The sequence below is a fragment of the Arachis ipaensis genome, chromosome B1 (assembly GCF_059453495.1).
Source record: "Arachis ipaensis isolate K30076 ecotype BB chromosome B1, ASM5945349v1, whole genome shotgun sequence".
NCBI classification, from domain to species: domain Eukaryota; kingdom Viridiplantae; phylum Streptophyta; class Magnoliopsida; order Fabales; family Fabaceae; genus Arachis; species Arachis ipaensis.
In genome coordinates, this window is record NC_142436.1 from 146,324,721 (window position 1) to 146,396,809 (window position 72,089).

The 72,089-nt window shown below is 33.8% G+C and overlaps 5 protein-coding genes and 1 pseudogene across 5 annotated transcripts; 3 read left to right on the forward strand and 3 right to left on the reverse strand.

Annotated features, from left to right (window-relative positions):
- The first annotated feature begins 1,930 nt into the window (after positions 1–1,930).
- Positions 1,931–2,311, forward strand: LOC148578780 (uncharacterized; annotated as a pseudogene).
- A 474-nt stretch (positions 2,312–2,785) lies between these two features.
- On the reverse strand, positions 2,786–3,448 carry LOC148578781 (uncharacterized). Its single transcript, XM_088503197.1, has one exon. It carries the CDS (start codon positions 3,446–3,448, stop codon positions 2,786–2,788), a length of 663 nt encoding a protein of 220 aa, XP_088359323.1.
- A 30-nt stretch (positions 3,449–3,478) lies between these two features.
- Positions 3,479–5,397, reverse strand: LOC107614800 (uncharacterized). The gene is made up of 2 exons (XM_016316935.1): positions 3,954–5,397; positions 3,479–3,900 (listed from the first exon to the last, which is right to left on the reverse strand). The coding sequence occupies exons 1-2, from the start codon at positions 5,395–5,397 to the stop codon at positions 3,479–3,481; spliced, it is 1,866 nt and encodes a 621-aa protein (XP_016172421.1).
- Positions 5,398–13,928: 8,531 nt separating this feature from the next.
- MCM2 (minichromosome maintenance (MCM2/3/5) family protein) lies at positions 13,929–19,238 on the reverse strand. Its single transcript, XM_016342778.3, has 17 exons — positions 18,931–19,238; positions 18,650–18,828; positions 18,082–18,254; positions 17,798–17,987; positions 17,467–17,686; positions 17,171–17,378; positions 16,763–16,897; positions 16,484–16,675; positions 16,226–16,398; positions 15,949–16,137; positions 15,718–15,834; positions 15,422–15,506; positions 15,184–15,333; positions 14,964–15,089; positions 14,689–14,871; positions 14,417–14,578; positions 13,929–14,333 (listed from the first exon to the last, which is right to left on the reverse strand). Exons 1-17 carry the CDS (start codon positions 19,140–19,142, stop codon positions 14,217–14,219), a joined length of 2,811 nt encoding a protein of 936 aa, XP_016198264.1. The 5' UTR covers positions 19,143–19,238; the 3' UTR covers positions 13,929–14,216.
- Positions 19,239–35,754: 16,516 nt separating this feature from the next.
- Positions 35,755–36,877, forward strand: LOC107639307 (basic helix-loop-helix (bHLH) DNA-binding superfamily protein). Its single transcript, XM_016342785.3, has one exon. It carries the CDS (start codon positions 35,966–35,968, stop codon positions 36,599–36,601), a length of 636 nt encoding a protein of 211 aa, XP_016198271.1. The 5' UTR covers positions 35,755–35,965; the 3' UTR covers positions 36,602–36,877.
- An 8,670-nt stretch (positions 36,878–45,547) lies between these two features.
- On the forward strand, positions 45,548–46,676 carry LOC148578782 (uncharacterized). Its single transcript, XM_088503198.1, has 3 exons — positions 45,548–45,647; positions 45,727–46,124; positions 46,209–46,676. The coding sequence occupies exons 1-3, from the start codon at positions 45,548–45,550 to the stop codon at positions 46,674–46,676; spliced, it is 966 nt and encodes a 321-aa protein (XP_088359324.1).
- The last annotated feature ends 25,413 nt before the right edge of the window (positions 46,677–72,089 follow it).

Consider the following 72,089-nt stretch of genomic DNA (forward strand, 5'->3'; position numbering starts at 1 on the left):
AGCAATGAGGGTATCTAATAATTTTTTTAAATTATGTTTGATGTTATTAGTATTAGTCGTATGTTGAGGATTTTCTTACCCACATTTTGCAGCCTACTAGGGTTATTAGCGGTGTAAGAAGACAACTGAATATGCCTTTACACGACCGGATTATACCATATCTGCAGACCGCTGGGTTGTATCACCTCGCTAGGCTGAATAGTCAGTGGTTCTGGGTTGATGAGCCTCTAATTAGCGTATTCGTTGAGAGGTGGCGTCCTGAAATGCACACCTTTCACATGCCGTTTGGGGAGTGCACCATCACTTTGCAAGAAGTGGCATATCAGCTGGGTTTGCCCATAAATGGGGAGGCCGTTAGTGGTGCCTGACTGACTTTGAGAATCTGATGGAGAAGGGAAGACCAGTATGGGTGTGGTTTCGGGAGTTGTTTGGGGAGTTACCGCCGTATAATAAAGTCAAGCAGATGACGATGTGCTACACATGGTTCCATGAGAGGTTCCGGGTTCTCCCAGCAGACACGAGTGAAGAGATGGTGCGTATATACGCGCGTGCTTATACTCTGATGTTATTGTTATCTCAGCTGTTTGCGGACAAGAACGCAAACCGGGTTCACCTTCGCTGGTTGCCTTATTTGGCATCGCTGGACGATTTGGGTAGATATACCTGGGGCTCGGTTGCACTAGCCTGGTTGTATAGATGTCTTTGTCGTGGGACAAACAGAAACGTGGTTAGCTTGGCCGGGCCACTACAGCTTCTACAGTCTTGGATTTTCTGGAGGTTTCCCAGTTTGAGACCTAGTGGTTTTGATGTGTTTGGGTTTTCGCTTGCATCTAGGTACGGTTTATTATGTTCGGTCCATAACTTGTTCAATTTCATGTGTTCTTGTTTGTTATGAAATGCTTTCAATGAAAATTGTAGGTGGGCTACATATCTACTGAGAAACGATGTAGTGGATCAAAAAGTCGTGTCTGCACGCCTTTCTTTGGATAGATTACGTGTCCACGATGTGAGTCGTTTAGTTATTGCTCTTACAAATACTGGTTCATGTTTAATGTTATGGTCTTACCTAACTATAACTTATTCGATCCAGTTTGTGTGGGAGCCTTATTCTTCTCCCGAGGTTGCTGCTGTTGTTCATCCGGAGATACTAGCTGACGAGTACCGTAGGCTATGGACGGCGATCACTAGCCTGATATATTTTGCTGCGATTGAGTGGCATCAGGTGGATAGGGTGGTACCGCAGTTTGGCGGTGTTCAGCATCTCCCTCAGTTTGCTCTGAACATAGATTGGCTCCATGCGAATGATGGAAGGGGTGGAGACCGATGGTTCCCTAGATATTATCAGGAGTGGCATCAGCATTGGGAGAACCGGGTTGATTCAGTCATACCGGTCGCTTGAGTAGTTGACCCCGGTCCATCAGCTGAGTACTTGGACTGGTAGTGCCGTGTGGCCCACAGATTCCTATCCCCAGACTTTGCATTTCATGATCCGAGGCCGATTGTTTTGACCGAGGAGGCTCGTCACAGAGGGTCGTCGCAGGCACCTCCCAGGGTGCAGGTTCACGACAGACCGAATAACACGCGAGTGGATCGGCGTCGGCATATAGGCACACGTACCACCGATCGAGAGTGGCGATGGCTCGACGACCGTTTGGATGAGGACCTAGGTGCTGCTGATGATTGAGGTGTTGTAGATTATCGTGTTCCTCGACGTAGAGCCAGACGACAGCGTGGGCGGGATGGTCGTGGTCGGGCTTGGGGTACAGGACCATCCGGTGCGGATAACGGTGCTCAACACGCTGTTGGTGAGGATGTTGGGGAATTGGACACAGGGATGGATCTGCCCACCTACGATGTAGGGGGTAGCTCTCAGGTGTTCGGGAGTGTCAAGCAATAGGTATTCGCTGACTTTACTACCGCGGCCGTCGGCATGGACATCGATGATCCTGTTAATCAGTCAGAGTTCTTTAGGGATATAGCAGACATGCTGAAGGACGATGATGCGACTCATTATAGGCCACAGATGCCTGAGGATCATTCCTAGTTTGCCGAGTACCAGCCACCTTGTCATGATGTTCAGCATCAGTTACCGGTTGACCTCAATGAGCCTCCAGCTTCTCCATCTGACCCGTGGTTCGCCTTAGGAGGGACCCCAGCATCAGCATTCAATGCCGTTCCGCCACATACATCCACACCAGAGGCGTATCAGCGACCAAGGAGGGTGAGGCATCCTCTTTTGTGTGGCACCAGAGGTCACATGCTTGGTCAGCTCGACGATGATGACAGTGACACCATCAAGGATTTTGATTAGTTATGTGATCTTTTTACATATGGTGGAAACTATGTTTGATTATGTTCGTAGCATAATTTTTATGGTTTCATGTTTCAGACAGCGGTTGTATGTTATTTGATATGTATGTGATAATTATATAGGTATGTGATAATTATATATGTTTTAGGATCTACGGCTACGAACTAGATTGTCAGAACTGTTACGCGCATTCATATGCATACCAAAGTGTTTCAATTAAGCATCTAAAATAATAGGAGATAAATCGATGAACTTAATAAACAAAACAAATTCACGACATTAGCTGACTCAAACAACCTTACATTACTCAAATAAAGACTTGCTAATACAACTTAGACAACAACGACACCATCAACGTCATAACAACAAGACCTAACATTACTCAAGTTAAGCGATCTTAGAACAACTTAGACAACAACAACAAGACCATAAAGGTCATAACATCTAACCATCCCCTGCAGCAGTATGTCTTCGCTAGTCACAGTTCCTGCGCGTATGACCAGGCTGACGGCAGAGCCCACAGCACTTCGGGTGGTTCTCAACAGACTGATCCATGCTCCCGTGGATCTTGGTTGCCTTTGGACGTCCTTCCCTGGCACGCCTCATGTTAGGATCAAGAATGACTGTCGGTCCAGCATATGGGAGCCATAGGCCTTCTGGGATAAGCGGAACAAAACCTAGCTTGTACACGTTAAACACTTCAGTCATGCGATACACCTCGTGAACATATGACGCCCAATTCAGGCGCGAGTGGGTGCAACATGCAATGGCGTGACAACATGGATAATGAAGCACCTGAAAGTGGCCACAATCGCATGTGTGATCCTTAAGGGAAACTCGATAGCTACCTAACGAGAAGTTCCCGGTCGGTGTGGTCTCAGCCACTGTGTACTCCGATTGGTGCCTGTCATATAATGTGACAGTGAAGCACCTGGAGTTTCTTATGTTCCGCTCAATAGCCTTCACCAACGCCTGAAAAAATTCATACCAAGATCCCAGTTGTGCCTGCACCGTCTGTCCACGGACCACGAATAGCTCCGCAAGCCTCCCATACGTGGACTTAACCAACGAGGTGACCGGGAGGTTGCGAGTTCCCTTTAACACGGAATTCACACATTCACTAATGTTGGTTGTCATATGCCCAAACCGTCTACCGCTATCCTCATGTTAGGTCCACTTGTCATACTCCATACGATTCGCCCAGTCACACATGGCCGGGTTCTTAGTCCGCATGATGTCAAACCAGTAATAAAACTCTGCTTCAATTTTTTCATAAGCAGCATTCACCAGCATCCTCCTTGCATCTTTACCTTTGAAGCTAAGGCTGAAATTTGCAGCCACATGATGAATACAGTACGCTCGAAAAGCACGTGGAGGCAGCCAACCATTTTCGGGGGCCTCAAGTGCAGCCTTGATGCCATTATGCCTATTAGAGATAACAAGGATACCCTTTTGCGGCGTCACATGCGATCGTAGGTTGGACAAGAAGAAGGACCATGACTCCACATTGTCTCCCTCCACAACCATGACTCCGCATTTTCTCCCTCCACAAGGGCGAAGGCTATCGGGAGGATGTTCGAGTTCCCATCCTGCGCTATCGCCAACAGTAATATGCCTCCATACTTGCCATACAAGTGGGTACCGTCAATACTCACGAGGGGCTTGCAATGCTGGAAGGCCTCGATGCAGGGTGGAAATGTCCAGAAAAGACGATGAAAGTACACCGTTGACTCATCGACCTGATCCCCAAGTCGAACAGGAGACATTTTCAACACAGTGACTGTCCCGGCCATGGTCGACTGTACCCCTAGCATCCAATGTGGCAACTCGGCATACGACTCTTTCCAGTCTCCATATATTTGTACTACTGCCTTCTGTTTTGCCATCCAAACCTTCCTGTAACTAGGCCTGAACCCGTAATCGGCTTCTGTTGCTTGTTGCAAGACCTTGATCGTAACCGCAGCATCCGCCCTAACCAACAGAAAAATCCTCGCACAGATAACGTGGTAATCAAGCTGACGGTGATCACTGGAAATAGAGGTGGCCAAGCAAGTGTGCGGACCGTTGTACCTCCTAACCTCCCAAGTGCCCTTTCGTGCACGAAGCGATATGCGAATCAACCAAGTATAACCCTTGCCGAACTCCTTGCATCTTCCATGATACTTCAGATGATCCGATTCCACGACTCTGTACTCAATACCTCGATAGATGCTATAGTCCTTCACACTCAGAACAGCCTCATCTTTATTCTGGAATGATTGTCCAATCTGAAATTCTGTAGAAGAACCGCCAATTGTAGCACCTTCGTCCGCCTGTTGACCCAGAGCCTCCAAGTTTAGAGTGGAGAAGTGTGGAGGGTACTGCTGTGTGCCAGAACTTGAAGGCCCGTGCTGTGCATGTAGATTGGCACCTGTGTCATCATCACTGTCCCTAATGATATCTACAGGCTCCCCTTCAGAGTCATCGTCCCGCATTGCATTCTCTACTCTATCAGGTTCCCCGAAGGCTTGAACATCATGTATCATGCCACCACCGGTATTCACCTCAAATGCCTGCTGCCAGACCCCAGGATTCTCCAACGGTACAGAACCCACTGCCTCGGTTTGATCTAAATCTGCCGTGAAGGAAGGGGATGCGACCTGCGGAACAGATGGTCCTGCCATAGGCATCAAACTGGACGCACCGCCTGCGGCAGTCGAGCTATGAACTGGAGCTGATGCCCCAGAACTCTCGACACCAACCTCCAACTTCGCATACAACTCGTGTATTCTGACCTCCGGAAAACTCCTAACACAATGAAACAGAACCCGAATATCTTCATCATCCGCTAGCACAAATGTATCATACTTAACACCGGTCGAGACAACTGAGATGGGAATCTTGTAGAATAGCTTCTTCACCCACTTGCTACCACAGACCCCAAGCTTCTGCAAGATGCTGTTCTTTACATCTGACAAAGTGCTGGATGAACTGATGAATACACTCAATGGTTCTCTGTCAGTGAACTTCACACCATATTTTTTGCTTCTTTTAATTTTTTCAGAGCAATGCACTAAAACAAGAAAGCTCTCTTCCTCACTTGCCATTGTGTGACAATGATCTCTTCAGCAACTTCAAGCTCGCTCATATATATATACAAAACCTACTCTTCAAAATCGTGGCAGCCTACAAGGGTTTATGAGTTTAATAAACCCTTCATAAACCGTGGCTGCCTAGAGGGGTTTTTGCTCATATTATTTCGTTCATAAACCGTGGTTAGCTACCATGGTTTACCCTCAAACCTTCTTCTACGTAAACCGTTGCAGGCTGGCACGGTTTACATGTAATTTCAAAACCGTGGTTAGCTCCCACGGATTACATAATAATAAAATTGCACATGCACGTAAGCAATTTTCAATTGTTGGAATCACGTAAAGGTTTCTCTCATTTATTTTATTTCAGTACATTGCCCAAGATAATATATCTAAAATTAAAAGATAATTATCTAAAGAACAAAATATAATATCCGGTTTTATTCTCATTTAATTCCAAATCAAAAGTAATAATGACTTATTCAATGTAGCATTTAAAACAATAAATGAGATCACCATTATATAAGTCATTTAATTTGAAATAGCATAATTTGTGATTACAATTAATATATGTATTGCCTACAAACAAATTAGGAAATTAAAATAATTTCATAACAACTAAAAAATAGAAAAAAATATTTTTTTTAATAAAAACAAATTTTTTTCCTATCAACTTAATATCACCCAATAAATACTTAAAACGTTATCTGATAAGGTTAGAAATTTTTTAAAAAAAAGTTGTTAAAAATATATCAAATTTTAAGTTTTTAATGTATTTATTAAATAATAGATTTAAAATCTTTTATTAATAATAAACTTATCATATGACTTTAAGAGCATGTTAACTCATTTTTTATAATAACTTTTAATTAAAAAGAAGAAGAATCCCACTCTTTTATCAATACATATAGTTCTTCATTTCTTTTCGTAAACAAGTTTTAAATATAGTAACAAAATGGTAGAATAGTTTGTTTTTTATACCTAATCCATTTATCCATCCAATAGGGTTTCCTAATAAATCATTATCCGCCCTAAAGATTTTTCTTTCAGCTGCTAACCAAAAAGAATTCTTCATTTATATCTCTATCTATTATATATATATTATTAAAATTAAATTTCTTCAATTAATAAAATTATTGATAAGACATATTTTAAAAATAATTTTTAATTTATTTTATCTGATTTATTTAAATATATTAATTAATTAATTAATTAATTAATTCATTTAATTAAAATAAATATTAAATTATTTAATATTTTATTTGACCATATTAACATAATTAATTAATTACGTTAATTATTTTATTTGTCTAAAATAAATGAATTGATCTTTTTTTAATTTGCATTAATTTTTTATATTTTTATATTAATAATTTTTTAAAATATTATAATTAATCATTTACTTAATTTAGTTGAAATAAATATTAAATTCTTTAATATTTTATTTGAACACATTAACTATAACTAATTAATTATATTAATTATTTAATTTGACTAAAATAAATAATTACATAATTATTTTAGCATAAATAGTTACCCATCGAATAATAAAAACAGTTAAACTTTGAATTTAACCATTATTTTATAAAATTTTATAGTAACGATTACATTATGTGTTTTCGTTTAAAAAAATAAGAAATACTTCATATATTTTATATATCATCCTGTGCAATAAATATAATATTGATGTTATGGGAGTTGAATATACAACTTTAAATTAAAATAAGTTATTTAAAATTAAACCATTAAACTATACACAAGTGCAACGATCATATATAATATTGATGATTCATTATAAAAAAAAAAAAACACAAGTTGATAAAATTAGAAATTATTTTAATTGCAGATATATTTTGATATATAATGTCCTATGATATCTAAGCTAAAAATTAAACTTTTATTCTATTTGGAGAATGCGCAACTCACAGTTTATGTTGCAAATAATCTTCTTATATACATAATTATTATATTATTAAAAAAGGTAAATATTACAAGTTTATTTTTTTAAGCTAAATAACAATTAAATGATCACATCTTCGTACTTTAAATTTGGATAACCATACCATCATGTATGTTAAACTTTACAAGGTAAAATACTGCAAGTTTATTAAAGCCTTTTCCTACAATTTGAGTAACTGTACCATCATGCATGCTGAATTTTGGAAGATTATTAAGGGTCTTTAAATAGTAGTTATTAATGATTTTTAAAATAGAAAAAACTACCAAAAGTATCTATAAATTTTACGAACGTTAACAAAAGTACCCATAAACTAAGAAAATTAACGCTGTATCCATAAAAGATGGGTTTCGTATGACAAAAGTATCTAAATCCTAATTTTTTATTAATTTTTTAATAAAATTCTTAAACTACCCCACCCTAACCCCATTCTACCGTCACTCCTTCTCTTCTCTTCTTCCTCTCTCCTCATTTATCCCTCAAAAACCTTCACAGAGTCATAGAAACTCTCCTCATTTACCGTCACTCCTTCTCTTCTCTTCTTCCTCTCTCTTCATTTATCCCTCAAAAACCTTCACAGAGTCATAGAAACTCTCCTCATTTACCGCCAATTTCTTCTCCTCTCACTGCTTCTCCCTCTCACTATTAAGGTGACTACAACACCTTCATCGCACACCTGTAACCCAACCTGAGGAGAATGCTGCCGTGACGTGCCTGTTGCAGCAGAGGAGAACGTCGTCGTGGAGTGTCTGACCCAGCTGAGGAGAACACCGTCGTCGCACACCTGAGAAGAGAGAGGGGTCGTGGTACTCTTGCCTGCAGAAAGCGAGTTCGATAAAGAGAAATCAGAGAACAAAGGGAGGCGGCACTGTGGATGGAGGTTTTGCCATTGACGATGTTACAGTCAGCTGGCGAAGAAAAATGTATTTCTTTTTTTTTAAAACATTTTTATTTTATTTTTCTTCTTTTCAGAAATTGATTTAGTTACTACTAAAATGATACTGTTCTATTTTTTTTAAATCTGCTTCTATTTTTTATGAAGGCTGAGATTGATTTACAGAAGATCCAGTTGATGGCTACTTCTACTTTTGATTTTTGCTGAAATAAATTTCAAATTTGATGAATGGATTTGTTAATTTTTTATGGTTGATGGCTTTTTCTATTTCTAGTTTTGCTAAAGTGAATTGAAATTGGATGAATGGATTTGAAAATTTTTGTGTTTTGAGTATTTTTTGGTGTTTGATTAATTTGGTTTGGGTATGGATTATAAACTTATGAGTGAATCGGTTGAGGTCCGATCCTCTACCACCACCACCACCACTATTATTGATTTCGGTCTGATTTGTTGTAGGAATAGTTTTGGACTCCATGGCAAGAGTTGGTGCAAATTGAATTATGAAAGGTTGAAAAAGTGAGTTGAGGTTGAGTGTAGGGTAGTTTAGAAATTTTATTAAAAAATTAACAAAAAATTAAGATTTGGATACTTTTGTCATACTGAACTCATCTTTCATGGGTACATCGTTAATTTCCTTAGTTTACGGGTACTTTTGTCAGCGTTCGTAAACTTCATGGGTACTTTTGATAGTTTTTCCTTTAAAATATTATTGTGAAGTTTGATTCTTTAATAGTTTTTCAGGTTATTAAAATAGGATATCCAAACTCTCACTTTTGGAGGCAGTTTGTACAAGATATACTGATCCTAAACAGATGTATACAGAATATTGATTAAAATCACATATTAAGAGAGGTTAATACAGTTGCAAATATAATGACTAAAAAGAAACATGATCTCTCCATCGGTCTTCACATTTTTGATGCAGCTATACTTGATGTTATTTCAACTTTAGCTTTTGATATGTTTGATTTTTTTAAGTTTAGAGACTTGTAATTTTTGCTTGCTATTTTTGGGGTTCCTGACCCCGCCACTCCATAAGAAATTTTTTTTTATTTATGTTGTTTTTAATCAAGTTTGTTTGGAGAAAAGAAAATATATATTTTTCAATTAAAAGGTTGATCCATGTGCTTGTAAGAAATGGTGTTCGCATTGTGGTTTTGATCAAATTTAAAGAAAAAATCAATCCAATTCAAAGGATGTAATTTGTTGCCGTTTGGATTAGATCCGTTTGATTTTACTTTATACAATCCAAATTATTGTGAATTTGGATTTATTTGGTTTATTCAATTTTAAAAAAATTAACATTTTATTATTAAAAAATAAAAGTAGCTTTATATTGGTAAAACAAAAAATAAATAAATCTAATTTTATATTTAGAAAAAATTTATTAAATAATAATAATAATAATAATAATAATAATAATAATATTATTATTATTATTATTATTATTGAATCCCGCTAGGGAACCAATGGAGTATTTGTACAATGTGTACAATAGACTATTTATTTGGCCTAATATGAGTTAAAAATGAACATATAGGATAAAATGAGCAATGCTAGGGGACCAGCAACTTTTGTGATTGGTAGCCATCAAATAGCCATCAATAATGATTTAATGGTGTGAGATTGGTGTGCGATTTCATCTAATGACTCACCTTTCTCTGCTGGTTATATGCTGGCCAAAATTCAATAAAATTGCTAGACTTTTTCGGATAGAATACTATTAATCTCTCAAACACAATATACTCGTACTATTCAGAATAACCATCCGATTAACAGAGATAATAACATCTGATATCCTATTGAATCGAACATCTATATATCCTCATTGTATATATTGTATAGATACTCCATTGACTCCCTATACTTTCTCTTATTATTATTATTATTATTATTATTATTATTATTATTATTATTATTATTATTATATGTAACAAATAAACATATTAATATAAAATTTAAATTTAATAATAAAATAATAATATTAGATCATATTTTACGGGTTTGATCAATTTTGATTTTGGATTGGATAATATATTTGTTTAGATTGGTTTGAATTTAAATATTTTTTTTACTAAAGATAGGAGACTCGAACCCGCAACCTCTTAATTGAGTATAGAAAAATTATGCCATTTGAACTATTACTCATTGGCTTAAATTTAAATACCCTTATTTGTAAGTAATGATAAATTTATATTCAACTTTATTTTTATATATTTAGTGATTTAAATTTAAACTTTGAAGTCTTAACATGTACTTCACATTTAATTTATGTGATTTGTTGATAGTATAAAAAATATTCAAATAACTTTTAACTATAATAATTTAGTCCTATATATACATTACAAAACTTTATCAAAAAATATTTTATATACTATATAACTATCTCATAAATATATTAGACGTGAGATTTTAATTAATTTTTTTAAATGCTAAAAATTATTATTATCAGTGGCTTCTATTGAATACTCAAAAAAATATATAAATTTTCAAGATATAAGCATAACATAATGCTACTTATACGTATGCATACTTTACTCTTATATTGATACAAGAGAATATAAAATTTAGAATAAGTTATTTAAATAAAATGAATAAATTTTAAAATTATCCAATTATAACTTTTTCTAAAGTGTTACACGTTTAAATTTTGTTGTATATCTATGTAAACCGCTGCAGGACAAACGCGGGGACTAGCGGGATTTGGGTGGAGCTAATACTAATTTATAGAATACTAATAAAATAGAAATAGAACTGTCTTTTTTTTATATTCTCCCTGATTCTGTTGTTATTACATAATGTAGGTTTTTCCGGCGAGAGGTTAAAAGCGTCTTTTGACGGAACAGCGTTTTAGAGAAAGAAGCGATCACAATTTCTTGGCATTTTTTGTTTGGGTTTATCGTTATCAAAGTGTTTAGACAGAAATAGTTATAGAATTTAGCGGTTTCTAAAAAGAGTTATTTATGCATAAATCGCTTCGTCGCTGGAGGAAGCGATTTATGTTAATATGTTGCCTAAGATAATTAGCTGCACTCTGTAACAGATTATACACATGTTACTTAGGATAATACGGAGAAGATCATTAACAATTAGTACTAATTTATCGCCATGACAACGTTTTGTATTGTTTTGATTTTTTACTGTATCCTTCAGTCCAGTAGGCCAATGATTAATCTATCGTTAAATTGTGTATATATATTATTAATTTTTAACTCATTCAAATGCCCTAACTATTTCCCATGTCAACCTAACTATACTTTTTTACTGTCTATGATTCTAATATACTAAACAAAAAGATTAAATTAAATAAAAAAAGCTATTGAAAACAAAAATACTAAAAGTACTAGAGAGTACTGAAAATATTAAAAAAAAGAATATTAAATTTATTTTTAAAAAACTCAAAATACTCTCTAGTACTTTAAATTTTTTAAAATAAATTTTAATATTCTTTTTTAATATAAATTTTAATATTTTTTTAATATTTTTAGTACTCGCTAAATTTTAATATTTTTTAATATAAATTTTAATATTTTTTTTAATATTTTCAATACTCTTTAATATTTTCAGTATTTTTTAGTATTTTTTTAATAATTTTTTATTTAATTTAATGTTTTTGTTTAGTATATTAGAATGATAGATATTAAAAAATTATAGTTAGGCTGAAATGAAAGATAGTTAGAGCATTTAAATGAGTTAAAAATTAATAACATATCTACAAGGTGCAGTGAATTATTCTAGGCAACATATTAACATAAACCGCTGCCCACAGGATTTATGCATAAACAACTCCTTCAAAAACCACTAAATCATGTAGCGATTTCTGTTCAAACACTTGCTCCACCTAAACCGTGCTAGCCTCCGCATTTGCTGTTGATTTTGTAAACAGATACTCTTTGTAGCGGTTTACATACATGTATGAAAAAGTTCTAACGTGTAACACTTTAGAGAAAGTTATAATTGGACAATTTTAAAATTTATTCATTTTATTTAGGTAACTTGCCCTAAAATTTAATGATGTCATTAAAAAAGCAAACACATAAGTCTCAATATCATATGTCAAAAGGTTATTTGTCATTTGATTACCTTTCAATAATATCTCAAGACCAAAATATGTATAGAATGGTTATTGACTTGAACTCTCAATGATATTTTATATCAATGAAAAATAGTACTAAACATAAAGGAAAAACAAATTACTTCAACCACATTAAACTTTGTAACACGTCTAAAAAGAAAAAAACATATATTTGATAAAGTTATTATTGTATCGTGGAGAAGGAATTTTTGCTTTGTTTATGGTCATGTATTCGACCACAATATTTATTTAGAGCTTGATTTCGTTAAAATTCACTCAAATTGTAAAATGCACTAATTTTAATTTAAGTGACATTGTATCTTTACTTCTTTAAAATAGAAAAAAAAAGAATATACTTAAGGTTCAAAGTACTATCAAATATAATTGAAGATTTTATATTCAAAGATCTAATTCTATTGCCCTCAAGCAACATTGTTAGTAAAAATCAAACTCATAATTTGAAAGAAAAACTCCTTGATTAGTAGATATTGTTATAAAACACTTGATAAATGCTTAAGTGATATCTTAATCTTTGAGACAGCAAATATTTGTTTTTTTGGAAAAAAATAGTTGTATTGGACAAACAAATCAACTTAAATTCTTGAATAATCGAATATTTCTTCTTTTTCTATTGTAACAATTTTTTTTCTTGTAGAAAGTGCCTGTATTAATAATTGTTCTTTTAGGTATGAACAATTCAATATTTTAAACACATCTTTTCTATCATTCCACAACAGATAAAATAAGATATTTTACATTCATCTTATCTTTAATAGTTTTGGTAAGTATTTACATTAACAAAAGAGAAAGTTTCAGAGTCTAACACTTTTATTGAAATTTAGCCAGCACCTCATCTCACACCATTAAAAATATTGATGATGGTTAATTGATGGCTAAACTGCTGGGCGCTAACACTCCTCTTAACAAAAAATATGAAACCATTGTTAATTACAAATACAACTACTTTAATTTAAGAATAGATAAAATATGTTAGTAAATTTCAACAAATAATATTGTTGGTCATTTTACTTTGATTCTAACAATAAATGCAATATTAGAATATAAAAGTTTTTGATAGATTTTAACAAAAATAATTCTCAATAAATAATTATGATAATAAAGAAAGCAATTTAAGGACAAATTTAATCTCATTAAAATGTACTTTACTCAAATCGATTTTAACATAAAAATAAATAAATTTGCTAGTTTTACTCATGTACAACTACTAATATTATTTAAAAAAAATAAAATTCTAATATAAATATTTCAATTTAATCACAAACTATATATTACTATTAATAAATAATTGTTCATCTTCAAAGTTTATTTATTTTCAATATTAAAAATAATGTAAACTTTAAATTTAATTAATTTTATAAAATTTTTATAATAAAAAATTACTATAGATATTTTTATTAAAAAAAACATTTTATATATTTTAATCTCATCCCATACAAATTACGCATACATATACTAGTAATAATAAAAATTTAAGTAAAATAAATAGCCACTTGTCTTTTTTTTTTAGAAATTAAACACACAGTAATAACTTAATAGAGTACCCGAGAAGCCGCTAATTAACAATACAGAATCTAATATAAGCAGCTAAAATCACCCAATGAAATCAATCGCTTTACCGTGCGCGAATATATTCCCCACCGAGAATAGCATATGGTCCTATCTTAACTATGCTCTATAAAAGTGCCTTTTCTTAAGAGTGACAAATGAGGAATAATATTATCACAGGCATCAACAACTCAAAGGAACATTCAAATCTGAAACACATGAAGACTGAGTATCTTTTTATAGTTACAGACAGCTAGATGAAAAATGTACTGTCCCTACAGCTTGCTGCTACGATAATAAACTAGCAATGTTGGTGGTGAACTGGTGATGGATGCTTTTGTTCAATTAGCAAGGCGATGTCTGATTATTCCGCGCTCTTCATCCAATACAAAATTGGCCCTTGAAAAGTGACTACTGTTGAAGAATGGTTTAAGATCATATATTTCGTGCTCTTGAGCCTGCAATTTAAAAAGACAAAGTGATGAGTTAAATTCAGTGCTATCTCAGCTCAAAAACAAACACAAAGAACAAGCATAAATACCTTATTGTGGAGATCTTCCACTTTGACATCTATATGTTCAAGACCTGAAGTAGATCCAGCAACGATTTCTTCAAAACGCAAAGCATTCTTGACAAGCTCGCGGAGAAGGTAAAGCAGCAATTCATTGTAGTCCTTCTTGAAAGTCATATATTTTCTAAAGCTCTGCAACAGTAAACTCACTATTTAGATAATAGAAATATGTAACAATACAGCATGCTAGAAAGATACATTCATAGAGCACTCTGCAGCAGAGCCAAAATAATTTTCAATACCTTTTGAAGAGCTTTCTGCACTCCAAATTTCTGGGTTGAAATGAATGAATCAAGTAGGACTCGAATTGCCATGTCCACATCCTCTTGTGTGACATGGTGCCTGAGATGCATCCTCGCATGAGCTTCGGACATCCTTATCATTGACTCAATATGCCTTACAGCAATAGGGACCCCTTGACCATGCTATATATGATAATAACGATAGCATCTTAGTCAAGTCGCATAGACAATTAATCACGAACAGAAGTTTAGCAAGAGAAGAGACAAAGAGTTACCGAGGATTCTTTCCGCAGTTCGGCATAAACATGTGTCAACTTATCCAAATCAGCATCATGTAGTCTTGGAAATACATTTAATTTAGCATAAGTAATATACTTCTTTAGCAACTCTTGTGGAAGTATCTGCAAACAAAGTTCACTCAGAAACAGAATCCACAATATAAGTTTATCTAACAAAACAAAGTTGTTAGCAACAGCAGTCGGATTTGATTAAAACCTCAGGATCAACAGGCATGGCAGATGCATAATCATCTTGGGACTCAGTCACCGACTTTTCGTCTCTGTTACCACCCTTTGGTTGTGACCTAAAGTGACTGTCCACTACAAACTTTGCAAGCATTTCATCAGTGACCGGATCAACCACATCCTGCACAATCAAGAAGTCCCTTAGTACATACGAATATGGATAAATCAAGAATCTATTGAAGAAGCAATGCAATGAATTTAAACATTACCTTCACAACACAGAGGATGTCAAAACGGGAAATAATAGGGTCTGTCAATTCAACATTTTGAGAAAATGTTTTGGAGGAATCATATCTGTAAATCAAAGTTAAAGGTAACATCAATTAGAAGCTTGGAAAATGAGGGTAAAAATAATTAATACTAATAAGCGACCTAAGGTTGAACTTAAATACACAGACATTAGAGACCCTTCAGTATCAGTGTATCACACATTAGAACCTTATCTGAGACACTAATAAGCAGAGCAAGTTTACACTCAGATACAAGCAACCTCATATTTGCTTACCTTCCTCCAATAGGATTGGCAGCAGCAATGACAGAACAGCGTGCCTGAAGAGATGTAACAATTCCCGCTTTTGATATGCTTATACTCTGCTGCTCCATGGCTTCATGGATACTTACCCTGATGTGATAAAAAGAGAAAGTCATACATAACCAATAACTTCCTCCGCAGAGGATGGGGGATTAACAATCTGATATTGAGAAATTTCAGGCTAATCTAATTTCTGTTTATTACCTGTCTTGGTCATTCATCTTGTCAAACTCATCGATAAGGCAGATCCCTTTGTCAGCTAGGACAAGGGCTCCCCCTTCCAAGGTCCACTCCCTTGTGACAGGATCCTTGTGAACTGCTGCAGTGAGACCCACAGCAGACGCCCCCTTGCCAGTGGTGTATACAGCTCGTTGCCCAGTTTTCTCAACGTACCTTGCAGAAGAAATTTGAAATATAAACTAGTTAATTAATTGATCACCATTATGAAGTGAAAGTCTAAGACATGTTGACAAGTTCTTACTTGAGAAATTGTGACTTCGCTGTTCCTGGATCACCAAGAAGTAGAACATTAATATCTCCTCTCAGTCTGTGCTTTCCTTGAACATTTTTTTCTTGACCTCCAAACATAGCTAAAGCTATTGCAGTTTTGATGTCTTCATGACCATAGATTGATGGAGCAATAGACTTGATAATCTGAAATTTAATTCATAGCACATTAGAAACCAAATAACTAAATGATGAAGTAAAATATATCAAGCAATAATTCCATAGAACAAACCCTTTCTCCTATTCTTGGATCTTTGCTCAAATTCTCAATCTCTTCTTTGTCTTCCTGAGTAAGTTTGTAAGCAGAGAACAGATCGTGCTTCTTTGTGACATAATTTGCTTCGACAACAGTGGCAAACACAGGAAAACCATTCTTTGTGTTTAGCGACAAATCGAAGTTATTAGTATAGATACCTGTGACCTCCTGAAACGGCAGAATAATGTACAAGAAAATAAGGAATCATCCTACAAATCACAAACCAAATTAAGAAGTCCAAGCAGAGGACAATACAATCTCTTCCCCAGGACGGGCACAGTCAATCAGATCGTTCAATAGTATAACTTCCTTGTATCTTGGTAAACGACCTGCAGGAACAATTCCTGGGCTCTCTTGGAGAGTGAGCTTTTGAAAATTCCTGTAAATTGTCTGCATCAATCACAGAAGGAAAAGGGTTAATTTTCATTTGAGAGATTGTCAACTTATATTGTAACAGAAAATCCAAAATGTCAAATCATCTGTGAATAAAAAACAATAATACAACATTTCACTTGAACAAGCCTCATGCAAACATTTGGCCTAATCAAAGTAAACCAACAAGCAGCACATTGTGCATCCGTAATTGTAATTTAAATATCCTCACACTCAGCTTCTTTATCAAATAACAGAGGGCATAAAACAAAAGGATTTGTGGAACTGTACCTGCTCAATGTTGACAGTAAATGGCCCTTTTGATTGACACTCAGGACAGGATCCAACTCTCACCTCTGAGTAGGAATTCTGGAAAAAAGGTCCCAAAGTTGCCCCACATTTATTACAGTCATACTTCACCTGTTGCAACTGGGGAAAGACTCCTGAACGTCTAGTTACAACTCCCCCAATTCGAATCATTGTATTCAAGTGAATTTGTCTGTCAAAAGAACCAGCTTTTAGTTTATTATCTAATGAAAGCTAGGGGAGCAGTAGGATAAAGGAACGGGTTGGTTTGTTTCTGTTACCTTATATTCCGAATCTGGTCATAAACTGGTAAGTTTGTTATACGAACATAAATCTTTTGTTGTATATTTTTGTAATTTGGATGCAATTGAAAGACAACATTTTTAGCAACATCTTCCATTACTTCTAAGACAGACTGAGGTGCATCAGCCAGCCAAATGGCAATGTTGGGATGGACGTAGATAAATTGTTTGTAATCTATCTCCAAACTACACTTATTGGCTGCAATTAAAAGAGACGACAAAAAAGGGAGGAAAGAAATAAGCTGACGCAAAGAAGATATTGTCACTACCAGATGTACAAGATTTTAAGACTCAGTAGAAAATATATTACCTAACACCATCTCATTTATCAGCCGCACATATTCAAAGTCACCGTGTTCATTTTTAGGATTAACATACGTGAGCAAGAAATCCTTGAATTTTCTAGCTATGAAGCGGCGGACTTCATCTCTTGTAACCCATTCTCTAAGTGTTCCTTGAACACGGTACATCTCATAACCACCTTCCTCATCAAAGTCATCCTACATTTCATGTACCCATGTTAATTGTTAACATAAACTTAATAGCTTAGAGATTGTGGAAGCATTATAATAGAATAAATAAAGCATACAGTACATCATATTGATCATCCTCAGTTTGATCAGTCCTCGGAACATCATCTCTAGAGTGTCCTGGCTGTGACCTTCCAGGTGAACTATGCAACCCATCGAAATCATCATCGCTCAGATTAGGAGCCCTGGCATCAGCTCGAGCCCTTTTGGAGGGCCTGTAACTGTCATCATCAGTATCTGCAATAGAATATTCAAAGATAAATCACCATTGCCTTAACAAAAATAACAGAGAGCGAAAAAATAGCTCTACGTATACTGTAAAGTTGTGCAAGAGCACGTAGAAAATATGAAATTCTGCAGCACATATATTGGTCTTAAATCAATACTTCATGATGAATGACATTTAAAATTTGGCTGGGACAATCAAATCATTGCATCACCAGGAACAGGCTCAAGTCAACAAGTTATGTTCACGGATCTAAATCCAATGTAATGGACATATGTAACTAGTAATAGAACTTATTAATATCATAAAACAAAGGACCCTAAACATTAAAAGATGAAATGAGGCACGTGTTAACAAATTGGAATCTGAGGACAAAAAAATTAAGAGGAGAGAAAGTAAAGGTTACCTTGGTCATGGAGAAGCTGAGGGAACTTGCGATTGTTAAGGCGACCATCACGAGCATCTAGTTCCACCTCCGCAGCCCTTCGATCTTCCATTATCTGATCGAAATCCCTAACATCCTCCACTGAATCATCCAGCCCAGCCGATTCAAACTGATCATGGTCATCCAACCTCCGATAATCACTGTAAACAACAATACACAAATAAAAAACTTAGAAATGAAGAACAAAACGGTATTGGAGATTTTGAGGGGGGAAGAGAAGGAAGAGGAATATGAGGACTGACTCCATGTAGTTGTCGTTGTATAGATCCTCTCCATCTTCGTCCTCTTCCGGGTTTTCGTCTTCAGGCTCATCGTGAATGATGTCGGGATCGACGGAAGCCTCATCGTCTTCGGAAACATGGCTGGTGTGTGGAAGCTGGTCGGTGTTGAAACCGGCGGAGGGAGAGGTCGGTGATTCAGGTTCCGGCGTTGAAGCGGGATTCCCTGGATCCATGCTTATCTAATCACTCTTTCAAGTTTTAACAACTGAATCTGATTTTCTTTCTCTTGATCAATCTCTCCGGTGGTGAGTGGTTAGTCGTGAATGGTGGCTACTGAACTAGTCTAGGGTAAGATAAGAGGTATCAAACCGCTCCTCTTGGTGGGGTCCCTCCCTTTGGCGGGAAAACTTTGGCGCCAAATCTCGTGCCCGCTTCGTGGGCTGATTCAGATTGGACTCCATTAGGCCCAAACCTGCTACTACATAATCGCTTCCTTCTTGGGCCTCTGGCCCATTATTATTTGTTTAAAACTTGTTATCAACAATGAAATTAATCCCGCCTTGTGCAGCAACCCATTGGCCAGCGGCAAACCCTTAAATGGAGCTCAGTACCACGACGGATTAGTTCTTGACCTGCCGGGTTGGGGGATACCGTGGGAAACCAAAAAAAAAAAAAAAAAAAAACAATGAAATTAATCGTCCAAAAACTAAACAATGAAGTTATGACCAAAAAACAAATGAAATTATATAGGCCGATGGAGATTACGATTGAGTACTTATGATAACTTGGGCAGTGTTTGTTTCCAACTTTCCATGGACTAAAAGAGAGATTGAAATTCAGTATCCCGTCCAAAAAAAAATCATTATTGTATTTGGCAAATAGAAAGTGAAATTATCGAGATACAAAATTTATGAGAACTAAAACTTTAATGTTTTTTTTAATAACTAAAGATATTTTAAATTTAATAAATATTTTTATTTTATATTTATATTTATCTTGAATTAAATAAATATTAATTTAATTTTGTACGCTTTACATTAAATATAATACAGAGACTTAATTTAATTTTAATCATTCACTTTTAATTTCATTTTTTCTTTCAAACGCAACCTAGTAATTTTGACCCCAAAAAAACTTAGTATTTAAGAACCAAAAAAAAAAAAAAACTTAGTATTAAGTTAGTGTATTACACATAAATTTGATATTGGTGATAATAGCGTTCATAAATATTCAAAATGAAGCTCAAAATATATACTCTAAACATACTGGAACTCTTTAATATTTCTACAACTGATCATCCGAAATCGCCACTCATGTTATTGGATTTTGCCTTTTGATATGAGGACAAAATAAGTTAGAAGGAGGAGAGAGAACGCATAAGAAAAAGCTAATGAAAATAAAGAATATAATAATACATAAACTTGTATAAGAAGCTGAAACAAGATGGTTATTACGGTATAAGGGTCATTATTTGTGGCGTGGGTCATTAAGGTGAGAAGGGGGAGCAGGGCAATGAGCAAAAGATAAGTGTCATTCAAATACAGTTATACCTAATTCATAAATCATAATTGTGACTCTGTAATCCAATTAAATGGAGTTGTGTGATATAATTGTACTGTACAACTACATACTGTCATTGTTTTTCTCATCTTCTCTTTTTCATATATTTACAATTTTTCACTCAAAGCATAATTTGAGGTTAAAAAGCAAAGTTAAGCATCATGATGATGTAGCAATTCTCCATTCTCTTTGGCGCTCAGTGTCTTATTGTGTCTCAAACAAGGGTGGCAGAGTTGCTGGCAAGTCATAATGCCTAGTAGTAGTAGTATGGGGTTAAAAGTAAATGCCGAAAATGATCCAAGAGCATCATTATATATCATCAGGGATGACGATCTATAATAGTGATAATCAATTAATCATATGTGATTAAATCATAGAACATGCGTATGCCAACATCGAAAAGGGTCGAGTCATTGAGCACAGAAACATTTATTTATGTTATATATATCTCCATCCTGAGCTACTTCATCCAATGGAGTAGGGTCAGGACAATGGACCCCCGATTTTGAACTACCATTATGATAGCACGAACAACGAACGGGAGCTTAGTGGAAAGCATGCCCTCAATTAACAATAAGAATTAAGAATTATTATATAATACAAAACAAATTAAAGTAGGGGTAAACATCGTCTTCTTAGGTCTCATCCACTAATAATTTGATTTTTGTTTTCTTCTTTTTCTAGAAAAGCTACCAATCATGATTTTGACAAAAAGCTATTCAAACCATTATTCTAAAGTAGTAGATTTAAAAGAAAATTATGTCATAAATATGAAAATAATTGAAAATTAAGTTGATAAGATATCTATTGAAGGATTTGGGACCCATATGAAAAATGTGGAGCATGAGAGTCCACGGATATGTTATTCCATCACCACAAATTAATCGCATGTATTTCACAACAAAAATGAATCTTATTTATATATAATTAATTATAAATTTAAACAATGCTACATGTATAAGTATTTTAGCAACTAAATTCAATTAAGCTAGCATAAGTTCAGTTAAAAATTAACACATGCACACGTTTCTGTTAAAAATTTAAAATACACAAAAATTTATTGGTATGATATAAAAATTTCTGCAGTTAATAACAAAATTTTTGTACATTATCCATAAACTATTGATATAACATAAAAAATTTTACACATAGCATATAAACTTATTGATATAATATAAAATGTGTTTGCACAAAGTTCCGAAAATTTTGATAAATATTACTTTTATTATCGTTGTTTTGGGTTCTGTGTTCAATAATTTCACCGAACATATATAAGAGAAAAAGTGGGTGGATCAATATTCTATGCATACGATTTTTTAAAATTTTTGTGTTATACATAAATTTAAAAATTTATGTGTTTAATAAATTTGTTAAAAAAAATAGTAGGAGAAGAAAAATTAAAAAAAATAAAAATAAAAAAGAGTGCACATATATAAAAAATAATATACAAGAATTTAGTTTGACTTAATTAATACGACTATATATTATGTGTATATTAAAATTAGTCACAAAAATTAATTACCAATATAAAATATAAATTGAAATATAAATCTATATTGAAAATAAGTTAAATTATATACATATTTATATATAAATACATTTGTTTCTACACAGTAATCTGAGCCGAGGTATAACTCCTCCCGTTTATATGGAGTCTTTTGTCTTAAGAGCACAGACATCAAGCTATACTTCAGTTATAGGGACACCAAAGGAGATTGAAACCTGCAAAGAGACTCCAACGCTCAAGTAAGAAAAAATATAAGATGAGGTATATGTTATTAGAGTGAATAGCGTACAACGTAGTATTTCAGATGATTCTATTATAGTCGAGATTTTCTCTAACTAAAGATAAGTCACCTTGATTATTTCACTTGGATTCTAATTTATATGTATAATTAGGTCGAGTTATAGCTAACGGATCAAGAGGTAAATTTGGATTGAGCTATAGCTGATAGACTAATGGATAAATTTGGGTCGAGGTATAGGTTTTATTGGCCGAGTTATAGAAAATTAATTAAGACTTATTCTCTGAGTAATAGGTGACAGTTACCAAGTAATACGGAAATGAACCAGACTATAACGGCCAAATTTAAAGTATAACGATCGAGTTATGTGTTGGTAATTTGAGTTGTGAAAATTCTAACGTCTTAATTTGTAGCCGTCCATTAATAATGACTAAATTAATATTGATAGCTAATTTTAATAGCTGATTTTAATATATGAGTAATATTTTTTAATTAAAAATATATGCTTGTAAAAAAATTTCGGTGTCTACAACTGCGAAAGGGAACAAATATCCAAAAGCCAAATGAAAGAAAAAAACAAAAGAGGTGGCGGGGATAGGAAATTGGCAGAGAAACAATCCAAGAGAGCACATGCATCCCTCTTACTTTTATACTTGTTTAATTGTTAATGTTAGTATATCATCACACACATTCACACCTAATAATCATTGCACGGAATAATGAAAACAAATTAAATAATTTTGCGGGGTCTAGCTCATTCTTCAGTCAATTAGCAAAACCATGCTTCCACATCTAATCCAACCCAATCTTACTTAACAATAAATTAAACATCGAGACTCCAATATTTAGCAATTGCGCTATTGGGATTGTGTTGCTTTTGATTTGGGGTTGTTTCTTTGTGAAAGATATTTTTGAGGTATAGTTTATTCTGTTAGTACTTGAATTTGCTTTATTTGAAGGTGAGAGGAAGGAATATCGTTTTTCTTGTAGGAGAAAGCAGTATTAAATACCTGCAAAAAAATTTTAATACTCAAGTAAGTAAGAGTGTTAAGTAATTTAGAATAAGACTGAATGTATATTATATCTGTAACTAAATTGGTCACTCGTGTATATATAGAGATAGCTTTAAACGATTATGCGTATTATTGATGCTTGTTTTGTGTAACGACTCAATTTTCAATATGTCTAGATCATACTGGAAACTGAGCGCTACTAATTTGTCTTCCTAATTATTATCTATTATTTATCATATGAGCCTGATTCGTTGTTAAAAGCGTAGTTAATTGGCGAGGTATATTTTTTTTAAAACGTTTGGATTAATAGATAGAATCATTTATAATCAACTCACAACTGATAACAGATAAAACAGTTATAAGCAACCACACATAAATACATCACAAGTAGCTAGCAACACTTAGTGATCCAGCCTTTGTTAGAGTATAGACCTTTAGTTAGAACACCCCTAGATATAGCTAGATAATAACTATATACATATATATACATACAACATCCCAGGTCTTGACCTGTTCAAGAGGTCCCTAAGCTGGCACCTAAACTAGCCTAGACTCTATACTCACCTAGTCCCTCTAAACTACTAAAGCGGGGGAAAGTACGTTCTAGGTCTTCAAAACTTAAGTCAGGTGGAACGTCATCAAAAGGTAAAACAGCATCTGCTACTCCTTTGCACGATCAGACTTTTCCACAGGACGTCTCTCTGGTACCTCATGAAGTAGCCACACAACAGGAGTCTCGTACACAGGATTTAGGTTAAAGTTCACGTACAAACGGGGTGTAGACATCGGCTGGTCTCACAGTATATACATATAAACAGAGAACGATATTCACCCTAGACTCAGAAGACTATCTAGAGCAGAATCCTCTTTGCAGAACCATCATCAACGAACTACGGTAAGGTACTCTTACTTCCATCTGAAGGGGGAAGGGAGAGAGAAGGGGTAAGAACTGGGGAGTTCTTAGTAGGGTCGGGGTTATTAGTTACATTCATTTATTCGTTTTCGATTAGCAGATGGATAATAGAATACAGTAAAGTAGTAAACAGAAGTTAAAAATAGATAGAAAAACAAAGAACATAACATAAGCAGAAGAATACAAGAAGATAAAGCACAGACATAGCACTCGAGCAAACAAACATAAAGAAATAGATCGCACACAAGTAGGAATGCAACAGAGAATGATGCACAGACAAGAATGATGCATGTCTAGTCCTAATACAGGCCATGAGCTCATGTGTCGGTTAGCACCTGCATTCCCGACATTAGGGGTGTGCATGGGCCAGGTGAAACCGGGTTTGATGTGACCCAGACCCGGCCCGAAATATATACCGGGTCTATTTGTTAGACCCGAACCCGACCCTAGACCCGATGAAACCTATACACTTTCGGGCCACGATTATACCGGGTAAAAACCGGGTGAAAACCGGGCCGTTAACATTATATTACCTTGATACCTTCTTGTAAGTTAGCATGTAAAAATATCCAAATTTCCAAAACTCCAACCATTATTTGACATGATAAATTCACTTAGAAAAATATAATAAGAACTAACTCTTCTCTAAAATTAAAGTATAACCATAATCAATACTAATATTGCCTAATAACACCAAATATTTAAATCAATACAAATAGCACAAGATTATGCATTAGTCTAAAGTTTTATGCATTTTAAACATAAAATATTAACTTATAGTCTTATATATAATGACTAATAACACAAAATATTAAAGTTTACAATACTTAAATTTCACATAATAATAGCCATTATCCATCACTAATAACACAAAATATTAATTATGTATGATGACCGGGCCACCGGGCCGATTTCGGGTGACCCGAGCTATGGCCCAGACCCGACCCGAAATAATGACCGGGTCTACTTTTGAGACCCATACCCGGCCCTAGACCCGATGAAATCACATCAAATTAGCCCCTAAAGTGTTCGGGACCGGGCCGGGTCTTCGGGCCGGGCCATGCACACCCCTACCCGACATTTATCCGGTCACGAGTTCACGATTTCCCGGATACGATCTTCCGTTCAAATAAATGCGCATATAATTATTAGCAGCTCTATTGAGACAGCCTCTGCTTTCTACTCGCAGGAAATATACTCTTGGGAACGGAAAATTGCTGTAGGTATCCTAGTTTTCCTACAGAAGCTCTTGGGTTGCTTTAAGAAACAGATAATAAATATTATCTCTTGGGTTGCATTAAGCAACGAATAAGCAAACAATATCCCTTGGGTTGCATTAAGCAACAAATGTATATATAATATCTCTTGGGTTACCGCTAGCAACAAATAACTTTTCAATAAGCCTTCTGCTCTTAGTCTCTTTACCCTGCTCTGATTTCTCTGTTTAACATGTGTATTTAAAGCTTATGTAAATTTTGGTATGAACAGTTATCCTGTCCCAAGTATAGGTTCATTAAGTCTATACTAAAATAGTTTAACTTTTCATATAATACCTAACCCTAGTCGCAACTCAAGGACTAACTATGTTGCCCTAGTTTGTTCGATAGTCTCTGTCTGTTTTTCTGTCATTAAAACTTTACAGAGACTTTTTCTTCGATTTTTATCTTTTCTTCAACTTTTTATCTTTACCTCACTAATATGTTCTTACCACTCCCTAAGTGTTTTATGAAGGTAATTATGGGATTCTGCGCTTAAAGTTGTCTTTCTAAAACTTTTACAGAAAACTGCCTTTTCTGTATTATTTTATTATTTTTATTAAAATATTATTTTTAATTAAATATTATTATTTAATATTTTATTATTATTTATTATTTTATCATTAATTTTCGAAAATTAACGTACCTTTTACTTTTAACCTTTAAAATTCACTTTTTACCACCCGTAACTTTTAGTATTTCTACTTTTACCACCCTAACTTTCAGAAATTACCAAATAACCCCTTAAACACCAAAAATTTTACTTCCTTGCCCTTTTAAGGATCTAAAGCCTGTTCTTTATTATTCTTCATCACACTCAAAGTGTTCTTCATGTTCTTCATAAATTCTTCAGATTCTTTCTCTGTTTTTACCCGTTTTTCAGTCTTTCCAGCAACCGATTTTTACTATAATTCATAATAAATTAGCAGCCACTAAAACCCCATCTTTTCTACATGATTTCAACACAAATTGAGCCTCAATTTAAGCCTAGGGTTTCGTTTTTCCAGCTGCCCCAAGAACATGAACTTTAAAGCTTGAATTTCATCAAATTTTATCAAAATTTCACTAAATTTTCACCAAGAATCAATCATATATGCAACCAACTTTTAGCACAGCCAAATCATACAACATTCACACAACTCAAACACAAATAATCAAGATTAATTTCGTGACACCCTACCTTGATTTGCTGCTCCAAATCCGGTTACTCTTTGAAGTGTTCTTAAAGCACTTTTTTCCTCCTAAAACACATAAAGAACAACTTTAAAACTCTAAATCATCAACTAAACAAACTTCAGCAGCATCTTAGGAAGGTTATCCTCACCTTAAATGTGCAGGAAATCAAAGATCTTTAGCCCACAAGTCAAGCTAAGCAAGAGATCTAAGGAAGAACATCAAGAAAATACTTGTTTAAGCATGTTTCCTTGAAAACCGAATTGAAGAGGGAGGGAGACAGCCATCTCACCTTATTTCCAGCCTTGATAAGTCACATGGTTATGTAAAGGAAGAAGAGAGGATCATTTTGGTCGGATTGGAATTTTGATTTGAGTTTTAGTTCAGCAGAAATCAAGCTTTGAAGATTTGGAACTAAGAACTTTTCTCTCTTTTTCTCTCTTTCTATTTTCGGCCACAAAGTGAAAATGAGCCAGCCTTGGGGGTTTTGGGGGTTTAGGGTGAGTTGTGATTGGTTGGCTTGGAGGTGGATTAAAATAATATTAAAATATCTCAGGTGTATAACTACTAAAACTAGATGTATCGGAACACTCGTAAAAACATCTCTAAAAATTATTTTCTGAGCTACTAGCATAAATGACACTAGTAAAATATTTATTACGAGAATAGAACATGTATGATGAGGCCTTAGCATTGCTAAAGTCATCAGAGAGTGCTGGTGCTAAGCTGCACCAGTAAACCATAAATCCGGTTAAACCGATTTTCTGTTTTTAACTAAAACAGACCAGGTAACCTTATAATATCATTCAAGCATTTTTTAATACTAATATAATGATAATATTATACTATTATCTCTCTTCTCTCATAAATCGAGTCCGGTTTGTCAAACTGAGACTATTTACGAAAAACCGAATCAAAACTCCTAACTGATACGGTTCAAAAACTAGGTTCTTCGTGACCGCGTTATCGAGCTTGCCTCAGAAAAGGTTATAACTTAAAAATAACATAATGACAATGAGGATTGAGATACTTGATGATATATCAAAGGTTCTCCCCTTACTGATCCTCCGGAGAAATCCGTACTTTCAGAAAAGATCTCGCGTACTCGAAAACCGGGGTTGTTACATTTTGCAGAGTCTCTTGCTAATGCTCCGATATTTTATATTCTAACGGTTTGATTGGAGAAATTTTGGGGGGTTATCTCGTTTGACCAGTCATCAATTCCGAGCTTTGTTGGGTGAAGCCGGTTTTAGTGGTAACGGATCATAACCCCCAAGATTGACCTGTTTTGCGGGGTTCGGATGATGACAGGTCAAGCTTTATAGGTATGGCTTGGAATAGTTGAAGTTGGACATAAGCTCGACCTGTTTTTAAGGAATCGAGCTATAACAGGTTGTGCTTCAGAGGTATAGCTCGGAATCGAGAATAGTTAAAGCTCCAAGCTTGACCTGTTGTATTTTTGTGGTGATACGACGGGTTGAGCTTATGAGTTTTGTGGTGTTATAAATCGGAATGATAAATTTAGCTCGGAATAGTGACAGTAATCCTAGTTCGGAATAGTGATAATAATAGCAGTAGCCCCCAAGCAACTTGTTGTATGAAAAAATGATAGTCATGCTTGGAATTTGATGTAGGTAAATAGTAAAGTAAAAGAAATTTAAGAATGATTAGGAATAATGGTTAAATAAGGAGGATAAGCCCACAATTTCTGATGCATGGAGAATAAAATATTTCTTTGAAAAAGATATTTGGTATGCATCGGCTTCATTTGGACTTATTTCGACTTATAGATACGAATTTGTTTGGAGTTATTTATTCTACCATATAAGTGTCGGGTTGTTTGAATTGAATTAGACTTTATAGAAGAAAGTATGATTGTATTTGTTCCAATGAATAACTGTCGGATTGTTTGGATTTGGTTTTGTTGGAAACTGTTTGTGCTTTTGATGAACTGGTACTCATTTGCTTTATATATACGATGCTTTTGGTTAATAGAGGTAGCATGATTTGCATAATAATTGTTCTATATGCCAGTTGATGCTTTGGAATAGTTTGAAAAAAATTATTTTTGACTTATAAGGCGTAGAAATATTGATGAGAAAAAGAGGTAAATGTCAATAGGCTGAGTAATTATACAAGATAGGCTGAGTGATATGTGTTGCTCTTGAAATTATAAGATTGAATAGGTATGACTAGTAGTAATCAGTGAGAACTGTTGTTGATAGGTCAAATGGATATCGTTGGTTGTTGTTGAGTTGTTTGGAAAATTGGTGAACCGAAGTAATAGATCAGTTTGGAATTGGGCATAGCATATTTGGAGTTGTACCAACTTATATAGATCGGTTTGCTTGAAATTATTCTGACTCATAGGTGTTGGATTGTTTGAAATGAGTTCGACTTATAGATGTCGGTTTGTTTAATTGATAGATAGTTTGGTAGCTTGTGCGTTTGAAAACCGAAGTATAGCTCGGTTTTGATTAGTTGATTAAGTCGAGATATTTACGGGGTTCTTTTAGACTTCCAGGCTACCTGCGGATTCCAATATTACGTGGGTGGCGTTGGCCCCTAAGTTCACTGGTGCGAAGAAAATCAAAGACCTCAGACCTATCAGTATGGTTGGGTGTGTGTATAAGGTCATTTCAAAAGTGCTTGTTAGGAGGATGAGAGCAGTGATGCCTGGACTAGTAGGAGAGACTCAGAGTGCCTTTGTGCAGGGTAGGAAAATTCATGATGGGACTCTCATAGCATGTGAAACGGTACACTGGCTTAAAAGGAGAAAAAATGAGGCAGCCATAATCAAGTTAGACTTCCAAAAGGCATATGACAGAGTCAAATGGAGCTTTGTAGATCTTGTGCTGGAGAAGATGGGTTTTGGGCGCAGGTGGAGGGCTTGGGTGATGGAGTGTGTGACCACAGCTTCGATGTCGGTTTTGATTAATGGTTCGCCGTCTAAACCATTTAAAATGGAAAGGAGTTTGAGACAAGGTGAACCGCTTTCTCCTTTCTTGTTTGTGCTGGTTGTCAATGTACTGCATAGGATGATTGGTGAGGCGGTTAGGAACGGATGTATTTCTCTTTTGCTGGTTGGCCGAGACAGTGTGGAGCTTTCACACCTTCAGTTTGCTGATGATGCCATTCTGTTCTGCCCACCAGACGATGAGACGATGCATAATTACAAGCGGCTGCTGCGATGGTTTGAGTTGATGTCAGGGCTCAGTATCAACTTCGATAAGTCCAGCTTGATTCCAATCAACTGTGAAGAGCAGTGGGTGCACTGTATGTGTAGTTTGTGGGGCTGCAAGGAAGGTACACTCCCTGTGAAATACCTCGGAGTCCCCTTAGGAGCTAATCCGAGATTGGTTAAGACTTGGAAGCCAATAATTGATAAGGTGGAGGAGAAACTAAGCCTTTAAAAAGCTAAGGTGCTAAATAAAGCGGGTAAGCTGGTGCTTATAAAATCAGTCTTGAATAGCTTACCAGTGTATTATCTGAGCTTATACAAGATGCCAAAGGCAGTTGCTAAGAAGCTAATTTCCCTACAGAGAAGATTTCTGTGGAGTAGGGAGGATGGGAGGCAGGGAATGGCGTTGGTGAAATGGGAGTTGGTACAGGCCCCGAAGAAATATGGTGGGCTGGGAGTAGGGGATGCTATGATTCGGAACTCATCACTGTTGTTTAAGTGGTGGTGGCGTTTTGCTAAGGAAGAGTGCCCATTGTAGAAGAAGGTGATCTGCTCCTGTAATAACTTGAGGCCGAATGAGTTACTGTCTTCTCAAGTGCTGCCTACTAGAGGAGGCCCATGGAGGGATATATGCCATATAGAATTTTAGGGGCAACATCTGCGGGATAAGATGATCACAGGTCTGGCAATGGAGATTGGGGACGGCCGAAAGACCCGGTTTTTGGAGGATGTTTGGTTGCAGTGTGGTTCCTTGAAAGATCGATTCCCTAGGTTCTTCTCTGTTTCAAACCAATGTAGGGCGGTGATTGGGGAGTGTGGGTTTTGGGATGGGCTAGAGTGGGTTTGGAATTTTTAATGGAGGATGGAGCTCTTTCAATGGGAGTTAGACCTTCTGAGTCAGTTAAATGAGGCTTTGAGACCTGTGAGGCTAGCGAATAACAGGGAGGATAGAGTTGTGTGGAAATATGATAAACTTGGTATCTTTTCGACTAACTCTTTTGTGCAGGTGCTACAAGAAGGAATGCTATCGGAGGAGGTAACCAGCTACAGCTTCACAAAGACCATATGGAAAGGTTTGGTTCCACCAAGGGTTGAGCTGTTTGCTTGGTTCGTCCTGGTAGGCAGGGTGAACACCAAAGAACGGCTAAGTCGGATCGGGATTATTAGCCAAGATGATAAGAGCTGTGTTTTATGTAATAAGGATGTTGAGCAGGTCCATCACTTATTTCTTGGCTGTGATTTTGCTTGGCAGGTGTGGAGTGTATGGTTATCTATGGCTAGCCAGCTATGGGCTGTCCCGAGGTTAATGAAGAACCATTTCCTGAGTTGGACAGATGAGCCACGAAGGAAAGAGGATCGAAAGCAGCGGTTAAGGTATTTCTGTGCGATCATTTGGCATATTTGGATGGAGCGAAATATGAGGATATTTCAGAATCAAAAGAAAGGCGTAGAAGATATCATTACATTGACCATCCTTAGATGCAATGAGTGGGGAGGTATGCATCCCTAGGGTTGTTGATGGCTATGCCGGAGATGACGTGGGGATGTTGTTCCTCTGTTCAAGGAGTTTGTGGGAGTTGCCTGTCTTTTTGTTTGTTTGATACTGTTTGCTCCACTTTAATGTGTTGAGCTATTTTACTTTTAAAAAAAAGTATCTTCAAACAATAGAGGAGTAAAAATCGTGATTTGCTTGAAAACCAAATTATAATTCAGTAAGGTGAGCTGAATTTGAATAATGAATTTGGGTATTCTTTTAGATAAGTTTGAGCAGTTGACTCATTGTCAATTGATTTGTAATTTGCTTTTGAAATTTGACCATCCGAATTGTAAGTTTGTTTTGGTATGAAAAGAATTGGTGATATATAACTTGGTAACGTGCTTTATGGGGAGTATATCTTGGTCGAAGATTTGTATATGATTCTGAAGATTCGTGGCAGAGTGGTTTATGTTTATCGTGTATGAGATGACTTATAGATCAATTAGGAATGATGAAAATAATAAGAAAAATTGAAAGTAAAAAAGTAAAGATATCATTAATGAAAAAATAACACATCACCATACGTCTTTGTATATTGATTTTGGTGTCGAGTGGTCATTGAAAAGTGCAAATTGTTCGAGTTATAATATAATCCGCATGGCGGTACTATTGCTAATATTGATAATATTGATAATCAACAATGAAATACAGATTGATAATATTGATAATATGCAACTAAATATAACGTAAAATGGTTAAAGTACATAGGTTAGTGTATATTTTATAATAGGCCATGTCGTATTGAAGATTAAAATAAAAGAATATATAAGCAGCTATTCGCCTCTCAATTGTCATTCAATTTTCAATTTAATTTTTGGACTTTTTTTTATTGTATTGTAAATTTATGTTTTGAATTCATCGGTAAAAACTATAACTGAATCCCGTTAGATAACGTTAGTAGAGCATTTGGCAGAATTTATTTCATCTATTGACAGCTTTGGAGTCAACTTTAATTTTGTCTTTTTATATTAATCTCAAAGATATCATGATATGGTAATATATAAGATAAATGTGACAATGCAAACACATTTTTTATTGGCTAAAGCCAAAGAAATAAATAATTGAAATTAACGAAGGAACAACACAAATGGGACCGTATGAGTATTGAGCAATCAAAATGCTATTAAAAAATAGAATAGTACTTACTAGTTATTAGCAATAGAAATTTGCGATAGATAAAAAGAATTGAGAATAAATATATCTCATTGTGTCAATAAAAATAAGTAATTTCACATTTATGCTACTTTATTGAAAACTAATTAAAAATTGCTATAAGAAGAAAAAGAACCATTAGTATAAGAATAAATATTGTGAATAGAGTAAAGGCTATAAAGCAATGTGGAATAAAAAATAAGACAGAACTTGTATTCACAAATAATATATAAATTCCAAATGAGTTTGAAAGATTCACTATTACTAAAGGAGTGGAAATGATGATAAGTCTTTTTGAACTAACATCTTGAAAGTACGAAATTATTCATGTTCAAATTGTTTAGATCATATGGAATTTTATTCTTGATCAAAGATAATGAAACTAATTTTGCTATTTGGTCAAATAGTTATATAATCTTACGAGGCCAACATTTCTGATGTAAATATGAAAATCGAAAATGGATAGTATGTAATTAAAACAGCATACCGCTAGATAATATTATCGGAAAAATTGAAATTTATAGTGCGTTGCAAGATTTTGCTCTTTCGCCATTAATTACATCCTGCAAAAGAAGGTAAAAATCAGACAGAAAAGATGGTAGGCTTAGATATACGACTCCACGGTGGGCGTCAAAAGATATCTTCGAGGTATAGCTTGTTCTGCTAGTGCTTGAACTTGCTTTCCTTGGGAGTAAGAGGAAGGAACATCGTTCTTCTTGTAGGAGAAGGCGGCATTGGACACCTACAAAGGGACTCCAACGCTCAAGTAAGTAAGAGTGTTAAGTAATTCAGAGTAAGACTGAATGTATATCATACTTGTAACTAAGTTGGTCACTCGTATATATAGGGATAGCTTTAGGCGGTTATACGTATTATTGATGCTTGTTTTGCGGAGTCTCTTGCTAATGCTCTGATATTTTATATTCTAACGATTTGATTGGAGAGATTTTGGAGGGTTATCTCGTTTGACCAGTCATAAATTCTGAATTTTGTTGGGTGAAGCCGATTTTAGTGGTAATGGATTAGAGGTAAAACTAGATGAAAACCAGGTGATATGGTACAAAAAAATTTGGGATAGGATAAACTGGTATCTAATCATTTTTATGTCAGATAATAAAATTATTTATTAAATTAATCTCTTATCTTAAATATTTTAAATTTTTTAAAATGTCATAAATTAATCTTTCATTTTAGATATTAAATTGTCTGAAATTTTTAAAAAATAGATTAGTTTATCTTTTTATTTAATTAGATACTATTACTAAGTTGCTAATATTTTAAATATTAAGTAATATATATCAAAGTTAAATTGAAACTTTTAGAGAATAAATATTTTTTTGGTTTTTTATAGTATTTTTTAGTCTGATAGATAAAAAAATAATTTGTAAATTTGAGCTCTATTTAAGAGTCTATTGCTGACTAATAAATTACTGTATGTATAAGGCGAAATTCGAACTTCCAATATTTATTTAAATAGATTAATAAACTAATTATTAGACCAACTCCAGTTAAATTTTAGAGAAAAAATATTGGATATGAGAGAGTGAAGCTTAGAAAACAAATTAAACATGTTATAAATATAATTGTATATATAATAATAAAATAATAATATTATAGCACATTGTGCGGTTTGGATTGGATTGGATCGGTTATGAAAAGTAGATCCGAAATCCGATCCAGTCTAACGGTTTGCAAAAAATAGAATCCAATCAAATCCAAATTAGTGCGATTTTAATTGATTTTCGATTTAAATTGAATTGAATGAGCGATTTAATTTGGATCGGTTTGGATTTGAACATCTCTAGATGTGATTTTGAGGATAGGCTTGTTTCCATTATTGCTATTTGCTACATGCTCTATATCCAAACAGCTAGAGCTCTAGAGCTTATGTCCAGTAAAAATGTGTAAATAAATAAATATATAAGTAAAAAAAAAAAAAAAAAAGAAACCTATGTATGTCGTTCCGTACTTTTATAATTCCTTAGCTGTAAAAGTAAAGAATAATATGGGAGGGGTTAAACGATGTCAGCACTGCAACTAACTGCCCATATTTTCTTTTTCTTTTTTTTTTTAAGCGTCTAAGACGATCATTTTCATATTTTCATTTTTCTCTTTTCTTTTACGACACAAAATTTTAATCTTTAGTGTATAATGGTAAAAGGTTGTTTGTGAATTGGGAGATACTATATACATACCTCTTAGATTCGGATCTACGTTTCAAGATTTTTGCCTTTTCCAGGCGTAAAATAAATAGATTAAAATACAACATCCGTTTCACTTGAAAATCTTAATTTTTCAAAATTCCATAAATATGCTTTTTACATTTCTTAATAAAAAAATGAGAATGGGGTCTAAAGTCTAAACCCAAAAGAAAAAAAACTACAAAATGTCACCCACGGGCTAGTACTAATTGCTATGCCAAGCATGCCTTTAATTTCTTTTCAACTTACCATCTATAGAAATAGAAAAAGTCTAAAAAACTAACTAGAACGTGGCCAACTTAAAACTAACTAGTTAAAAAATAATTTTATTTTTAATTTTAAAATTCAAAAAATTAAGATAGTATGGATTAATTTTTTTTGTAATAGACCTATTTTTCAATTAGTTTGCTCCAAATTTATTATATCATAGTTAGTTTTCTAACAGGATCATTCTAAATATATTAAAAATATTATGCACACACAAAAAATCAATCACCATAAAATTATGTATAAATATATATAATAACTCATTTTTAACATGTATTTTATATTTTAATATATATTTTATAATGTAATTAATTTAATAATTGATTTTTTTATGTGTACGGTTGAAAAAATATATTAGCAATATAGTTTAATTTGCTGAAGGTTGATTCACTTATTAACACAGACGGTGAAAAGACAGCAAAAGCTTCCACTGCATATGATTCCTAAAACATTTTTTGACCTTGCTGAAAAAAGTGAAAATAAATAAGTTGAAGGAAATGAGGTGGGAAAACACATAAAAGTGTGGTAATAAACATAACAAAAAGTAAAGTAATGTGAAAAGATAAAAACATTACCTGTATGAGATAAGCAGCATTGAAAGTCTTTTTTGGGTTGCATGCACATGGGAAGATAAACTGCAGTGAACACAAGATTGCAAGTTAAATGAATTTTGGTGGGTGAAAAAGCATAGCTTTACAGGCTGGCTGGGCTTACATGCCATCCCGACAAGAGCCGGAAATACTTGAAGCAGGACCAGAAGAGGGCCTCATCAAAGGCCCAACAAACCCGTTGAGTAAGTATTATACCCACTATAAAAGGCTTCACATCCTTTCTCTCACTTGAATCTTCAATCTTACCTTAACCTCACCCACCCACCCACCCACCCGGCCCCTCACCTGCCATATACAAATCCCTTTCTCACTCCCTTCAATCAGATAACATAACACCATTGAAGAATATAATTAATTAGCCATAATCAACTAACCCTCTCTTCCTTTTAGAATCTGCAATTCTTGGAATCCTATCTTGTACGTCTGAATCTAAATCAGATAATAAAAATGGCCTCAACATCGGTGGTGTCAAACCCAGCACCAACAAGCACGGACCGGTCACGTGACTCAAAGAGGAAGAAGAAGAAGAAACTGCAGAAAGAATATCTTCAGAGTCACTTCAAATGGAAATCGCAAGCTCAGCAACAAATTTATTCCTCCAAGCTCCACCAGGCCTTAGCGAGAGTCAACCTCGCCTCCACCTCCGTCCCCCGCCGCGGAAAGGCCGTCCGAGAAGCCGCGGACAGAGTCCTCGCCGCCACAGCTAAAGGCAAAACACGGTGGAGCCGCGCCATACTCGCCAACCGCAGGCTCAAGCTCAAGTTCTCCAAACAGCACAAGAGACAGAGAGTGGCGCAGCCTGCGCTCACCCGATCCAAGAAGCCACGTGTCAGCGTTTTACGCCTCAAAGGGAAGAAGAACTTACCGGCTGTGCAGAGGAAACTCAGGTTCTTGGCGCGACTCGTTCCCGGTTGCCGGAAAGAACCTGTGCCGGTCATTCTCGAAGAGGCCATCGATTACATACCGGCGCTTGAGATGCAAGTCAGAGCCATGGCTGCTCTTCTCAACCTTCTCTCCGGCTCCGGCGCCGCCGCCTCAGACTCCTCTTCCGGCGCCGGCACAAGCTCGGCGCCGCCAAGCTGATGATGACACCTTTGGGCGTGTGTGTGTGTGAATGACTGAATGCCATGCCAGGTGTCAATTTTTTCAATTATTATTATTATTGCTCACCCTTTTTTTTTCTTTTATATTATATTTATAACCATCTGTCTTTTCTTGCAAGCAAAGCATGCTCTCTGTTATGTACGTACATATATAATTCTGTTTTCCCCCTTTTTCTTTTTTCCTCTCTCTAATTTAATTATTCTGTTTCAACTTTCAAGTAAGCTCAATATCATAAGCATTCAAGTTAGCTAGCAATACGTGTTCCCTTTCAGCAAAGTAATGTTCTATATTTTCAGGCGTGACTCTCTTTTGATTCCGGAAAAGAAAATGATTTCAGTTGAGTGACAAGTGCTTCATGCTACTTTTAAAATTATTGATTTTTGAATACAAACTTTTTACTATTAAAACGTTAACTCAGCAAAATCCTTTAAAATATACAACTTTTTTTTGGTTGGGATAATAAATGCATTGCCATATTTGTTAAAAGGTAAGGAATTTACGGTATGCACCTATGTAGTTATATTGCACTCTGCTTGGATCAGAAATTCAGAATACCATCACGAAATAAAGAATTCCGAAACTGGGTGGTGGCAGCTTTTTTCTTAATTCGCCTTATGTTAATCACTCATTATCTTAAGTCTAATAGAGTAGTATTTTTCCAACCCTAATTATTATTTGTGTTATCTTAACTGACTGTGTACAAAGGTAGGAAACGGACAAATCAGAAAACATGATACTACTACCAGATAACCTTTTATTTTTCACATGCACATTTTCTTTGATTTTTCACAGCTACAAGTCATTGAATGACACTTAGGTCATATTTTAACCTTTTCCCGAGTTTGAAGCCTAAATGTGTGAGAATTTATTGTGCTTCTTTGTGTACAGTGGATTAGGCTGTTATTTTTGTGGCAGTGTGTGAAAAGCAAGTAATGTGCATATGTCATTGGAATTGATCAATAGGTTTGTGAATACTTGAGTTGAGGGGGCTAACTCCACTTCAAGCTTCTTTTTCTTTTTCTTTTTCTTTTTTATTATTATTTTTTTTTCTTTTTTTCAGAAAGCGCCAAAAGCATGCTTATTCGGCACAGCACAATGGCCTAACATACCATGTGACTTGTCGCCCCCACCTTACTCAGCCCCACTGACATTTTCACATCACCTTCACCCTCCTCTCTTCTATTACCAGCAAAGTTCCAAAACCCATGCACCTTTATATACACCATTTTGTTAAGCCATTAATTATTAAAAAATACTTACTGATTATTAAATGTAAAAATTAATTTCTAGTCTTCTTTCTTTATATAATAAAGAAAGCAAGGATAATTTGATAATGTAGAATCATGGTAAAATTATAGAGATTTAACAAAATTTTAAATCGGTTGATTTCTTCTTTGGGTCAGAGTGTGGAAAAAGAAGCTAATTATTCTTATTAGTACTTTAAAAGGCTTTTGCAATTTCATTTGGCACATTCATAAAAATAATAAAAATAAATAAATAAATGAGAAAGAAAACAACATAGGATTGAGAATTGGTGTGTATGTATGATATGACCCTGACTGAGATGGTGAGGTGAATGGATGACATGCTGTTCCTGATAGGGCAATGGTGTGAACTGTGAATGACTTAAATAAATGACTAATAATATTATTACAGGGTTGACACTTGTCCTTGCTATTTTCAAACTTAGGCACACGAGTGAGTGACTTAGTTTCATCGCTTTCAAGTTTCAATATAAGTGCACTCAAACACAAGAGTTGGATTGATTAATTGACCATCAAAGACAATTAATATTGAGGGCCACCGTACCCAAGCATTGAAAATTTTCCTGTTTTAATTTTGGGTTACAGTCTTTAAAGTTTATCACATGGAGGGGGGTAGCATTAGCAGCATTCTAGCATTTATTATCTCAATACCTAGCTTCCCATGTGGGTGTGACTAATGGAAGGGAAAGCCCAATTGAGGATTCTGAAAACTACCAGCAAAATTGATGAGAAAACAAAGTGAATTTTTAGAGCAACTAACTATTAAAGAAATAGACATACATACATACAAGGTCCTTGTTGTGTGTGTCAACATCACATTCCAGCACTAACACATACATATACGTATGATTTTTTTTTTTAACCAAGTTTGGTTGTTCTAGTGATTAGTTCACTAGTCTGCTATGCATGAAGTAACCTACTAGTTAGTGACAAGCTCTTAAATAAGATGGATTAGTTCTTGACCTGTGGGGTCGGAAATATCGTCAAAACCAAACCAAAATCATTTTTTTCAAAGCAAATTGGGCTAATGGCTATGGTCACTGTTTACTAGCTACTTAATATGGTGTTTGCTTAATTAAACAAAACTCGTGTCACCAACTCCCAACACAAATGTTACTGTCACTACAAAAACAGATTCATGAGAATAACTGTATGTGTGAACAAGAAAATCAGCTACTACTAAAAATTATTCCCCGTGTTCTCCTTCGTTCAAGCAATCCCCTTAATTCCCTCAAAATGTTTTCTTCTCCTAAAGATATTATTATTATTGTTATCGGTTACTTTACCTAATTAATAGTGGCCCAGTAATTGTTTCCATCAATATTCCTATGCAAGATTTGACCAAGTGATATTGTATGATAACGTATAAAAGGAAAATAGCAACAGGGGGTATATATATGTGGCAAAATAAACTTCCAAAGTTAAAACATTTTGATTCTTTATTTTGTTAAAGACGTAGGAATTAGGAAACCTCGCTAACCAATCAGGGTTTCTAACAACAAACATTCGTAAAATATAATTTACACATAACAGTAGAAATCTCGTATTTATTTATTATATATGTGTGGTGAGTTGTTGTACTTACGCGGTTGCACTTAATCCACTTTCTTCCAAGTTCCAACTCCTATCCTCACTAACTCTTCAATTTACGCCTTCTTTACAAGCCCCACAGAAAAAAAAAAAAAAAAAATACATATGGTGTTATCTACTATTTATATGAAATATCTTATCTTAGTATATATATAATAAATAAGGTGAAAATTTACGTGCATTTGTCTCATATAAAATTGATATTGGAAAAGGGATAATTTAAATAAAAACGTGTAAAACATCTTTTTAAATGTAATTTTTAGTAATTAAAATTTAATATATATAATCAATTAAATCATATTATTTTTATTAAAATTAAATCAGATAAATTAATTTAACCGAAAAAATTGGTAAATTAAATTTTGAATCGGTTTAAATTAATATTTTTTTTTATAAAAAAATAATTAAAATATTCTTATTATATATATTTTTTAATTTTTAGAATTTTAAATTCTAATCCTATGACAGCACAAAGAGAAAAAAATAGTTAAAATTTAGGATTCTCAAAATAATAATAATAATAATAATAATAATAATAATAATAATAATAATTTAATAATTTTTTATAATAAAAATATTGTAGTAATTTTTTATAAAAAATATTAATTTAGGCTGATTCAAGGTATAGTTCACCAATTTTCTAGCCAAATAAATTTGTCGAATTTAATTTTAATAAAAATAATACGGTTTAATCAATTATATGTATTAATTTTTAATTATTAAAAAATATCTTTAAAAAAATATATTTTAAACGTTTTTATCTAAATGACTTCCATTTAAAAATCGTTAAATAATTTGTTCAATTTTACTAAATTATTATCTGACAATTCTTAAGTCTTAACTATCACTTTTATGTAGATACTAAGAGAGTACATGAGTCTTCACCTGTAATAATTACTAAGATTACTGTTTAAACTTTGACAATAATTAGAAGAGCAACACCACTTGTTGACGTTTTACATAAGATAATAGATTTTAAATAAGCGATTTCTATACATTTGGATATTTCTTGCTCTCTGTATGATGATTTCTTTTCATCAATCAAAATAAGAAGCAAAACAGATTGATGTTAAGTATTATTAAATAATCTAATCCCATGAGAACTTTATTTATTTGAAGAAAAAAAGATTGATGCTGATCAAAAGTTGAAATTCCAAATTAAATTAAATTTGCTACATTAACTCGTGGAAGTATAATCATAATTAAATTGAAAGAGGGCGGCTCCACAAAGCATCAATTTAATTTGTTAGTGCTCCGCATGTGGCATACAATGGTGGCTTAAAGCAATCACCCTTATGTTACTCAAAATCACAAGCTATTTGTTTCTGCTTTATCATCCCTACACTAGGTATAGAAAAAAAGAAAAAGTATAAGGAGATAATGAGAATATTAAATAATATAAATAATGGATATATTTGATGTTTAATTTAATAGGTATGCAGATGATTATGTTGATTATTTTTAGTTGGATAGTTATTTCTTTTGATTCGATTTACTCATGTACAGTTAACAATGGTTGGATGTTCAATTCACTAGTTATGTGAATGGTTATTCTAATGTTAGGGTTTAGGAAGTAAGTCGGGAATGGAGTGTTTTTTTATTTTATTAGATCAATTTTAGAGCTTATTGTTCACATTGTTTACAAAAATCATTATCTACTTAATAAAATCGAAAAAAAAAATTACACAAGAAAAAAATATATGTTTCCTTAGGAATTGAATTTAACATTTAATTTTATAAATTTTTAGTCATCTCATTTAAAGTTATATACAAGTTATCTGTTTTTACTTTATTATCACTACACTAGGTATAGGAATAAAGTATATTGAAATAGAAAATTAGAGTAAAAAAAATATATCTTTTGTTAGTTATGTTTTTATCTATAATAAAAATATAATACCATATAATAAATATTTAGATATGTTAAATAATTTTAATTAATACTAATTAATCCTAATATATAATAATCTAGTGTTAAATCACAGGATGTGGGTAAGACTTGCTCGTAGATGTCATGATGCAGAAGAGACTATTAGAAGTGGAAAGAATCTTCATACTAAGGAAGTGATTGAAAATTCTAAGGTCTTTGAGTAAGAATACTTGAGTGTAAAGAATTTTTTAAAGGTCATTACCAATTGAAAAAGTATAGGTAATCAACAATATTTTTGAATAATATGTGAATAATGTAAATTAATAGAGTTAAAAGAGTAAATTAATTTTAAATTTAATTAATAATATTAAATTAGGATGTAATATATTTTTATTTAATTGATGATTATTCATGTTGTTCAAAATAGTCATTGTTTATCTAGCACTCCTCTTACGAATTTTGTATCATTGCCCTTTACCCGTCGATAAAAGTCATTAATATAAATGAGAAAAAAAATATGCTATCAGATTATCTCCATTGTAAATAAATATTGAAACATCATATAGGTGAAAGTCATAACTAACAATGAAGTCTCTTGTAACATGATACCAACCATTAAGAGTTTGTTTAAAGTTATATAGACAAATAGAGAAAGAGAAGATAAAAAAATTTACCATGTATTATTAATTAATTGAACTTAAAAGTTAAATTTGATAAATTGTCAGCCATATTATTTGAATGTGCAGCTATCACTCATATTATTAGCCACACATTAATTTTTAGAGAAAGTCTTGGTCAGCATTTTTATTAAAATTTGGTCAATATTTAACTAATAAAAAAAGTGAATAATTCTACACTATTTGATAAAATTTTATATTATTAAAAATATCAATAATAATTAATTAATGATTATAAATCACAAAATATGTTGGTCCCCTAACACTTTTTTTTATGTTTCTTTCTTATTTTTCTTCCATTCAAACACATCTAAAAAAATTAAAAATTTACTCAATTTCTTTCTTTATTTTTTATTTTTTATTTTTTTTCTCTCTATTTCTTTCCTTTCAACCAAATATAGCATAAGCTGTTAGTTGTGCAACGACTGAAGGTTATGGATATTTTTTAGTTGGTATATTCTACTTGTATGCGCACCTAGTAAACTATGCAAATAGTAATTAAAAGGTTTTCCAGCTTCCTAATTTTTTTAAAAAGAAGAAAAACAAATATTGAGAAAAAGAATACTTGTGAGTTAAAACTTTCAATCAAAATTGTCTAACAATTAATTTACATAAGTAACAAAACCAAAAGGTTCATCAATTCCTTGATATAGCTTTTTTTTTTTTTTTAATTTATAGGTTATTATATGGTTAACATTAAAACTTATATGAAATTATCTTTATGCGATATTAAATTAAAAATCGTTAGATAATAATATATTTAAATTTATTAAATTATTTAATAGTTTTTAATTATTAACTTTAAAGTCAACTGCACGTAAGTATTCACCTGAGTGATATACAAAAACAAAAAATTACCATAAGAAAAACATAAACAATTAACAAATTCAAATAAAATTAATAAGTTTGACTTTTGGATTATGATGTCGATGTGTTAAAAAAATAAAAATAATATTGTATAACCAAAAAAAATTATTATTTTTATTAATATTTGACCAATTTTAAATTATAAACTAAAAATTTAAATAATATAAAAATAAAATATTAATTAATACTGATAAAAAATATTCTTAATATTTCTGAAAAAATAAACCATGACTAAAAGTTTCTTCCCTAGATAATTAATAAAAAAAATCTTAAATACCTTTTTCATCCAAATACTAATTAACACCAAGGCCAAAAGAGTCTGAATTATTGTCAAATATTACCTATAATAAGCTCCAACCACATCCCAGGAAAAGCATTATTGGACAAAAACTCCATATCTCAGTGGCCTCACAAAAACAATTAATTAATACGGTACTATATATTTATATATATGTGCTAATGAACGGCATAAAATTATTATTGACATGTGGCATGTTAGGCCTCACCCCAACACCATGAACCATATTGTTACCCACCACTTCTCTAATGTAAATTGTTGCCATATGCCCTGCACCATATATATGCATGTGAGTACAACAAAAGCTATAGGGAAAAAGAAAAGGACAAGCATTATTATTTGAACAAATAAATTAAAATTAAATTGTGAATAGTATATTTATTAAAAGCTTTTCCTAAACCACATGGAGGGGTCATGGCCTTGTCCATTAAACTCCAAGAAAATACAATAAAGTGGGGGAAAAAAAGAGAAAAAGAAAAAGTTAGTGTATTGATGGCATACCCGTATATGGTTACCCCTCTCTGGAGATTTGTGAGATTAGGAAAAGTTCGTTTTCAAGCAGAATCCATAGACCATAATACAGAAACACACACATATATCGGTTGGTTTCGTCTTTTCCCTTGGCGACAATTTTTACAAATTTGGACTATATAGTAGGAAAAATAAGGGGGGATGGATGTGGTTTAATTAATTAAGTGTAATCTTTTAGGTTAATAATATACATTATTATTATTTTCGGTTATAACTAACAATCACAAAGTACAAGTTAGATAGATGATATATGATATATACGCGCAGTTTTCCCTTGCATTATTTCATATGAAAATTGGTTATCTACTTAAAATAAGAAATTATATTCGTCCTGTTCTTGCTTAATTAGGCTGAAGTATTGCTCGGTTCTCGACGAAAATCGGCAGACCTTCCCACTGAGGCGTGATATACATCGGCAATGGAAAAATAAGGGAGGCGGGTACTTGCAAAGACGCTCCGACGCTCAAGTCAGCAAAATGATGTATATGTAAAAGTTAATTCTTGGAAAGATTGCATACCTTCTAAAATTTTCTCATTCCTTTTTATACCTGAGTGGGCGAGGTTGATCGTTTTCTTCCGAGTTGTAACGCCCAAGGAGAGAATTAATCGTAACCGACGTTATTGATTTAGAGTTAATGCTGATTATTATGAATAATCGGTTATGATCGAGGATTATGCGTTTCTGAGCTATAACTCGTAACTGATGTTTACTGGTCATATCACAGCCCCCAAACTTGGCCTGACTTGAAGGAGACAGGTTGAACTTTTAAATGGTAATTAACGAGTTATAGCTCGGTATGTGGAGCCCGCAGATTAACGTGGCTCATTTAAGTCTATCTTTAGTATATGAAAAGACTTGGATATGGGAAGCTGTACTGAATTAATGCTTCTCATGGTTTGGTGTATTTTTTACTTATTATTTTAATAAGTGTGCAATTTCCAATGTGTGTTACTAGCCGTTGAAAGTGGATTGTGTTTAACGGCCAAGATTGACTTATGGAACTGAAGAGTTGATTAAATGAGTGGCTAGGGTGTAAACGTTCTACACGCTTGGTGTGTGTTACCGGGAGGCATCTACAGAAGCTTTTAAGAAGAATGAGTACAAGAAGTTAGTAAAACTTCCCTCGCTTTTTACTATCGTAAGTAGTTTTCCTATTTCGGCTAGAAAGATGAGTGATAAAAAGAAAAACTGCTACCCAAGGTCGAAGACAATGAGTCTTATGACTGAGTTGATGGGGATGTCCAAATACGGACTTCTCTATTTTTCGATAGAGACTGTGTCAACAGAGTGAATTTAGCCAGGATAGTGAAGCCTGGATTTTACCTGGAGTTGTTGCCATGCAATCGGTCTGATCATGTCTTCCATAGGAGGAAAGATTTTGAAAGCTTTTATATGTATAGCTGTGTAATGGAAGAATTGCGTGTTAAACTTCCCTTTTCTAGCTTTGAATGTGATGTGATAAAACAGATGAACTGTGCTCCCTCCCAAATCCACCCTAATGGCTGGGCATTTATCAAGTGTTTCCAAGTTCTGATGCAATTCCTAAAAATTGAAGCAGACCTGGAACTATTCTTTTCGTTATTTCAGGCCAAAGAGGTGTGGAAGGGTTTGTGGATAAATCTGAATAGTACTCCAGGCTTTTCTGTTTTTAAATTGTATAAGTCGTCTTTCAAGGATTTGAAAGAAATGTTTTGAAAGTAAAGTCGGTAGATGAGGAGTTTCTTTTCTATTTGGATGAACATTTGGGGGAGAAATTTCCGATGTATTGGTGTTGCCAACCGCAGCATATACTAAGTCCTGAACTTACTAGTCGAAATGAATGTATAATGTCGTTTCTGATTGAGATGGTGGACAAAGGTGGTTTGATATCTGTATCTGAGTTACTTCCCTGGGAGGAAAATAAATCGGCTGTATTAAATTACTTTGGTGAGAAATTCGGAATATACTTATTTTTGTTTATGTTTGGTATATTTGGTTTAGTGATTACCTTTCTTTTATGCTACAGCTGGGAAGTATCCTGGAGTGTCGGTTTCGAGCTTAAGATCCCGCTTTAAAGCCAAAAACTTTGAAGGTTCCTCTTCCAACCCTGAGAAGGTGGATGGTGGGGCAGAGGTCAACCAGCCCCCACCAAAGAAGAAGGGGATTGTATTTAAAAAGAGAAAATCAGATCTGATTGTGCTGGATGGTGAACAGAGCAAGGATGAGATGGTGCAGCTCGAAGATTTGTCGAGCTTTTCCATAAGACAAGAAAAGTTGCATTCTTTTGAAAATGAAGGAGAGGGCTCGTCGGTTTGGAGTCGGAAGTTTCCTTTTAATGTCGTGGCGGACGAAGTCGTCCAATCAATAACGGATATGGCCCTGGTTGATGAAGTTGGGGATATAGGAGTTGACCAATTTCTGCAGGTTAGGCTTGTGCAAAATATGTATTTATTATTATTTTGTTTTTTTTAAATGATACCGATTCTAATATTGATTCTGAAATTGTAGGTACTAGGATTTCGATTGGCTAGTATCGGTCGTAGTCAAGAGAAAAAACATTTTAAGGCTTTACATGAGACTTCTGAAAGTGTGGCTTTAAAGGAACAACTCGTGTTGAAGGATACAGCTTTGACTGATTTGAAGAAGAGGTTGTCTGAAGTTGAGGGGGAATTAAAAATGGAAAAGGAAGGTCGTGTGAAGGCTGCCGAGTTGTTGACAAAGAAAGAAAATGACTTTGCGGGTGTAAACAACCGAGTTATTGAGTTGACCTTAAAAATGAAAGAAATGGAGAGTAGAAAAGAGGGCGATATTCTGGATGCTTTTGCAGAAGGGTTCGAGCGAGCTGTTAATCAGGCCAAGTTTCTTATTCCCGATGGGGATTTTTCGACTATAGATCCTAATAAGGTAATTCGAGATGGTGAGCTTGTGGATGATGAAGAAGCTGCTGAAGAGGGGGACGACAATTTGGCTGATTAATGTTTTGCTTTTTATTGTTTTTTACTAAATGACTATTTTGGGTTAGTCATGAAGGACTTGTATGTTTTGTTTTGAATTTTGGTGTATAAATGCCTCTGTAGAAACTATGAATGGGAAACTTGTTTTTGTTTAAGAATTTGCGCATTTATGCGATATCTGCTGAATTTTAGGCTTTGATTCTGCCTAATCATTCTTTGGAGACCCTTAGGAGGGCATGGTGATTTGTGTGTTGCTGTTTAAGCGTTTATTTAGCTTAATTGTTGCGCATCCGTGTTTGGATAATGCTACTTGTGTTCTGATCAGTAGTTCCTTTGTAGGATGATGTTGTAGTCTGATAATTTAGAATAGTTCGAACTTCGAGAAGAATATGCTATTTGCTAGAAGATCTATAAAAAAGATTAAAATTTATTAAAAGCAGTACATTTACAATTTATTCATGGTAAGCTAGCCTCATTAAAACCCCCTTGAGCAAAACCTTTTTTGGAAAAAATCTCTCAAGACACGAAAAAGAGTACTAGCATGCTGCTGTTGTTAACTGTAATATTGCTTTAGACAATTGACATTCCATGTGTTCGGAATTTTGGTGCCGTCCAGCTCTTCTATTTTGTAAGCACCTCTTCCAAGGACTTCATATACTCGGTACGAACCATCCCAGGCTGCTGCGAGCTTTCCGTGTGAGGAAGGTTGGCGAGCTTGTTCAGTTTTCCTTAGCACCAAGTCGTCGATGTTAAATGATCTTGGGAGTACCTTCCTTGCATATCGTTGGCCAAGCTGCTGTTGTAAGGCTCGGTGCCGAACAGCTGCTGTGTCTCGTATTTCTTCGATTAGGTCGAGTTCTGCTAGTCGAGCTTGATCATGGTGCTCAGCTTGCGTTCTCATCGAGCTTTGGGATATCTCCATTGGAATCATTGCTTTGGACCCATATACCAGACGAAATGGGGTTTCCTTAGTTGTTGAATGTGCTGTAGTATTGTATGCCCATAGCACCTCGGGAACAAGCTCGGCCCACATTCCCTTTGCATTGTCGAGCTTTTTCCTCAATGCTTGCAGGAGGACCTTATTAGCTGCTTCTGCTAACCCATTTGATTGTGGATGCTCTATGGAGGAAAAGTGCTGCTTTATCTTTAAATTCTGCAAAAAATTTTTGAAATTATGGTAGGTAAACTATCGACCATTGTTAGTTATAATATGATGTGGTATGCCAAATCTATAGATTATATTTTTCCAAACAAAACTGATCATCTGCGATGATGTAATTTTTGCCAAAGGCTGCGCTTCGATCCATTTAGAAAAATAATCGATTGCAACTACCAAATATTTCACCTGTCTTGGGGCAGTGGGAAAAGGTCCGAGGATATCGATTCCCCATCTATTGAATGGCCAGCTTACCACTGAATGATGAAGGTGCTCAGCAGGTAAGTTGATGATCGGGGCATGTTTCTGACAATTGTCACAAGTTCTGACCTTTTGCCTGGTATCTTCCCACAATGTGGGCCAGTAAAAACTGGCTCGCAGTATTTTCTGTGCTAGGCTTCGGGCCCCAGAGTGTATCCCATAAATTCCTTCATGAGCTTCAGATAAAACAAGATCGACTTCCGACCTGTTCAAACATTTCAACAGAGATCGAGAATAACCTCGCCTATACAAAGCGTTATTTAGTAATGTAAAGAAAGATGCTTGCCGTCTGAATTTTTTCTTATCATGAACTTCCTCCGGGATGGAACCATGACGGAGGTATTGAATATAAGAATGTTGCTAACTGTCTTTAGTTACAATGTTAAAAATGTTCAGTGTATCAATGCTCGGCTTATCTAAAGTTGATTTCAAAAGTGTGGCAGTGTGTGCCTGTGTAGTCGCCAGCTTTGATAAAATATCTACTCTGTGGTTTTGTTCCCTAAGTATATGGACAATCTCGAATTTGAAAAACCGGTTAGTAACTACCGAACAACATCCATGTATTTCAATAAAATCTGATCTTTTGTTTGGAAACTTTGATTTACTTGTTGAACAATTAACAACGAATCATAGTAGACCTTTAAATTGGCAATATGTAAATCGGCAGCTAACCTGAGCTCAGCTATGAGGGCTTCGTATTCTGCCTGGTTATTACTGGCTTTGAATGAGAATCAGAGAGAATGTTCCAGAACTATTCCGTCCGAGCTTTCCAGTAGTATGCCTGCTCCAGATCCTTGAGGGTTTGAAGCGCCATCAACGAACAAGGTCCATGTTTGGTCCTCATTTTCCGAATATGAGCTTGTAAACTCAGCTACAAAATCGGCCAAGCATTGTGACTTGACAGATCCTCTGGGCTGGTACTGAATATCGAATTCTGAGAGTTCAATAGACCACTTGATTAGTCGTCCTGCTAATTCAGGTTTAGAAAGTATCTGCGGAAGTGGTTGTCCAGTTATGATGATGATGGTGTGGCTTTGGAAATAAGATCGGAGCCGTCTTACAGAGAAGATTAATGCTAAGGCAAGCTTTTCTAGTCTCGGGTAACGAAGCTTTGCATTTTGTAATGACTTGCTCACAAAATAAACTGGTTGCTGAACTTTGTCATTTTCTGTAATGAGAACAGAGCTAATTGTCACATCAGTTATAGATAAATATAAATACAATGGCTTGCCGAGCTTAGGTTTTTGTAGAACAGGTGGTTTTGAAAGGAGTTGCTTTAAATTTGTGAACACGGCTTCACAGTTTTCATTCCACGAAAAACTTTTTGTGTCCTTCTTCAAACACTGAAAAAATTTATAGGATTTGGATGCTAAGCACGGCAGGAATCTGGACAACGTGGCTAATTGCCTGTTAATCGCTGAACTTCCTTTATGGTCGTCGGACTGTGCATGTCAAGTATTGCTTGACACTTCTCTGGATTTGCTTCAATGCCTCGGCTTGTCAGGATGAATCCGAGGAATTTTCCTCCCCGAACACCAAAGGCGCATTTTTCGGGGTTCAGACGCATGTTATATTTTCGGATCTGTGCAAATACTTCATCAAGGTCTTGTATGTGGGGATGACCGACCTTTGTCTTGACGACCATGTCGTCGACGTACACTTCGATGTTCCTGTCTATTTGCTGTTCGAAGATTTTGTTCATCAGTCTTTGGTACGTCGCACCTGCATTCTTCAAACCGAAAGGCATAACATTATAGCAGTAATTACCATACTCAGTTATAAAGGCTGTTTTTTCTTGGTCTGATGGATGCATAAGGATCTGGTTATAACCAAAATATGCATCCATGAAACTCAAAGTGCCATAGCCACAAGAGTTATCAACTAAAGTGTCAATACTGGGTAAAGGATAAGCATATTTAGGGCAGGCCTTATTTAAGTCAGTAAAATCGACGCACATGCGCCATTTACCGTTATTCTTTTTTACCATAACGACGTTGGCTAACCATGTTGTGAACCTGATCTCTTAGATTAACTTGGCGTCGATGAGTTTCTTGACTTCTGACATGGAGGCCAATCGTTTCTCGGTTCCGAGGTTTCGCTTCTTCTGAGAAACTGGTCGGGCTGTTCGGCTGATTGCCAATTTATGTGTAATTACGGATGGATCTATCCCTGGCATATCCCCGAAAGTCCAGGCAAATAGGTCTGCATTCTGGCGTAAGAAACTAATCAGCTTTTCTTTGTCTTCATTGTTGATTGATGTTCCTATAAAAGTAAACTTTGTTGGATCTTCGGTCAAGGTGACTTTTGTCAGATCTTCATTTAGCATAGGGCGTTCTTCAAAATCGGCGCTCGGGTCTAGCTCGGCTAGTATTGGTTGTTCGGATTGTATTGAGTTGACGCGTGCTTCGTTGTTCCTTTTGATGGGCTTTAGGCTTATGCTGTAGCATTGCCGAGCTTCATGTAGATCACCATGAATTGTTGCAACGACATTGTCCTGCACAGAAAACTTGACACAAAGGTGAAATGTAGAAACAATGGCAGCAAATCTATTCAAAAAAGGTCTTCCTAATATAACATTATAAGGACTAAAACAGTCGACTACGAGATATTGAATATCTTGTGTCTTAGATAATGGTTGCTCACCGAGTGTGGTTTGTAATCACACAGAACCCAACACGGGAACTTGTTCCCCTAAAAATCCGACCAAGTCTCCTGAGTATGGCTGCAAAATGTTACTGCTCAGTTTCATTTTCTGAAATGTGGCGAAGAATAGTACGTCAGCACTGCTCCCGGGATCAAGTAGCACTTTCCGAACTATTAGGTCTCCCAATTGGATGGAGATAACCACAGGGTCATCGAAGTTGATGTGACTGCACTTAAAGTCAGCACAGCCAAAAGTCATTTCGGGGACATCCTGAGTTGGTTGAAGATTGTTAGTAGTATCCTCAACTGCCAACATGGCTCTGTAGGTTTGCTTTCTTGCCGAGCTTGTATGTCCACCTCCAGTGTAACCACCTGAAATACAATTGATCATGCCCCTAGGTTGAGCCGGAGCTTTATCCTTCTCCCTTGACGATGGGGCTGCTGTAGGTTGTTCAAAGTTGGGCGTTGTTTTTTTCTGCATATGCCCTGCAATAAATTTGTCGAGATGTCCTTGTCGCGCTAAGCGCTCTAGGAGATCTTTAGTAATTACACATTCGTCGGTCGTATGCATGTGTTTCTGGTGGAAGGTGCAGTATTTGGATTTGTCAATATTTTTTGTTTCAGGGTAATTTCCAGCCTTACGGGGAGGTTTAATCAGCTTTGAGTTCAGTATTTCCTGAATAATGTCATTCCTCTTAGTGTTGAAATGGGTATACGATTCATAGCGAGGAACTAGTTTGAAACTTTTCTTGTTATCCCGAGATTTTTCATCGTCTTTGTTGGCCGACCTATCTGTCTTTTGTGCTTGGCGGAGTTCTTCAATATCTATCTGTCCCTTGGCTTTCTCGCGGAACTCGGCCAAAGTTTTGGGTTTGGCGACGGTGATGGTCTCCTGGAATTTACCTGGACGAAGGCCACTTTTGATGGCATGAAGGTGGACTTCGGGGTGGAGGTCGGGAATTTTCATGGCCACCTTCGTGAAACGAGTGATATAATCCTTCAGGCTTTCCTGTGGGCCTTATTTAATGGTCGTCAAATAATCAGAATCATGAAGATATATTGCAGAAGCTGCAAAATGATCTTCAAATTGCTTATCTAACTCCTGAAAATGTGATATAGAATTTGCAGGCAAAGAGCAAAACCAATCAAGTGCAGGACCATCTAAAAAAGACGAAAAACAACGACACAGAATAGGGTCGGATGCACCGTTAACTATCATTATAGAACGGAATTTCTTGATATGCTGCTTCAGGTCCCCTAACCCATCATATGGGGTCAAGGTGGCTAGAAGGGTGAACTGCCTAGGAAGTTGGAAGCTCATTATGTCTGCCATGAATGGCCCTGCAGAGTTGTCCAGCTTGTCTTCTTCAGCTTCAGGTTGAACTCCTTCACCCCGAGGATCATCATCGTCTCGAGGGGTTTCGGAGACGTGGGTTAGCTCTGATTGTCGCTCATTATTCTCCGGTTGCTCCAGATGAACATTATTGTGTTCAAAGTGAGCATTAGCTAGTTGCGCTATTTGATTCTGCATCCTTTGATTTTTCTCCACCATGCGCTGGTTTGCTTGTTGAAGCTCAGTCACCATCCGAAGAAACTCGGATGGAGTAGGAGGAGGAACATCAGCCATAAGTGGACACGGAGGTATTTGGGGCCTATGAAAGAATGTATGTTAAATTTCTCGGCCCCACGGTGGGCGCCAAAATGTTCTTGCTTAACTAGGCTGAAGTATTGCTCGGTCCTCGATGAAGATCGGCGGACCTTCCCACTGAGGCGTGATATACGTCGGCAATGGAGAAACAGGGGAGGCGGGTACTTGCAAAGGTACTCCGACGCTCAAGTCAGCAAAAGGATGTATATGTGAAAGTTGATTCTTGGAAAAATTGCATACCTTCTAAAGTTTTCTCATCCCTTTTTATACTTGAGTGGGCGAGATTGATCGTTTTTTTCTGAGTTGTAACACCAAAGGAGAGAATTAATCGTAACCGACGTTATTGATTTAGAGTTAATGCTGATTATTATGAATAATCGGTTATGACCGAGGATTATGCGTTTCTGAGCTATAACTCGTAACCGATGTTTACTGGTTATATCACGTTCCTAGCCATATTACAAGTTAGTAGTTAGTGTTAATGGTCAAATCCGTTTTTAAAGATACTTTGATCTTTATTTTTGTTTTTGAATAATTAAATTAATTAAAGTAGTCTTTAAAAGATAACAATTTAATTAGTGACATTAGTTTTTTTTGTCATTTTAATAGTTAATATGACTAACGCTTAACACACTTTTAATAGTATCTAATGTGATGTTGATAAGATAAGTTTGCTAAACTAATTTAAATCAGTTTGCGAATGCAAGAACCCTAATTCCTAATTTTGACGCTTACGCTTATGATTTCACTTTGATGACAAAACCAATTCAATTCTCTGATCTTTGTCTTTATGCTTGCTTTTGTAAACTAAAGGTGTGCTGATTGTTGAGATCAAAGAGGATGAGTTCAATTGAAGATGGGAGTAAGACATAGCAAAATTATTTTGCTCAATTTGACAAGGGTAGTACACAAATCGAGAAGTTTGACGAGTAGAATAGTTGAGTGTCTTTTGGCGGGAATAGTTATTGGCAAAATAATTTTTCTTGTTATGTGTCGTCAACGTGGAATTGGTCAAGCCTATTTATAAATAGCGGTGTTGGCGAGTTGTAAATGATTAAAAATTTATTCCAAAAACACACTTACTCTCACACATTTCAACGACTTTATGTGACTTCTTTAAGTTCATTTTCTAAGTAGGTTGCCTTCCATTTCTTTATGTTTATTTACATTTCTGTAATTTATATTTTTTATAAAGTTTAATTTCATTCTTTTTCTTGTCAAATTCCGTTCTTGTCAAATTTAAGTTCTTTGAAATTCTATGAATACTTAGCATTTGCATTAAACACTTTGGTGTTCTGAGATGTATTTGATTTATATATTCATATTATTTACGCGTTACTTTTGGAGATTCTTTGCTTTATGTTTATGATTATGCCGAGTATTATATTCTTTTATTATCTTCTTTTTCATTATCAAGTAAAAAATTTTGACGCACTTTAAAATTGATACTCGCAAAAAGGAGTTGATTATGCTCCCAAATAATAGATCTTGAACCATTCTTTTGATCATATGTCAAATAACTATTTTTGACGTCAAAACATAATCAAGGTAATAAACTTGGAATACAGGTTTAATAATACATTATCTTTTAACTTTAATTTACCCAAATGTTAGAATATAATTTAAGTTGTAGTATTAAAAACCAACACTTTTCAACTAACAGAATAATATACAATTGATGATTAAGAAGAAATGTGCATCTAAAACTAAATATTAACAATATTCAAAATTCAACTAAAAAAATTTAAAAGTGAAATAGAGTAAAACCAATTTAGGATATAATATAAAATTTAGAGTATAAAATTTTATATTTGGAATTCAGAATTTAATATTCAAAATTTAAGGTGATCAACGAGAGGTGATCATAGATGGTGATAAATAATAATGGTGGCCGGCAAGTGGTTTTAGGTAGTCCATATAGTGAATGAAATTATAGTGTCAAGGAAAGAGAAGAAGGAAAAATAAAGTAAAAGAATAATAATAAGAAAAACTTGGCTAAATTGTTGTTTGAGTGGTGTTGATTCTCTATATTTTTTGTAATCTAATTAATTGTATTATTATTCAATATAATTAATTATCTTAAAACGATTTTTCTGTAGAGATTGTTTAATTTGATAGGGTCTGGTAATCTATAAAGATACTCCAATAAATTCAATGCTAGATTTTGGCACATTACTGCAAATTGATATTGGATTAGATAGCCATATCTCATGAACTAAAATAGAGGAGATCATCTGCAAATTAGACTTTGACTCTTGATGCATTATTGATGCCGAAAAGTTTTCGGGAGGAATTTGGTACCTTTAGAACAAAAAAAATTGATATATTGAATCTGTTAGTGCCTAGAGGTAGTTTATTCACCTGAAGATTAAGGATAGTGAAAATTTGGTGCCTTTGAAACAAAAAGAATTGACATATTGAGCCTGTTAGTGCCTAGAGGTAGTTTATTCACCTGAAGATTAAGGATAGTGAAAATCGGACCCGATATTACACGTGTATTTATGGCAACCCCCAACCTAGAATATGCAGTGCCTTGTAAAGTGAGCTGAAAAATATTATAGCAACTACTCAAGGACCTTGAAGTCTTGGCAGGGATTTAAATTCCATCATTTCTCTTAAAGAAGCTAAGGGTAATCTTAATTTATCCCAATACTCGAATGGATTCCAAGAATGCATTCTAAACTGCGGTCTCAATGATTTAGGCTTATATGGCCCCTTTCACTTGGCAAAGAAATCAGATTAAACACAAGCCTCACAAGTTTTTATATAATTTGGAGTTCAATGAGTTATTTTCGATTGTTGGGGTGAAACATCTACCTAGATTGAAGTCTGACCATCTTCCTATACTCTTAGATTTCGACACCGTTGTGAAAAATAGGAGAGATAGACCGTTCATGCTTCTTGCACCCTAGCTGCTCGATGGGGATTATAATAATTTGGTGAGAAATAACTGGTGCAAACAAGGCGATCTCATCAATAACATACATAATTTAATAAAAAAATCTATAGAGTAGAACAAAGAGGTATTTATGCATATTTTTAGAAAAAAAAAAAGCAAAATCTCCTTCTTAGGCTCGAAGGCATCAACCAAATCCTTTCTTTTAACAATGATCCATTTTTTGAAAAACTTCAAAGGGACCTTTGGAGGGAGTATGAAACAATTATGGTACAAGAAAAAAGCTAATGAATGCAGATGTCTAGGTGCAAAATCATTAACTTAGGGGACAAAAATTCTAAATACTTTCATCAGATAGCTAATGGGAGAAAAAGAAGAAACCACATACATTACTATGTTGAAAAAGGTGAAGATGAATGGATTGAGGATGTGGAAGAGCTGAAGAAGCTCAAAGTATCCGTTTTAAAATCATTATATGCTCCTAACAGTTATGATTTGATTTTACCAGTTTTTCCATCACATTTAAGTTTCCTAGGTTGGCTGAGGCTTACTTAGACCATTTGAGTAGAATTATTACCTACAAGAAAGTTAAACATGTTGTGTTCAATATGTGAAGTTGGAAAGCACCAAGAAGATATGGTCTCCTAGCCAAAATTTTCCAAAATTTTTGGGACATTGTAGCTTATTTGGTAGTGAATTGGGTGCATATGATCTTTAGGAATTTGGAGAATATATAACTGGAGAAAATCAAACCTTAATTTCTATTATCCCTAAAGTTTTCTCACCGAAAATGTTGCACAATTCATACCCATTAGCCTATGTAACATTTGCTACATGATTGTTATGAAAGTTATTGCAAAAAGAATTAACCCGCATCTGGGGCACATTATTTTTTACATCCAGGCTAGCTTCATCTTAGGGAGAATTAGTGCGGATAACATCTTAGTAGCACAGGAGATGATCCATACTATGAGGACAAAAAGTAGTTGTAAAGGGCTCATGGAAATCAAATAGACTTGGAAAAGGCCTACGATAATTTCAATTGGAATTTTATCATTGACACTCTTAAGAACATTGGCATTCCATATAGTATTGTGAATGTTATTCACTTTTTCTTTGAAATAAATCTCAGTCAGAGAATTTCAACCCAACAAGAGGCATTAAACAAGGAGACCCCTTATCTTTTTGTTTTTGTATCGAAAGAATTTCTCAATTAATTAATTTCTTGATAGAGCATACAAAATGAAAACCTATTAAGTTAACTAGAAATGGCCCTCACTTGTCTCATGTTGTTTCACAGATGTCCTCGTTCTTTTCGTGTAAGCAAATAAAGAGTAGGTTCAAGTCATCAAGGAAGCACTAGAGACCTTCTATAAAGCTTCTGGTCATAAAGTCAGCCTCAGCAAGTCTTGCATCTTTTTCTCTAAGAATGTTAATCATTCCCCTAACCAGCAACTTAGGAAAGTACCTTGGTATCCTGCTTATCCATGAGAAGTGTGGAAAACACTATTTTCAACCAATTATAACAAGATGCGTGCCAAATTATCAAGTTAGAACATAAAGACCCTTTCTCTAGCAGAGAGATGCACCCTTGTTCAATCAGTGTTGGCTATCATTCCGAACTATAGTATGCAGATGATGAAGATGCCTAAGGAGGTCTGTAACCAAACTGATAAAATATGCATAGACTTCTTTTGGGGGTCAAATATGAAGAATAAGAAGATTCACCTTTTGAATTGGGATAGCATTTGTCAGCCAAAGGAGTTAGGAGGGTTGGGATTGCACAAGGCACAAGAGTCCAACAACATTTTTCTTAGAAAATTGGCTTGGGAGCTGGTGCATAATGAACAAGAACTCTAGGTAAAAGTGATGGAGGCGAAATATGGATGCTGGGACAACCATATTCTAAAGGTTGTTAAAAGAGCTAATTTTTCTAATGTTTGGAGAAGTGTTGTTAAGATTTGGGACCAATACCAGAGCAACTTAATTCAGAGAATTGGAGATGAAAAAAAATTAGTTTTTGGAAAGCTCAGTGGATTCTTAGAATATGAAAGCTGAGCGAATTATCACTAGAACAGATCATGGAAGGCAGGGCTGATGATGATTCAGCAACCTATGCTACAGTGGAAGAGGGATGGGACTGGGAGAAGTTCACTCAGTTACTCTCAGAGGTGGTTATAAATATGATTCAGACTTTTAAAGCTCATCAGCACTCTCTTAGACCAAACTCCATAAGATGGTTACCAGACCCACATGGTAGTTTTTCTATCAAATCAACATACAAAAGCTACTATGTTGAAGAGAGGGATCGAAACCTGATTTATAGTATTTGTTGAAAAACCAGGGTTACCTAGAGACTGAGAACTTTTGCTTGGCTCATAAGTCATAATGCGCTTTTAACTAATTCTAAAAGAAGAGTTAGGGGCCTTACTGATAATGGGTGTTGCCCGAGATGCTCGAATCATGAAGAGAGTCTTATCCATGTGTTGAGGGGTCGTTCATGCGTCCGAGACATTTGGATGAGCAGATTAAACAGAGACCTGCAGAACCTTTTCTTCAACTAGAATCTCCAATACTAGCTCCAAAACAACTTGTACAGGACCTCTCGTACAAGCATTAGGACTTCATGGCCCATCTTTATCCTCACTTCATGTAATATCATCTGGTGAAAGAGAAATGAATTAATCTTTCATCAGGATAACACTCTCTTTCAGCAAGTAATCTCAGAAGTAAAAAAGGTGTCCATAAACTATGAGAAAATTTTACAACTTAGAGAGAAAAATATTAGAACTCTAAGAGTGAAAAATTTAATTCTAGTTGAATAGAAACCATCAGAGGTTGGCTGTAGCAAAATAAACATTGATGGATCGGTCTTCTAAGCTTCTAATTCTGGCTCTTGTGGTGGCATTATCAGAGACTCGAATGACCTGGTTGTGGCAAGATTCATGATGAATATTGAGAAGGCAACCATCACAACTGCATAATTATGGGCAATCTACTTAGGCCTTAAACTTGCGATTGAGATGGGGATGAATAAGGTAAAGGTAGAGATAGACTCTACCTGTACATTTAATCTCCTGTAGCATGTAGCTACATACCTCCATGGCAACACCTGTTGGGTATATGAAGATGGTTTCAAGGTACGATTAGATTGCTTTCTTTAGAGAGATATTTGTCCCCACACTTAGTTGCTATAGGGTTGATGACAATATTCTCCCAAGATATAATGAAACCTAAGAATTTCTTAATTAGTAATAGTAAAAAATTCTCAACTCTCTTTAACAAAATAAATCTCTTAATAGTTAAGTAAAATATACACTTAGTACTTGTGTGTTTAAAATAGTAGACAAAGACTTATTTATACATATTGTATGTAGCAATTATAATTTGTTACGTACATAAATGGTTGTGTCTTTTCTATTGCTAATAAATACAATATTTTGAACATACATAATTCTTAAAGAGTTGTGTCCCTTTAGCTAATAGATACAATATTTTGAACATACACAATTTTTAAAAGGTTGTGTCCCTTTAGCCAAATGGTACTAACTAGTTAGTAACTATTTATTAATATTAATAATATTAATTAATCAAATTTGTAAATACTCTTCAATCCTCTACTATTTATAAAATTTAAATACCATACAAGTATATGCATAAAGAATGTGTCACTAAGATTAAACATTCTTTTAGTGTAAATTTTAAAGTTCTAACGAAGTAATAAGTGTCTAATCAATTAAACATATACTCCATATGCTAGTACAAAAAATCACACACATTACTTATACTCTCCAAGTTCAGGAGTTATAATTTTAAGCACTTATATGGCCTTCTGCTCATCCTGGTTTCATGAATATTTACAAGAATAAAACCTTTAAAATTCTCGATTAGAACGGCACCACTCCTATATTCATATAGGTGAAATCTTTTGATAAATAATATTATCATTCAATTAAGAGTTTAAACTCACCCTTCTAATTTATTATAAATAGCACTAAATTCTAATATTTGTGCTCCAATTGCTAAATAACTTATTATTACCCATTAAACCTTGAATCTAGTGGTCTACAAGAATAAGGTTGGGTTTCCATCATTTAACAATAATAGATTTTAATCCTATTTTAGCAGTAGTCTCTTTGATTTTATCCCTTGACAAACTTTTAGTCAAAGGATCTGCTAAGTTTTCTTGAGATCTTACATAAGGGATGATAATTATACCATCATCTATTAGTTGCCTCACATACTCATGTCTCAAATTTATATGTCTAGACTTTTCATTATAAACCTTATTATACTCGAGATATGGTTGATTCATTACCATAGAAGATTAAAATGGCTGTCGTCTGCTGTGGCCACAGCTTTATATCATACAATAAAATTTTTAACCATTTCGCTTCTTTACCTGCGGTTGATAAAGTTACAAACTCAGCCCTAATAGTAGAATGTGTAACACATATTTATTTTTTTGAGGCCCAACTTATCGCTCCACCACCTAGGGTGAAAATCCATCTTGAAGTGGATTTGTTATCACTAAGATTTGTAATCCAACTTGCGTCGGAATAACCTTCTAAAATTGCGGGATAATCACTATAGTGTAATCCCAAATTTATGATTTTCTTGAGATAACCAAGAGCTCTTGTTATAACTTTCCAATGTTGATTGCTAGGTTTTCCTGTAAACCTATATAATTTGCATAGAGTAAATACTATATTAGGTCTGGTACAATGCATTGCATACGTTAAACTTTCTATAGCACTAAAATATTCTAATTGTGCTATAGGTCTTCCTATATTTCCTTCTAATTTAAAATTAGGATCATAGGTGTGTTGGATTCTTTAACTATGAGATGATCAAACTTTTTCAATACCTTTTTGATAGAATGAGATTAACTTAAAGTAAAGTCAACTTCTTTCTTATGCACCTTTATGCCTAATATTGTATCTTTTAAATAATCCTTCATCTTGAATTTAGAAGTTAGATATTCCTTTGTTATACGAGTTCCTTCTAAGTTTGTTCTAATGATTAACATATCACTGTGAATCAATTCTAATAAATGTGTATTTCTTTCAACTTTAGAAAAAAATTTCTTAGTAATTTTGGATTGTATGCAAATATGAAATATCACGTTGTTTATTAAAATCCTTATTACTAAGATCAATATAATTATTTTTTGGTATATACTCAATTGATTTATAATTTAATTGTGCTAATCTACTATGCCATAAATTACAAGAATCAACAGTATACACAGAAATATTCACTTTATTAATACTAAGTTTAAACATACCTTCAGTACAATATCGTTTTCCTACTAATGCATTATTCTTAAGCAAGATCACTTTATCGAATTCCATTACAACTTTAAATTCTTTCTTACACAAGAGACTAATAGAAACTATTTTTTTTCAAATCCGAAACATGAAGTATATTTATTAAATTTAATTTCTTTCCAGATGTAAAATTTAATTTCACAATTCCTTTACCAGAAACTTGGCTGAATTGTCACTGTCTATCAAGACTTATCTATTGTTCATTTCTTCATATATTTTGAATTAGTTGCAATCATTGTAAACGTAAACAGTAGCCCCAAAATCTAACTACCACTCAAGTGATTTTTCTTGTGTTGCCATGTTGAGTTTTGTAACCATACCAATATGCATATTTTGTACTTTTTCTATAACTATAGCAATTAGATCATTCTCTTCTATTAAGTTGGTCTTTAGTGCTTTCTTTTTTAGAAGTCTACATTTTTTTATGTAATATCCTTTCTTGTGATAATGATAACACTCTTTTTATCTCTTTTTGTCTTACTATGAATCTTTTGAAAACTTTTTTTTTCTTCTTATTGGTGTTGTCTTCACCAATATGATTCACTTTAGAATTTTGAGAAAAATACACAACATCACGTTTTCGAGTTTCTTCCTTTATACGTATATGCCTTAGTAATTTCTCAATTGTAAAGTTCTCACCAAGATGTAAAAGTTTTTTCCCGTAACCATTCCAAGATAAAGGTAATTTTAAAATAATTGCTCCAACTTGTAATGATTCAGGGATCACTACTTGTAAATCACGAAGTCTACTTACAAGGATTTGTAACTCATGAATTTGATCCATAACAGGCATAGTATCATTCATAATAAATCCAAAATATTTCATCATAATAAACTTATGTGTTCTTTGTCTTTCAGTATTGTATTTTTTTTTTCAAAAAATTCCAAATCTCCAACCGTGACTGAATTGACATGTAAAGATCATAGAGTCAGTCAGATAAAGTATTGAGAATATGACTTCGACATGCAAAAGTATCTTCATCACATTTCTTCTTTAATTGAACAATCTTTTCTTTCTCTTCTGGTGTAAAATCTTCAGCGGCATTGGCAATTAGTGTAGTCTTTGGGTCAATTACATATGCAAGATTGAGAAACTAAAGAAGAAACATCATCTTGTCCTTCCAACGGTTGAAGTTCATTCCATCAAAGCGATCAAACTTGACAAACTCTTGATTCATGACCTTGAATGTGGTGTTTTGATTTTGTGCCATCTTCAAGAAATATCTCTCTACAATTAAGAATTTCTTAATTAGCAATAGTAAGAAATTCTCAACTCTCTTGAATAAAGAAAATCTCTTTATAGTTAAGTAAAATGTACACTTAGTACTTATGTGTTTGAAATAGTAGACAATGACTTATTTTTACATATTGCATGTAACAATTATAATTTGTTACGTACACAAATAGTTGTATCTTTTTTATTGTCAATAGATACTATATTTTGAACATACATAATTCTTAAAGAGTTGTGTTCCTTTAACCAATAGATATAATATTTTAAACATACATAATTCTTAAAAAGTTATGTCCCTTTAATTAAATGGTACTAATTAATTAATAACTGTCTATTAATATTAATAATAATATCAATAATATTAATTAATTAAATTTAAAAATACCCTACAACACCTCCCTCATCGTGTCATTAAAGAACTCCGCCAAACTATTCTTGGTGATTTCAGAGAGAGTCATATTCCAAGAGGGAAAAAGATCTTCTAAAGTGACAATGTTAGTAAAATGATAAAGTGATACTTTAATCACCTTTGAATTTGTAACATTTATTATCTATAAGTCCTACTATCTTAATTCAATGGTGATTAATGGTGTACTTTTTTTCTCAAAAGTAACAATACAACTTTAGAGGATCCGAATTCCCTGAGAGAAACGAATTTTAGCTAACTAATCGAATGGAACTGTCTTTAATGAAAAGAAAAGCAAAAGCCCTTGATCATTATCAAACTGACTGCAACCTTTTTCTGTCCGTGAAGATCCCACCAGAGCGCCTTCTACTTCTAATAGGCCATGAACTAGATCAGAATCATTCTCAACGAATCCATAAGAAGTGATCCCATTTTTTTTATCAGGTCCGGGTCGTTTGTTCGTAACGAGGGAGAGATAAAATGGAATTCTTCACGAAGTTCGAGACAAAGAAATACTGTTTAGGCCTCTTCCTTATACTACGAAGAAGCCGGACGCTCTAGCCAAGTATGCCCACAGTCTTCCGACGGGTCTCCACCATTTCGGCTCGCCTCCTCCCTTCCTAGTGCCAACACTCGATGATGCTAGAAAAAATGTGGTTTTTGCTAGAGTAGTCAATGTCTAGTTAATTTTGTTTCTTGGACCTCTAACCCCCTCTTCAATAAAAAAAATATTGGATTAGATAGAAAAAGCATGAACTACCTAGCTATAATATCATAGGGTGGTGGTTTAACGTGTCACTTCACCTAATTAGCTTTCTATTATCATCAACCTTTAAAAAAAAAGGGAAGCTAGCTTTGTTTCTATCATCTCAATTAATCCTTTCTAGACACACGTGAAGAGAGAATAATGTTAATGGAATCAATTAGTGACCTCTCTAATAAGTAATAGCGATTCCAATTATAATGAGCATGTTTATTCGTTTTGGATTGTGGTAGGATATTATAGATAGGTAGGTATATTATTATTGCCTACTTTATTTAAAATTAAAAAATGATTGTGGATATCTTTGGGTTAGATGCTTGTGCTACGCCACCTATGGTGGTGGTGCTATCGCCTATATGCATGGCATATCTTTCTAGCTTCCACAACTTTAAATTAAAAAATAGAATTCACTAATTACGCACCTTAAAGTTAATTATTAAATTTTGTTTATAAAAAATATATAACTTTAACATATGTTTTGAATGTATGTTAGCTAGCTAAATCATTAAAAGATTTACTGAATATTACTTATTATTAATTAAACAGTTATATAGTGGCTATTGCGAATCTAGAACATGTATAAACACAAAGCAAAAACAAATTAAATGTAAACAAAATTAATCATAGAGCTATATAGATGCATGCATGGTATGAAGGCTTTTTAAGCGTATATTATTTGCTTTGTGCTGATTTAGCGGGAAATAATAAACACGTCTCTCTCACGATATAGCTAGCCATAGCTAGCAGACATCTTACATCAACAATGGACGAAGATGTTAAAGCACATTCAATTCATTGGCTAATTATATAGCTAACTCAATATATATATAAGACCAAGATCTGGCATTGAGATTGATGTTTCAGCTGCTGTTTCTTGGCTATTGCTCTTTAACTAAATTCCTAATTATGCTATTATTATTCATATCTAACCCTCAATTTGTCTATGAAAATGTATCCAAATTGGATTTTAACCCCTATTAGACAGGCTTAGCTAGGACGTTTGTATAAGCATAGAGAAGACATACAAGAGAAGAATAGTCACTACCAACGACAAAGATATATAGCTTTAGACTAGTAATTAAGGAAACGTGGAATTAATTTAAAGCAACTCTAAATTTGAAGTAATTTTGGTTTTGCCATGCATCTTAAAATAAGAATGCAATTGGATCAATTATATCTTTGAACATGTTTAAATGTCACTTTTTGAGATTATAATAAAAGCCCTACAATAGAATTTTTATTTTGGACTTTTTTTTAATTATATTCATTTTATTATATCAAAATTTATTATATATGTCTTAGAAAAAAATCTCTATAATTAATTAGTTGAGTAAAAATGATAATTTTTTCTATGCAATTACATACACATAAAATAGTCGTCCTGACTATTAATAAGATTCTAAAAATCTGACCGAATCAAACGGTTCAACCGAATTAACGAAAACCAATCCTTTAGTAAATTCGATTGACTTTCAAAATTGTTTCACAAAATATCAGTGAAAAAATTAGCTGAACCAATGGTTAATAGGTAAACTGATTGAACTAGCCCAGTCTTTTGAATGTCTAATTCTCTCTCACCAAAGGGGCAAAAAGCAAGAAGCAGAACAAAAACACCGAATACCTCTCTCTCTCTCTCTCTCTCACCAAAATCCAACCCTAATATCGATACCTCTACCATCAAAATTCAACCCTAATATCGATGTATCTACCATCAGAACAAACAACAAAGTCACACCTCAACTATCATCCCTTACCACTATCGGCGCTGGTAGTAACAACTAGCGATTGCCATCCTCCCCACTCAAAGATATGTTTTTCTCCTTGCATCGCCAGAAAGTCAATTCGAAACTGCTGTTGGCGTCAACATCTGTGTCCTAAACCTCATCGTTGAATCCTTTTTCACGCCAAAATTCTTCAGAATTCAAACTCTCACCAGCACTCAACAGCCCTTTCACACTCACCAGTCACCATTAGCAGCACTAGCCGCCGGCATTGTGACGGACAGAGCGGGCCATGGTTGCCACCGAAACTCGACCCTCTTCTGGCTATCTCTTTTTTCATAAGTATTCCTCATCAGTCCTTTTTTCTTGCATTAATTTTTATGATTATGATTGAGTTTATTTTTCTAATTTTTGTTAATTTTTTATTTTCTGATTCTTATTAATTTTTTTGAAATAATTTTATTGATTATTGATTAAATTGTATGAATTAACATAATGTTAAAATTCAGATTAATTACATGGATTAACATCATCTTGATGATATCCTATTAATTTTGTTAATTATTATGTCCATAATCTAAAAGTTCAGGTTTGTGTGAATAATTATGTTTCTACTGATGTCCAATGGTAGTTCTCCTTACGTCCTTAGAGTTTGTTTTGACTTTTGATGTAATTGTCGGTACTTAATTATTGTTGATTAGAAATTTTGTGCAAGTTTGTGTCAATAATCACTATTAAGTTGTTGTTGATTAGAAATTAATTAAAAAAATGTTATTTTTAAAAATGGATCAATGATCAATAAAACTTCTTTAATCATAAATTTTAATATTTAAATTTGTATGTAAACTTTTAATGATAAATTATCATGTAAAATTAAAAAATTTAAAATATTTAAAATTATATTTTTAATTTTTAATAATTTTATTTTATATTTAATTTAATTTAACTACGATTCAATTTCGATTGAACCATTAAATTATTAAATCAGTTATTCGATCGATTTGATTCTCACAATCTTATTATTAATATAAAATACATTTGGATAGAATTTTCTTATACTATTTATAACATTTGAGCATTTTTTTTTCTTTTTATAAAATGTCAAATATAGGTGTAGCCAGCTAGGTCCCATAGTAATAAAGAAAAAAGATCATATACAGTAAAACATATTATTCACATGGCTGTATCTAAAGGTTGACCATACACGGTAATTTCTAGAAAAAGTGAAAAACTGAAAAACAAAAAACAAACTACTGTTGCTATCTCGATGGCTTTTTACTTGTTTTAGATGATATTACGTGAAATTAGATAGGTTAATAACCTTGTTTTGTGACAACATACACTTAAGGGTGGCAAGAGGGAAAACCTGTCGGAAATCCGCCGTTTGACGGATTAGTCTGTCCTGTCTAGTGAAACAGTCCTAAAATTTTACTCCGTCCTGCTTAACTGTGGGCTGATTTTTTTAATTATTAACTACTAAATAATATATATAATTTCACAATCATATTAATAAATTTATAATTTCTAATGGCATAAAAAAATTATATTTTTTATATTCACAAACATTAAAGTCTTTGTAATTATAAATATCTAATAAATATAATTATAAACCAAATTTTCATCCAAAACATAAGTATAAATATTCTCTCCAAAGCAAAATAAACATAATCCAAAACATAATTATAAATATTGTCTCCAAAGTAACATAAACATAAACAGAATCTAAAACACTCAATTTTTATCTTCATACTCTTGTAAGTTAGGTTCGGAGAAGTTAGGTTTTGGCAAAAAAATTGCAAAAATACCCCTCACTAAAAATTTTAGCCCGGCGAAAAAGTCCGCCCCTCCCCGCCAAAGCCCATGATTTAAGCGGTGCGATCGTGCGGGTTAGACGGACTTTTGCTATTTGGCGGTCCCGATTTTTTCAGCTCAACCCGCTTTTTTTGTTGCGGGTTACGCAGGTCGACCCGACGAATTTAAACTCGTTTGCCACCCCTACATACACTTATGCGATTTATAGTGTTTCAACCCCAGCTTCTCCACAGAAGCGAGAGCTATCATTCACGTTGCTTGAGAAAAATTCTTGCAGATCTAACACATTTGATGCCTGTTTCTTCTTCAAATTAAATTGCCAGATTTTATAACAAAGTGTTATTATTGCAAGTGTGACGAATATATAAAGTTAGTTCTATACAAAAAAATAAAAAATAAAAAATTTATAAAATAAGAGATTCATTAACTTAGTATTATAAGATTTTAAATTAAATGTAGTGTCTTTTAATTTTATGTTCTCTTATTCAATTATTGCTTTCAAACTACGACTCATGAATTTGCATTGTCCTAATGGTTTTGTTGGTTAATTGGTTAACTTTCTATTTTGGGGATTGCAAGCTAATTAAAATAATGGCTTAAGGTATATAAATAGTTATATTGTTCTCTCAACTTCTTCTTCCTTATTCCCAGCCATTTCCCATTCTTTTTTCTCTTCGATTACAATAATAGAGATTGATAAAATCTCTAAATCCATAAATACCAATTCCTACGCTGGATGATACTAATAATCATCTTAATTTCTTTTGCATTGAGAATTTAGCATTAGTAATCAATGACAACAAGCATTTTTGTTTTTAGCTCCGATCCACAAACTGTAAACTTTTATGTTAATATTTAGCAGGAGACCAATTATAATATAAACCAATCAAATAAACTCTTTTACATATATTTTCCAACGAAAAGATGTAAGAGTAAAGTTTAGTCATCAATTAATGAATTTGGTATCTCCAAGCTGTCTTTATATATATATATATATATATATATATATATATATATATATATATATATATATATATTAGATAAATTACTATTTTAATTAATTCCTAACATTTGGTTAAATTTTAATTTAACTTATAATATTTTAAATATTTTATTTCAGTCTTAAAATATTTTAAACAAATTTAATATTATCTAACCATTAAATTTAATAAAAATACTTAACATATTAAAGTATTAATAACATTTAATTTTAGCATTTAAATAAAATTGATTAATTAATAAAAAAATAAAAAAAAAGTGTTACAAAAACATTATTGAGATAAAAATAAAATATTTGAAACATTAAAAGATCATATTAAAATTTGATCTAAACATTTAAAATTAAAATAATACTTTATCCTTTTAATTATTTATTCGTCCAAAAATAAAGAAGCATTTTAAGTAAGGTAAGGAATGAAGATGTTTTAATATTTTTATTCATTAATTTTAATCATAAAATATGAAAATATATACATAATAATTAAGATTAATAACTAATAATAAAAATGTCGAAAGATCTTAGTTCTTTGGCGTATCTGAAAATACATCCTATATTATATATGTATTCATCAAACTTGGATGAAGAGGGAAATTACTATACCTAGCTAGGCATATATCAATATATATTTTCTCTAATTTGTTGATGCTGTTGAAGACAATGAAATGCCAAAGGAAAGAGATGGGGACCAATCTTAAGGAAATTATTTCTATCAATGACCTTTTTTTCACCGACCTACATGTCTGAGTCATGCACATGAAAACTTGAAATTGAAGGACCAGCAAATTAAACCAGAAATAAGACGAATTTAATTCTAAGATATATCTTTATTAACTTGTGTACGTGTCTTATGTAAGGGAGCATAGGCATGGCCCCTACACAAAATACAGGGTAAAAAAAAAAGCTGTGTTACTTTCAGTCCCAGGTAGACCTACCTATATTTGTATCTTCCTATCCCATAATATATAAGAATTAAGAAAGACTAATATAACCAATATTTTTAATCAATCACATATTCTTCATTTTTTTTTTTGGAAAGAAAAAGCATATATAAGTGATTAATTGATTTTCTTATTTTTGTGGGATTAGCTCAAATTTGAACAACTTGTTCTAGATACCTGATTTTTAATTTTTACCGTTTGAATTGTTAATACAAGGTCTGTGGTTAAAAAAATTGGTCGCGCAGTAACTATTTTATTTTATGGTATTTTCATCTTAATTTTTATTTTATAAATAAATTTTGATGTTTAAATTGTTTGACTTGTTGTATATATATTTTATGTAATAACTTATGATTCTCTGATCTTATACCCTATTTTACTAATTTTTGGTGATTTGTAGTTTTTATTTCTCATATTAAAAATATTTTTTACGTTAAAATATTAGTATATTATTGATACTATTATTTATTTATGAGTGGATATTGTTATTCTTCTAATTCTTATTACAAATAGAGAGAATGGTGTGTTTTCTTTCGATCATTTTTTGTGATTTTCATTAATAATTTTATTACATCAATTTTTTAATTTGATAAGAAAGAGTATAAAGTAATTTTATTTCAATATTATTTTGTATTTCTTTATATGAGAATTATTTTTTATAATTTATATCTTCTCATATCTATACTTATTACTATCATAAGTTTTTTATATCTATACCTATATATTATCATAAGTTATTAAATTTAGTTGCATTGAATGTGAACAATTTGATTTAATTTTGTCGATTGAATCGCATCGAAGTAGCAATAATTCTAAAATATTATAGTCAAAAATCAAATTTAATATTTTTAAATAATAAGTATTATTTATACACGATCTTTAACTATTAAACTGTATGTAATTGATTTTATATTATATAAAATAAGACAATTTACACATTTAAAATAATTGGAGTTTAAATTTATATAAATATAACATTCTCAAACAATTTATATTTCGATCCTAACCTTAATTTATGTAAATTGTTTGAGAATATTGTATTTATATAAATTTAAACTCTAATTATTTTAAATAGATAAATTATCCTATAAAATATATACATTTAGATATATAAAAACATAATTTGATAGAAACAAAATATCGTGCAAGGCTAATACAATATGGAAAATAGTATAAGGTTATTAGAATTTATTATTTTGATCATTACTTAGTTATTAACTTAATTTTTTAGTTTAATTTTTTAGTTTAATAATTTAATAACATATTTTATCTCATATTTTTAAATATTAACGATTAACGATTAATTAATATTTTTTATTAACAATGGGATTTGAAAAAAAATAAACTAAAAGACAATAGTTATTGAAAATGAGATATTGATAGAATCGACATAAAGATGAAGAGAAGATACAAGAAGATAAATTAAAAAATACATGACAGTCAAAAGGTAATTATTTCTATAGTAGTATACCACTCTCCATTCTCATCCTCTAATCTCCATATCTTATTTCTCCTGTTTCTAATTTGACTCTTGGAGTGAAAAAATTTTGTGTTTTGATCTCCCCATTTAAGTCAATCAATTCTAGATTTCTCCATCCAGAACCTTTCCTCCATAAGACATGCATTACTCAACTCTTCCTCTAGCTGTAAGATCTCTATTTTATTAGCAGAGTTGGGATCTTCCTTCAATGCCGATAGTTTAGTCGCAATCTTCTCCATTTCTTTTCTAGAATTCCTACCCCCGAAGCTTGCCATTTAACTATTTCAGATCTGCAGCGCTTTAGTTTCTGAAACAATTGGAACATTGGTGAGCCAGAGAAGCTTGTTTGTCACACCGCCTTAACTATTGAATCTGTCATCTCCTCCCCACACCATCTCTCTTGAAATTTGAACCTCCTTTTACTCTTGATGGTTGCTAAATTTGAGTTTAATAGCAGATGGCGATGGTCTGAACCGATATCATCCAAGTGTGTGAGTGTAGCCAACGGATATTCCTCCTTCAATTTTAGAGACAAAAAAGATCTATCTAGTCTCTCTCTGATTACTCTCTCTTGACAACTCCGATTCCACCATGTAAATTTCTCCCCCAGATACCCTATATCCACCAGGAATCCATGATTCATAAAGTTTTGAAACTTATGAATGGATTAAAATGATTTCTTCTTTCCTCCCTCCTTTTTATCTGAGGATAATATGGCATTAAAATCACCAATGACAACATATCTGTCTCCGAGCTGTCTAATAATCTCCAGCAAGGCCTCATATTGAGTATCTCTCAGCTGGTTAGTACTGTGGAGGTGAACCCCTAACATCTCCCATGTGATTTTTCTCTCTTGATCTTCAATTGAGAATGATATATAAAATTCTGCACTGCTATTCACCTTCACTTTCACTCCTTCCCTCCATGCCAGAGCCAAGCCTCCTGCCGTGCCATTAGGATTAACACAAAATACCTCCGTGAGACCCACACTTTTTAGCTGTCTTTTTACTAGCGAGAATTGGTTTTTTGTCTCACATAAGAACACCACCTCGGGGGAATGGGAGTTCTAAATCCCTTTGATGACTATCAGGGATTTTTCCAAACCCAGACAGTTCCACATTACCAACTTCATAGCCCCATGGGTGTCTTTGATGGGTTGGCACCCTCGCCCCAGTCAACAATTCTCTCTACTGACCCTTCTTTCTCAATCTGACCTTCCTCCACCTCCTCCCTAGTCTCCGCATTACGTTTCATCCCTGTAACCATCTTTAAGCTTCTAGATTCTTTACCAGATTTACTACCCCGCTGGAATGTGCCTACTTCCTCCATATAAAATGACTCCCCCGTTACCTTCTCGGCTCTTGCAAGGACATGTTCCTTACTACTGTTTTGAGATAGAGAAATAGGTAATATTTGGTTTAGAGTATGAATGTGCCCGTCTGGTATTGGAGAATTTTGATTTTCTGTGTTAGGCTTGATGTGGATCATGGTTTTTTTATTAACGTCATTACAGGATAATTTGGAAAAGCTTTTGATTAGACTAAGAGGGGTTGGCTTTTTGGTTAACTGATCTCCTCCTCTTCCTCTTCTACTAATGTTTGGGATCACATTCTCCTTATTATCCTCCAGCTTCCACCCTGTGAACTCTGCCCTTAGTTGAGTACTCTACCTTTTCTCTTTTTGATTCAGATCAGCAGAATTTTTCAAAAGTTTACTGCAATTTCTGGAATCATGGCCAAATAAATCCACAGAAACTACAATATATCCCTAAGCGTTCATATTTCAACTGGACTTCAAAAATTTTCTTATCTGGACTCGCCATTCTAATAATCTGCTTCAACGTGTGAGTAACATTCAAATTAACCCTCACCTTCATGATCTGATACTCCTTACTTCTCATCAGGTAAGTCTCTACTTCCAGCACCTCACCTAATCTTTCTCCAATCTTGCGGACAGCCTCCTTCATTTTGCAATGGTCTGGCATACCCCATAATTGGATCTAGGTAGATATTAATGAGTAATCCGCCTCTTCAACATTCATCTCTGCATTCCATCGCCTCACATAAATTACGTATTGCTTAAAGAGCCATGAGGAACCCCTTTCCACCCTTATCACATCAACCTCTTTAGCGAAGAAGAATTGATAA

What these genes read in the sequence shown, in the direction of transcription:
- LOC107639307 (XM_016342785.3), top strand. Translation starts at nt 35,966, where the DNA reads ATGGCCTCAACATCGGTGGTGTCAAACCCAGCACCAACAAGCACGGAC.
- LOC148578782 (XM_088503198.1), top strand. Translation starts at nt 45,548, where the DNA reads ATGTCGTTTCTGATTGAGATGGTGGACAAAGGTGGTTTGATATCTGTA. An exon ending in GGCTGTATTAAATTACTTTG is followed by an intron (nt 45,648 to 45,726) that starts GTGAGAAATTCG and finishes TTTATGCTACAG; the next exon opens with CTGGGAAGTATCCTGGAGTG. An exon ending in GAGTTGACCAATTTCTGCAG is followed by an intron (nt 46,125 to 46,208) that starts GTTAGGCTTGTG and finishes CTGAAATTGTAG; the next exon opens with GTACTAGGATTTCGATTGGC.
- LOC148578781 (XM_088503197.1), bottom strand. Translation starts at nt 3,448, where the DNA reads ATGACAACCAACATTAGTGAATGTGTGAATTCCGTGTTAAAGGGAACT.
- LOC107614800 (XM_016316935.1), bottom strand. Translation starts at nt 5,397, where the DNA reads ATGGCAAGTGAGGAAGAGAGCTTTCTTGTTTTAGTGCATTGCTCTGAA. An exon ending in GCCCCTCGTGAGTATTGACG is followed by an intron (nt 3,901 to 3,953) that starts GTACCCACTTGT and finishes GCGATAGCGCAG; the next exon opens with GATGGGAACTCGAACATCCT.
- MCM2 (XM_016342778.3), bottom strand. Translation starts at nt 19,142, where the DNA reads ATGGATCCAGGGAATCCCGCTTCAACGCCGGAACCTGAATCACCGACC. An exon ending in CTGAGGATGATCAATATGAT is followed by an intron (nt 17,988 to 18,081) that starts GTACTGTATGCT and finishes CATGAAATGTAG; the next exon opens with GATGACTTTGATGAGGAAGG. An exon ending in GCCAATCCTATTGGAGGAAG is followed by an intron (nt 15,507 to 15,717) that starts GTAAGCAAATAT and finishes TTTGATTTACAG; the next exon opens with ATATGATTCCTCCAAAACAT.